Raw genomic sequence first — 72,089 nt, 5'->3', positions numbered from 1 at the left:
TGAAAAGTCAGTAAAATGAAGCCTTACACTATAAGATTTGTGCAATTCTGAAAAAATAATTCCAAGAAGAAAAATAATTTTCCAGGAGAAATAATATTTTTAAATTAGGAATGTTTCTCTACAGTACTAATTCTGCCTCAGGGAAATTAATAATGGGGACAGTCTATGTGTCACAATTAATGTGAATCATTAGTGTAATATGAATATTTGCAAAAATATAAACATGTCATTTATATTTTATATAGATATGGAATTCATACTGCCCCAGTTTGACCACCTGGAATATGGCTATCTTAAATGGTCAGGGCACTTCTCGGGTGAATTGCATTTTCTTCAATCACATCAGGCATATCTCTGCTGTAGTGAAATAACACAGCAGGATGCATACACAGAAAATTGCAATATCCACAATAATATACCAGGTATATTTTAATTCCACATATAGCTTACAGCAGAAGACCCAGAATTAATAAGCACCAGAACCGGCCCATCTCAAAACAGCCCTTAACTCTGCTAGGCAACCATAGTTCTGGGCTGATTCATACTCTTTCAAGTCTGTGTAATACCCTCTTTTTGAAAAATATTGTTTGAACATCTATCACTGTAGATTTTTTTTATATTAAAAAAAACCCTCTGAGGGATTTAACCTTCCTGATCTGCCTCTCAGCTTCATTTTAATTAATATCATTTTTTTCTCCTGAAATTAAAGCAATTTCCTCACAGATTTGCTCGGTGGCTTGGTTGGGCCAGAAGGCAAAACATGAACAATGCTGGCTGCTATATATATATTTTAAAAAAACCTCCATTCAGGAGTTCTGAGTTTAAGATTCATTTATTGAGCAATCCTATGTGGTCCCCCTTACTTTCTTCCATTATTTAGAGCTTGCCCACACACATGGGCAGCCAGGTGCAAAAGCAAACACTACTTCTAGGGAAGAGAGAAATTCAGTAGGTGCTGCTCTTACACACACCTATTAAAAGTGCAAGACTATTGCTATTTTGTTTGTTTGTTTATATCTACTGTGCATCCAGGTGGAGTGGAAAAAAACAGAAAGTCCATGGTTTTATTTAAGACATCTCTGTATGCTGGAATCCACACTGGGTCCCCTCGGGGAGATAGGGAGGAATACAAATGAAATATTATTACAATTATTTGAAACACAACAAGATTAGTACACAGCAAACAAGGTCACTCTGCTGGCTGTTGTATTGGATCACACACTGGACATTTCCCAAGTGTGTAGGACTGTGTGATATACGGCGAATAATGTGTGTAGATCCCAGTAGGGTGGCCTTTTGTAGCTGACAAATAGTAATTTTGTCATTGCCGATTGTGTTTAAGTGCAGGCCAAGGTCTTTAGGCACTGCACCCAGTGTGCCGATCACCACTGTGACCACCATTACTGGCTTGTGCCAGAGTCTTTGCAATTCAATCTTTAAATCCTCATATTGTGTCAGCTATTATTATTATTATTATTATTATTATTATTATTATTTTACTGACACAAAAACACAGTATGACACAGCAAGCAATATATATATCCTGGATTTCGTATCACAAATTCACAAGTCAAACACTTTCCAAGCATTTAGGACTGTGTGACGTATTTTCGAATGATGAGTGCTGATCCAAGTAAGGTGGTCTTTTGCAGTTGACAGATTGTGATTTTGTCAATGTTTATTGTTTCCAAATGCCGGCTGAGATCTTTTGGTACAGCACCCAGTGTGCCGATGACCACTGGGACCACCTGTACTGGTTTATGCCAGAGCCTTTGCAGTTCAATTTTGAGGTCTTGATAATGGCTGAGTTTTTCCTGCTGTTTTTCATCTATTCATCTGTCACCTGGTATGGCAAAATCAATAATCCTATTATTATTATTATTATTATTATTATTATTATTATTATCCAAAACAAAATGTGTCTCTCCATAACTATCTAACTTAGTTATCCCAGAACTACCTAAGATAGCTGATACCAAGAAACATAGTGACTGCTCCCAGGACAGCAGATTCAACAGAGATCAAGAAAGGAGAAGATAGCAATAAATCAAAATAATCCTAATGCTTAAATAATTTTGTTAGATCTCTTTGACCTTATGGGCTTGTCTACACCAGCAAGCTTCTCCAAATTCATCCTGAATGGAAGGATGGCTGTTCTAAACACTTAATGTGGAAGCTTAACTGATTATTCACATTTAGCATTTCAGATTATGCACTATGGTATACAAGCTGGCCTTTGCCTCAGGGTTTTGCTCCCCAACTCCCCTTCTTTTCTGTGAGACTAGCATCGTGGCTAGCATACAGACGCATTCCTCAGCAGAGTCTGACAGAAAGGGTGTTTTGTTTTTTCTTCCTTCGTTCTGCAAAAGTTTTTTTCATTATAATTTCTAGCCACCCCTTGTCTTTTTGCATTTCCTCAGCAGATGTGTCATTGCCGTAGCTTGTCATGTCCAGTTATGTCAGTCATGTCACAGTAGGTTACCAGTGGCATGTAACATGAGCTGGCTGACGCAGCAGCACTGCAGAATGGCATTGGCCTCAGCCCGGTCTTATTTGTTTTTTTTTAAGTGAAAGGAAAATAGAGCATTCTCTCTAAACTCACCAACACATTCCACCATTGCAACTGTTCATTTAAGATCCAGTTCTCAAATCCACACCAGAACTCTTCACTTCAATAGATTATTTATCCTGTTGAAATTATGAGTTCGGGGCTGAATTTATGTATTGGATCTTGAATGAATATTGGCATTGGTGGAGTGTATTGGACAGATGAAATTGGACAAATGAAATTGCTTTTAAATCCCAGCAAAATCTATTCCAACAATGTACTGGAATTGTATGGCATTCTACACATCATAGAAGATAATGAACTCCAAGCTGAGTACAAACAAATATGGCAATAGGACCGAACATACTGGTTTGTGTACCCATGTAAATACCCATGCATTTGTGTATTTTATGTGTGTTGCACTTCAGAGTGCTTTTGTAAGCCACCCTGAGTCCTTTTGGGGGGATGATAGCAGGATATAAAGTATTAATACAGTATTATTGTCAGACCTCACAACCTCTGAGGATGCCTGCCATAGATGCAGGTGAAACACCAGGAGAGAATGCTTCTGGAACATGGCCGTACAGCCCAGAAAACTCACAACAAACCCAAGTATTATTAGTATTAGTATTATTAAACTGAATGAGGAGAACCATTTCTCTCCAAAGTGTCAAAAAGTCTCTCCTGCCAGTTTCCCCTCCGTCCCTCCTTCTCTCTTCCCACCCAGGAGGGGCTGCCAGCAGACGAAAAGATGCTCTTGCCAGAGGTCTCTGAACCGATCATTTGCAGATGGTTTTCAAAATTAGACAGTTGGGGGGGGGGGGGGTTAGAGTTAGGATGAAGGTTGCTCTCCTTGATGTAAAACAAGTTTATCAGCCAAACGAGATGTGACAAGCAAATATGCATCTTTTAAATTCCAGCAGAGATTTCTTGATGGGAAGACAGCTTTTCGGAAGCGGAGACTTAGGAAAGAGTTAATGGTACTATACCTGAATTCCAGCAGAATTTCTTTATGGGATGGGATACAAATTTGGGATGAGGAACAGAAGATCAGAGATTTAATGCTTTAATGCTCTCATGCCATTTAATTCTCTTCACACACATACCTTGAATGTGAAACGCTCCATATAGGTATGCTCGAGATCCTGTTGCGAAAACTTTTGGAACCTGTTAGAAAGAGGGAGTTGGGGTTTTTTGTTGATGTTTGCTTTGTTTGTTTGTTTATCTGTTTGCCTGTTTGTTTATCCAATTGATTGATTGAGTTCTATCTCACTTTTCTTCTGAATGGGATTCAAAGTGACATTAGCTGCCAAACCATTTGGAGCACAAAAAGTCTGGAAACATTCTTCCCTTGTGTTTCACTATATTTCCTCTTTGTAAATGTGTCCTTCCATGAACAAAACAAGTCAAGAGGTGTTTGCACCATTGACCTGAACTAGCTTCTACATTCACAATCAAGATATTCTGAGTCAGAACAAGTGTAAATTAAGTCCCTAATGCTTGTACCTGATTCATATTGGAAAAAGAAATACTCTAGTATAAGCCTAGTTTTTCAGTCCTTTTTTTAGGCTGAAAAAGTCTCCCTCGGCTTATACTCGAGTCAAGGTTTTCTATTATTTTATTATTTTACTTTATTATTATTATTACATTGATCATTTTACTCTATTATTATTACATTTATTATTTTATTCTTTATTATTGTTATTATTACATTTATTATTTTACTCTATTATTATTGGAAAGATATGTAAACACATTTACACTGAAGATGGTTAGAATAATGTTTTAATCAGAGGACAGTCTTATCTTAACTTACAGTTTTATTCAAAAACATTTAACTTACTGATGCCTAAATTAATGCAATTTTATTGGTATCTATTTTTATTTTAGAATTTACCAGTAGCTGCTGCATTTCCCACCCTCGGCTTATACTCGAGTCAATCCATTTTCCCAATTTTTTGTGGTAAAATTAGGTGCCTCGGCTTATACTCGAGCATATATGTTAAGTAGAGCGTGACAAGTTATATATATAAAGCATACAAATTTGTTTAATTGCCATTTCCAGGAAACCTGGAAATCTAGTTTTGTAAACAGAGGAATGGGCCACTCAGCACAGTCTCAGAGGCATAATCGAACTCTAATTTACAGGATTCTTGAGGAAAAGTTCTGACAGCTAACCTGTTATAAAATGGAGGTTTGAGGTGTAGCTGCACCATCAGAAGCTGTACTTTTCTCCGATGCTTGTATTTGGGTCCCTGAGCTACTCTTTTCTACAGAAGACAAAATCATGCAGGCAGTCTGCATACTTCTTTGCCCAGTCCAAAACCCCTGGCGGGCCGAAGTTTGCCCCTGCCTGCCTTAGAGCTTGAGAGCCAAACAGAGCCAGCATTCGCACTATATGGAGTAAGGCGGTATCAAATGTTGGGAGACAGCAGCAAGATGTTAAGTGGAGGACTTGGATGCTGTCTCAACTAGTCTGTTGTTTTCTAGTTTTCAGAGCACTGTCGCATCACCACAGCAGAAGAAAAAAATCCGTGTCTAGTCCGGTCATCTTTTGGACTTGAATAAGATGCTCTTTGTCCCAGGTAGCAAGGATTTAAGCTGCCCTGATGTCAAGCTGATTTTTGATTTCCTATCTTTCCCCATCCCCAGGCCCCAGCCCTCATCACACGAGCATTTTTCCACTTCAATCTACTTTAAATGCTGCGACTGCCTTCTGCTGGGGAGGCTTGTAGTTTAGGGATTCTCGGGGCTTCTCTGGATGAGCAGTTTAAAGACCTCTCACTAAACTACAAACTCCAGAATTCTGCAGGAGGCTGTCACTACAGAATTCTGGTGTTTGTAGATTAGGAAGGAGCCTTTAAACTCTGCTCATCCATAGAAACCCCGGGTCTGCCTAAACTACAAGCCCTCCCCAGCAGGAGGCAGTCACAGTATTTAAAGTGGATTAAAGTGGGGAAAATGCTCAAGACAAAGTTGAGACATATCTCTGATTTTACATGAAATCTTGGCTGCTAAAGAATTCTGTGTAACCTAAACACTTTCCACAATTTGGATGGTTTGGGAAAGTTCCTTTTGGGTCTATAGCCATCATGCTGGATAGTAGATTCTGGGAGTTGTAGTCCACATACATACAAACACACATATAAATTGCCAAGCTCTACTATTTTGAGATGTTAGCACTGGTCCTAAAAAAAATGCCGTCCTGCAATGTTCATCATTTGTCTAATGAAACCAGTATGTTCTCATGTGTTTTCTACAAAAGAAAATACTGGGAAACAGAAAGAAAGAAAGAAAGAAAGAAAGAAAGAAAGAAAGAAAGAAAGAAAGAAAGAAAGAAAGAAAAGAAAAGAGGGAGGGAGGGAGGAAAGAGAAGGGAATGAGGGAGGGAGGGAGGGAAGGAAGGAAGGAAGGAAGGAAGGAAGGAAGGAAGGAAGGAAGGAAGAAAATTTAATCAATGAATTAATCCATTTGTTAGTTGGCCTTTTCCAGAGGTAAAAATCCTGCTGTGCCTGTTAAATAACTAAATACTGTCTACTCATTTTACCACAACACATTGTGCTTGGTTATAGGGCATAAAATTGTCTTTTGCATTGACATTTATAGGTCAAGCTTTCATGGGAATCTCAAACCAAGCCTCAATTGCAATGTTCCACTGGCATATTTATGGCTACGTGCTTTTTCACGATCTTAAAAACTACACTTGTCTTTTCAAATACGATTTGTATGTGAAATGCGATACACATTATTAGATCTACAGCATCCAACAAAATCCTAAAGACTAATAAATTTACTGCAACGTGAAACTGCATAGGTGATTTGGCAAGCTGATAGATGTTGATATGGCAGAATATGGGGAATCAACAATATCAAAGTGATAATGTTCAAGAACAGATCAAACCTGGGGGCTTTCTGCTAGATCCAGGATGGCCACACACACATGCCAGAATCTTCTTGGTGACATGTGAGTGTCTCAACAGTAGAAGTACTTTCTCAAGGTACACCATTTTAATTGCCAAGGCTCAGTGCTGTGGAATCCTGGGAGTTGTCGTTTGGTGAGGCATCAGAACTACTTGGCAGAGAAGATGAAAGTCCTTGTAAAACTTCAGCTCTCGTGATTCCATAGCATTGAGTCAGTGTATCAAATAGTATAGATGTACCCTCAGACTCTACACCGGGAGGTAACCAGTATAGGCAGTCCTCAGATTACAAACAAGATAGGTTCTGTAGATTTGTTCTTAAGTTGAATTTGTATGCAAGTTGAAATAGGTACACTTTTTTAAGTGCAACTCCAGCCAAATATATATTAGCTCTGGATAGCATATGGAAGGTTTAACACCCCTGTGGTGTTTGTTTTGCTGTCTGTGTCCCTGTTCAGAAGATTTAACCTCACTCTCTGTCCATGTGACAATTGGATTTTGAAAAAAATGGCTTGTTGTGGAAACAAGGATTAGTGATAAAGCTTGGAGACATCTTTTTTCCCCATGACAACTCTTTCAGGAGTGAATTTCCCTTCTGAGGGACAGATTTCTCTCATTTCCTGTTCTCTCTCTCTCTCTCTCTCTCTCACACACACACACACACACCATCCATCCATCCGTGTGCATCACTTTTGTGGCTTAATGAAAATCACATGAAGTTCATGTTTTACCAGTCCACACACTGTCTTGCTAGAGAAAGAAAATATGCCACACAGATGATCAGTAAACAACAAGTAGTTTACTCTTTGTAATGCAGAGCAACATATGTACAAGTGAACAGTTGCATTGACTCACACAATGTCCTTTGAGAGAGATTCAAAATGATTTTTAGGCATCCATGTGGAAAATCTCCTTCCAGCAGGTCATGAAGCAAGGTCTCTCTCTCTCTCTGCAAGCACCTGCATAGCTCAAGCCTAAATATGTAACTGTTGCCAAAACTCCCAGGCTCAGCTAGCTCCCTGGGTGTAATCCAACCAATCAGCTTTGAACTTTGCATTTTCAGTTAACACACTCACCAACTGATTTCTTACATACCCCAACAACTTTTTCCCTGGTTATGTGCAGGTGGTTGCACAGCACACAGGCACAGGCTGAAGTTTGTTGGGGGGTCTTTCTCCCACTGCCTCAGTTTCACATTTGTAGCATAGAAATAATGGTAAGCCATAAACTTGCGCAGTTAAAGTAATAACAATAAAACAATTGCTCATATAAACAATCAGCTCCTCTCACTATTCTGCAGTTTCAGAAACCACCCACACTACACAATTACTGTAGTTTGACACAACTTTAATTGCCATGGCTCCATCTGATGGAATCCTGGGATTGCTATATTGCTCTGAAACCAAAGCTTTCTCATAGTGGAGGGTAAATATCTCTCAAAGCGACAAATCTCAACATTCCATAACATTGAGCCAGGGAAGTTAATGTGATGTCATACTGGTATAATTCTGTGGTGTGGATACAGCCTCAGTTGTTTAAAGTCTGGAATAGACACATCAACACATCTTGACTTTCTTGTCCAAAAAACCCATATTTGGGCCTTGCCAGCTATACATTTCTAAAGCTTTGAAGCTTGGTCTTTGCCTTTTTTTTTTTTTTTTTTTTTTTTTTGTAGACCTGCTTCTGAACTCAAGAACAAGCCGTAAACATTAACGACTTTAGCCATATAATGCTCTGGGAAACATTTACAAGTGGCTGTACAAAAGAACACATAATGAATGAACAACATGTTCAAGTCCGCTCAGTGATGCTGTTCATCATAAAAGCATTCCTGGTGGCTCTGAATGTCGAGTGCTGGCAAATTCATAAAGGATAGTGCCTGTCAAGTGGCTATTAGTCATAATGGCTGCACAGAAGTTTTGTGTGCAGAGGCAGAGTGTCATGCGTGGAATTCTGCTAGTATATTGTGGTTTTCCTGCCTCCTCCTGCCTCTCAACTTCCCGAAAAGCTACTTCTGAGGCTCAGAGAATCCTCCAGAACAGCATGGGTTGCAGCAAGGAGAACTGCAGCTGAAAAGAGGAGCTAGCAGAAAAGGGAGAGCTTTGCCCACTCACAACCCATTTTGTCCTCATATGAAAGGAAGCCATTTGCATTAGAGTGGGGTGTGCCTTTGGTATGCAATCAGCCTTCCAGATTTGCAGGTTGAACTTTTGCAGATTTGATTATTCATATATTTGATTAATATGTTCTCTCTACAAATCTAGGTCCCCCAAGGGGACTCTATGTTTAGCTGCTGCAATAAAGTTAATTGTAGAGTCACATTGGAGAACCTACAGAATCCTAGAGAAAACACTTCAGTAGGATCTCTATGGTCAACCTCTGGCAAAAGTTGACCATGGCGTCACCTTGGAAAATCTACAGATTCCTAGAGGAATGTGCTCTCAGATCAAAAACAACTGGTTTTGTGTGTTTGTTTTTTTTTATGGGGTCCTTCATATAACTCTAGTGAAAATGGAGGACCTACTATATTATGCCATTATATCTTTGAATACAGAACAATGATGACACCGGACATGCTTTCAGCGTCTATTTCCTGCCTTAGCAAGATGTTGGACAAAATGATGTAGGTCGGATTTGTGAAGATTTGAAAAAGGACGCCATGATATGGTGGGTTAACTGGAGACAAATTTGTCAGCAGCCGATTGGCTGCATGTGCCAGGGGCCAGGGTTCTGGCTGGCTGATGCCTCTGGCTGGCTGCTGTGAACAACAGTTCTGTCATTGTGCCATTTTTCTCTCTTTGGATAGTGTGGCTGCCAACTATCTTAATAATAGACTTATTTTAAAGACTATTTAAAAGAACTGTTTTATTCTTCTGATCTCTGCCTGAATTAAAAGAGTCCTATGTATATATTGTTACCCTTTTGGAACTAAAGTAAAGATACTGTTACTTATTTCACAAGACTGAGTGACATTCTATTATATTGCAGGATATATCTTGGTTTAAATACTGTGGTAAAGCTTCTGCTTATTCTGCTCATTCACATTTACCAGCCCTCAGAGGGTTGACCTCCAACTCTGATTCCATGATCGAGAGTTGGATATTGCTTCATGCTTGGCTTTCTCTAACTCTTCATCTCACTGGCTTTCATTAGAAACCAATGTATGTACAAACAAAATATAATTATAATAATAACAGGTGACAGTCGCATTGAGGAAAAACAACAGAAAAAAACTCAGCATTATCAGGACCTCAAAATCGAAATGCAAAGGCTGTGGCATAAACCAGTACAGGTGCTCCCAGCGTTAATCGGCACACTGGGTGCCATGCCAAAAGATCTCAGCCGGCATTGGGAAACAATAAACATTGACAAAATCACGATCTGTCAACTGCAAAAGCCCACCTTACTTGGATCAGCGTGCATCATTCGAAAATACATCACACTGTCCTAGACGCTTGAGAAGTGTTTGACTTGGGATTTTGTGATACGAAATCCAGTATATATATATATATATATATATATATATACTGGCTGCCGATCTGCTACCGGGCTCAATTCAAGGTGCTGGCATTGGCCTATAAAGCCCTAAACGGTTCCGGCCCAAGATACCTAACTGACCGCCTCTCGGCCTATGAGCCCACGAGGACTTTGAGATCTTCCGGGGAGGCCCTGCTCTCGACCCCGCCTGCGTCACAGTCACGGCTGGCGGGGACGAGAGAGAGGGCCTTCTCGGTGGTGGCTCCTCGGCTGTGGAACACCCTTCCCGTAGACATCAGGCTAGCCCCCTCCATGTTGATATTCCGCAGGAAGCTGAAGACCTGGTTGTTTAAGAAGGCATTTGAATAGAAGTGCCATTGACTGGTAACTCGACCATAGGAATGGAACAACGGAAATGGTATCGGATTGTGAATTTGACGATGAGACGACTCGGAATGGCTGTAGTAATGTTGATGTTTTTGATGAGAGGTTTTTGATAATGATGTATTGTGGATTATTTTATTCTATGTTGTATTTTGCACCTGTTTTCTATGTTGTACACCGCAATGAGTCGCCATTAGGCTGAGAATTGTGGTATATAAGTGAAGTAAATAAATAAATAAATAAATAAATAAATAAATATATCTCGTTTGCTGTGACATACTGTGTTTTTGTGTCAGAATAATAATAATAATAATAATAATAATAATAATAATAATAATAATAGTGTGGTTTTCTGGCATTGTATATTTCTGCCGCTTCTGTGACTGTTCGTTTGTACTTTAATTCTATAGCCCACTTGTCGATGGATGTCCAGAATCAGCAACATCCACCACGGCCCTTTTTAACATGGGCATCGACCGGGCCAGCATACACTTCATTTTGGTTGTTTCTCCCTAGCGCTAATGGATTAGGCGCTCTTAGTTCCACTCCTCAACCGAGATCTCTCTGACTTGGTTGGTCCTTCTGGTGGTTGCACTACCGCCAGCACAGCTCTCAGCATCCTTGGAGCAGTTAAGCCCCCCACCACAACAAGGTGGCACCCATTGCGGGTTACCAAAACTTCAAAACTGCAAAGGCTCTGGCATAAACCAGTACAGGTGGTCCCAGTGGTAATAGGCACGCTGGGTACAGCGCCAAAAGATCTCAGCTGGCATTTGGAAACAATAAACATTGACAGAATCACGATCTGTCAACTGAAAAAGGCTACCTTACTTGGATCTGCATGCATCATTCGAAAATATATCACACAGCCCTAAATGCTTGAGAAGGTTTGATTTGTGATTTTGTGTTACGAAATCCAGGATATATATCTTGTTTGCTGTGTCATACTGTGTTTTTGTGTCAGTAAAATAATAATAATAAAAATAATAATAATCCCCTCTCCCAGAGGGGATTCGGGGCAATTTACACACAAAAAAGGCAAACATTCAATGCCCAAACTCAAATACAAACAATTTAAAATAAACAGAATAATACAAAAATAATAACCATAAACTTGTAACGAAAGAGAAATTAACACCAAAATGAGGACCAAATACAAATAATAATCCAGTGCAGGAATATATTTACAGGAGGGAGACTAAATGAAGGTATTGCTCCTCCTAATTAATTAAAAATCCAGCCACCCCAATGAAATTCTTCTCTTATTGTCCTTGCAGTTTCTCAAGTCACTCCTGACACACACACAAAACATCAAACATCCGGGCATTCCCCTGGGCAACACACGGCCAATTCTCTCACACCAGAAGCAACTTGCAGTTTCTCAAATCGTACCTGACATGAAGAAAAGCACACATCATGCAACACAATTTTTGTTCCTGGTTTATAAATATCATTTTCTAATTGGTTCTACCATAAAAACAAGGGTAAAGTTTATTAAACTGCAAAAACTTTGATTTTGTGAGACATCCTGCAGCAGGTGGAATTTATATAGCTGTAGATTTTATATATCTGTGGAATGTCCAGGGTGAATGTTGCAATTGATCACTTTGAATACCATTGAATGGCCTTGCCGCTTCCAAGCCTGGCTGCTTCCTGCCTGGTGGAATCCTTTGTTGGGAGGTATTCGCTGGGTCTGATTGTGTCCTGTCTGGAATTCCCCTGTTTTTGAGTGTTGTTCTTTATTTACTGTTCTAAATTTAGAGTTTTTTAATATTTGTAGCCAGATTTTGTCCATTTTCATGTTTTCCTCCTTTCTGTTGAAATTGTCCACATGTTTGTGGATTTCAATGACTTCTCTGTGTAGTCTGACATGGTGGTTGTTAGACTTTGAAGCTGCAAGGCAATTTAATGCTAATCAAGGTGGCCAATTGCAACATTCATACTTGCCTCCAACAGACAAGTCCCACCCTGGACATTCCACAAATATATAAACCCCACTTTCCTAGCTTCCAACAGACCTCACAACCTCTGAGGATGCCTGCCATGGAAGCAGGCAAAATATCAGGAGAGAATGCTTCTGGAACATGACCGTACAACCCAGTGATTCCAGCCATGAAAGCCATCAACAACACAATGTTATCTAATGTTTAAAATAGACATTACATACAATTGAAGATAACCTGAAATATAGGAAGAACAGCAACAATCTTTTCATGATATATTCATTTTCATTCAAAACTAAAATATATCCATTTTATTATGAATATGTTATAATGACTGATATTTATTCACTAACATTTAATTTGCTTTTATTATTCTCATCGATTTTCATTTTCTATTAATTTCAATGGGGAAACCCAAGTACTTAATTTTCAGGCAATCTCATCCTGGAAATCAGTCTTTCCAGTTCAGATGGATGAGGGAAAGGATCGCTTCTTTATATACATAACAGATACACACAACTTAACTGCTATCTAGAATGTCATTTATTTTTTGTCCAGGTGGAGGACAACTATAGTTGCTCACACAGAGCAAAGAAAACCTCCACCTCCTTCCTGTAACATCCATCTAATCTATTTTTGCTGCTAGGGGAAAATGAAAATAAATGAGTTCTAAACAAATATATGGCCATTGGGAGCTTGTTTGTTTTCCCCTGTTTGTTTGCTAATGAATAATAATGAAACAAATGGGCCACGATCATTCCAGCTTTTCATTTGTTATAAAATGGATGCATGCTCTACTGAAATATAGACTTGCTTGAAGATTCAGCTAATTGCTAACAGAGTAAGTCCATGGCTGAGTAACGATCCTTAGAGGAAGAGCAATGTATCACTGCGATTTAATATTATACATATAATATTCTATGTACAACCTCTTAAATTATAACTACTTAATGTGATATAATATTCTGCAATATTATACATACAGAGTTGAAAGAACATCAGTAAGAAGGAATAGATCCCATCGCAGTTATCAAAAATGGTTTGACTGAACCTTGCACTCAGTTTCCAGCCTTTCTGTGAACAACATGTTCCATAAATACTTAGCATCCTAGTCATCATCAACTTTAAAGAGTTCCACTTCAGTTCCAAACAAAGATAATGTGCCTTTTAGGAAATACTTGGGGGAAAAACAGGGGGTCATTTTAAAATTGCATAACCATGAGAATCTTATGCAATTTTAAAATGAGGTGGATCACATCCCCTGGTCACACATCAGATCTGCAGAGGAAGGGACATATTCATAGAATCATAGAGTTGAAAGAAACCTTGCGGGCCACCCAATCCATCCCCTTGCCAAAAAGCAAGAAAATTGCATTCAAAGCACCCCCGACAGATGGCCATCCAGCCTCTGTTTAAAAGCCTCCAAAGAAGGTGCCTCCACCACACTCCAGGGCAGAGAGTTCCTCTGCTGAACAGCTCTCACAGTCAAGAAGTTCTTCCTAATGTTCAGATGGAATCTCCTTTCTTGTAGTTTGAAGCCATTGCTCCGCGTCCTAGTCTCCAGGGCAGAGAGTTCCTCTGCTGAACAGCTCTCACAGTCAAGAAGTTCTTCCTAATGTTCAGATGGAATCTCCTTTCTTGTAGTTTGAAGCCATTGCTCCGCGTCCTAGTCTCCAGGGCAGCAGAAAACAAGCCTGCTCCCTCCTCCCTATGACTTCCTCTCACATATTTATACATGACTATCATCATGTCTCCTCTCAGCCTTCTCTTCAGGCTAAACATGTCCAGCTCTTTAAGCTGCTCCTCATAGGGCTTATTCTCCAGACCCTCAATCATTTTAGTCATACTTCCTCTGGACACACTCCAGCTTGTCATCATCTCCCTTCAATCGTGGTGGCCAGAATTGGACACAGTATTCCAGATGTGGTCTAACCAAGGCAGAATAGAGGAGAAGCATGAATTCCCTGGATCTAGACCTCTAGATCTAGAGTGCTGCAGTAACACATGGTATACAAAGCAGCAACAGGATGGACACAGTGCCATGAAATAACTCCTCCTTCTTCATCTTCTTCTCTGGACTCCTTTCATTCCGTTTTATTTCTATGAATTCTTTTTAAAATGCCATTTAACTTTGCCCTCTCCATCACATAGATGTATTTTTTTGGCCAAAGTCCTTGGTCCCCATAGTCTTAACTCCTCCACTTTCTTTACCTCTTTCCGGCAGATTCTGGTGTTTGTAGTTTAGGGAGGAGCCTTTCACAGTGTCACTAACCTACAAACCCCAGAATTCTGCAGGAAACAGAAACTGGATTTAAAGTGGATTCATTCTCTAGCGTGATGAAGTGGCTATACACCTCACTTTTACCTCCCCACTTTTTCCTTCTCCACCTGTACCTGATTCTCTTTGCCACCTTCCTTTCTCACCTTCCTATGGTTTTCCTTGGGTCTCTCCCTTGGGTTTTTTTTTTTTGTTTTGTTTTTTTTTGTCATTCCTTCACTTTTCTTAAACCCCTTTCACACACACAAACACACACACAGTCCAGCCAGCCAGCCAGCAACATATGTCCCAGTTTTCTGCTGTGAAATGTTGGAGGTTATGCCGTGACATGGAAAATGTCCTTTGCTAGTTATTTATGGACCAGAGGGCTACACTTGGAGCTTTTTCTGAAGGCACTCACTTGGCTGTGCCATTTACCAATAAATATCAATGTTTCCTCATTCTTCCTTCTGAGTCTCTTAAAAACCTTTAAACTTCCAGCAAATGTCAACACTTGGTCTTTGATCTCTTGCACATTGTTAATAGTAAACAGTTAAATGCACCAGGTGAAATACTCGAAATACAACAATACGTTAGCATTTGCTTTACAGCTCCTACATCAAATACTGTATAGAATTCTGTTTCATCAATATACAAAGGAGGAACCCCCAGTGACGCAATGGGTTAAACCCTTGTGCAATCGGCAGTTTGAGTCCTGGGAGCTGGGTGGGCTCCCATCTGTCAGCTCCAGCTTTCCATGCGGGGACATGAGAGAAGCCTCCCACAGGATGGTAAAGCATCTGGGTGTCCCCTGGGTAATGTCCTTGCAGACGGACAATTTTATCACACCAAAAGCAACTTACAGTTTCTCAAGTCACTCCTAACATGAAAAAATGCATATGCAAAGGAAACACCTAAAAGACAATTTATGTCTATATACAATACACTGATAAATACAGATGCAATTCACAACACATGATGTGAATTGCACAATATCTTCTGCAATTCACAATACATGATCTGCTACTCACCCTGGCATTTTATTTGCCATTAAATACCTGTTTCACATAATGTTTTGTTCCTATGTTTACAACCTCATCGCAGGCAGGCTGGCATAGTATTTACAGAGACTGTTTTCACGCCCCTTGGGAAAAATGAATTAGGCATAGTATGAGGCATTAATATGTTTCCAATTATTTTCTATTATCACAATTGTTTTATTACACAAAATGATACAGCCAATTACAAAAGAAGCAAAAGGTTTTATTTCATTTTCTGATTGCGGTGGTTTAAAGCAGAACATCTCTAAATAAAGGTATGGTTGTCAAACAATAAAGGTACATTTCAAGGTTAATACTAATAATAAAGACAATTATCTTTTGAGAAAATCAGGCTATGAAAGTGGTGCATTGGAGCTGTCGTTGTCCGTGGTGTACCTATTCATTTCCTTTGTTGCATTGTCATCTCTAATAAAATAGATTTTCATTGCACTTTAAAAGTCTGCTTTAAAAAAAACTATTTGACTACAGGTGGTAGCAAGAGTAAAGAGTAAATGCACACACTCCATAGGAGATGATAGATCTAACATACCATTTTCAGTTTTCTCTCTGGTGTCTCTCAAAATTATTGTCTTGACTCTAGCCTTGCACACAATCTCTGAACACGCAAACATTTGTAAAAGGTAGATTTAAACAGATTACTTTTTAAAACCAAAATAATCCAACCACTGTGTTACTAAAATTACTCTTGTTGTACTGAAGACAGACAGGTCGCACTTTCGAATCCGGGGAGAGCACGGGTGAGCTCCCTCTGTCAGCTCCAGCTCCCCATGTGGGGACATGAGAGAAGCCTCCCTCAAGGATGGTAAAACATAAAAAAAATCTGGGCATCCCCTGGGCAACATCCTTGCAGATGGCCAGTTCTCTCACACCAGAAGCGACTTGCAGTTTCTCAAGTCACTCCTGATACGAGTTAAAAAACCCAGTGGATGAACAGGAATTCAAACCCTGGTCTTCCATTGTCCTAATCCAGAACTCAAACCACCGTACCATGCTGACTTGTTTTGTTTGTTTGTTTGTTTATTATTGTGCTTTCTTTTGCTAGTGTGCTCTGTTTTATTCCTCATGAGGAAGTTTAGAAAATAATATGGGTTACTTATATATACCATATTCATTGCATTTTAACCATTTAACAAAAAGAGAGAATTTTTAAGATAAGTAATCGCTCTCGTCCCCAACTTGTATCTATCCCTTTCCCATTGTTTTCCCTCTCCTGCTCACCACTTCAGGAACAGTTGTGCATTTCCTTTATCATTCTTTCTATTTGTTGGCTTGTAAGGACAGCCTGGGGCAATTTCTTATATTTTGCCCTTTGCCTTGGCTATCAGTTTCCCCCATTTCCCTTCCCCCTGGGGTATCTATTGATATATTTATTTTTCCTATCCATGATGTAATCTTCAAGCATATAGTTTTATTGACAACATTTCTGCTTGTCCAAACATAGATAGTATCCCTGTGTTCAGACATCCATCCCATGCATTCTTTCTCCTCCAAGATATTGGGAAACTTCCATGTGTTTTCAGTACCTAGCCCTTAATATATTCATCTGAATAACCTTTTTCGTATGACCGGCTCCTGTCCTGTCACGAGTAATGTACATTTGCAGCCATTACAACCTAATCTCTCCAAACTTGAATTACCCAGAGTAATTACAGAAGCCTTGAAAGCTAATAAATCAGTCATGCTACCTGAATACAAATCATGGCAATTAATTAAATTATGAAAGCATATATTTCAAATGTACAGGTTGAAAGTAGAAAATAGTGGAAAACAAAAATAGTGGAAAACAAAAGAGAAGCGTTTGAAGGATGCAACCAGAAACTAAGTGATGATCTACAGAGGGGCTGAAGTAAATGGCAATGTATCTTTGAAACCAAATATTAAATATTGAAGGATTCCATTTGGAAGACTGTTGATGAAGCACATCTAGACAATCTGCTACCCTATTGGAAAGGAGATTCCACCTGAATATTAGTAAGAGCTTCCTAACTGTGGGAGCTGTTCTACAGTGGAACTCTCTGCCCAGAAGTGTGGTGGAGGCTCCATCTTCAGAGGCTTTTAAGCAGAGGCTGAATGGCCATCTGTCAGGGGTACTTTGAATGTGATTTTCCTGCTCCTTGGCAGGGGGTTGGACTGGATGGCCCATGAGGTCTCTTCCAACTCTATGATTCTATGATTCTATCTGCATCCTCACTCACTCACACAGTCAATTCCTTAATACTACAAACCTCAAGAGACTGGCAGGCAGGCAAGCCAATCTCAGTTACAGATTTGTTCCATAGATTGACAGGGAAGGGGACTAGCCTAGGGTTGCTAACAATTGAGGCCTCCTTCCATTTGTTCAACAAAAAAATTAGGTAGCACTATTATTCTCCACATAAGAAAAGTAGAATATTAGAAAATGTTGGATGGGACACCTGTTGATCTATTTACATTTTATAAAGCAAAAAGCAATACTGTTATTACTATTTTGGAGCCATGGTGGCACAATGGGTTAAACCCTTGTGCCTGCTGAACTGCTGACCTGAATACCGAAAGGTCGGTAGTTCGAATCCGCCAGATGGGGTAAACTCCTGTCTGTCAGCCCCAGCTTCCCACAGGATGGAAACACATCCGGGCATCCTCTGGGCAACGTCCTTGCAGACATCCATTTCTCTTACACCAGAAGCAACTTCCATTTGTTTCTGACATGAAAGAAATACTATTTTTAAATGTGCAAGTTGGGGTAGATCCAAAATTCACTCTTCATTTTCATCTGTCACTCGGTGTCAGTATGTGCTTCGCACCAAAAGAAGCAAACAAAATGTTGGTACATTTCAAAAAACATAAATTATTGCCAAAGCCAGTGGATGCAGTTTTCTGGAGAAGATTCTTAATACCAGCTTTGAGCCTACTGCTACTAATTACTTAAAATTATACTTCATAATAAACCTCATTGTTGCAAACAACTCAACCACCAAGGAGGAGTAATTAAATTAAATTCAGTCACTTAAGCATTTAACTGAACAGCAGAACCCAGGTTAGTTTGGCAGCAGATTAGTTCATGTTTAAATGGGTTGCGTTGGAGTTGATGGATTTTCTTTTCAAGCAGCACAACATGGGAGGCAGTACATTCATCTCTACCTGTCATGGTCACTCGGGAGAAAGCTGATGGTCTCCCTTGACTTTGAGATACAAAACATGAATATTGCAATGTTTTGGATTGTCTGTTTAGTTAGAGCAGGGGGGTTCAGTCAAATACAGGCCACCGTGTGTTGTTGAAATTCAACTCTCATCAGCCCTTACCGGCATTTCCAAAAGTGAGGAATACTGGAAGTTACTCTCCAACAAAATCTTGAGAAACACATAAGGCTAAAGAATTTGGCTGCAGATCTGGCTTTCCTGGGCACTTTTGCTCCTAGCAATGATTCAGAACTACAGATTGAGGTGCCTCTGTGTATTTGGGGAAATTGCCAACTTCTATTTTGGGAAGATTTCTGGAAAACAGAGGAAAAATGTCCCCACATTTGAGCCCTTAGATAAAATTGTGCCCAGAAAATGGGCTAGTGATTTGCAAGGGCACATACATAGGTACATATATACTGACTGCAGTTCATACAGCGGATATATGACATATGGAATTCACAAATACAAGATAAGTAAAGGTAAAAGTTTCCCCTGGCATTAAGTCTAGTTGTGTCCGACTCTGGGGGATGGGCTCATCTCCATTGTCTAAACCGAATAACCGCCGTTGTCCGTAGACACCTCCAAGGTCATGTGGCCAGCATGACTGCATGGAGCACCATTACCTTCCAGCATAAGCGGTACCTATTGATTTACTCACATTTGCATGTTTTCGAACTGCTAGGTTGGCAGAAGCTGGGTCTATGAGTGGAAGCTCACCCCACTTCCTGGAATCAAACCAACCTTTCATTCAACAAGTTCAGCAGCTCAGCAGTTTAACCTGCTGCACCACCAGGGGGGCCTCAAATACAAGACAGGATCTTGAATATAAAAGACTACAACCATTTTCTTATCGATGCTTTTCCAAGCTCAATGATGTCACATGATTTTCACTGAATTTACGAAACATGCTCGTGATTGCTGTTGGCTGCATCAGGCCTTACAACCAGACATCACTGCACTACAAGGCTGGACTCTGCACAAGAAGAGCAGTCTGTATTATGTGACTTTACTTTGCACTGCCTGATGGTTTGTAATGAGGCCATTTAGCCTTGATTTCCATGGTAGGAGAGCTTTGATCCTTCATCATTTCAGCCATGTAACAGAACAGTTTTAGGACATTATAACAGAATGCAGAGACTTGCCAATTTGTCAGAAAATCACACTGGGAAAGCGTTTTGAAAGGTCAGACCAGTTCAACGCTTTGCCCCTACGGATAGCTTTTATGTAAAATAAAGACTGATTGAAGTAATGTTCATTTTTTCCACTGAAAATGTAAAAATTTCACATTGCACAGTAATTAAGCTCTGCTTGTTATATTTTCCTTATAGATAAGATTGTTCAGCCGTTTCCTCAACAACATCACCTATAAAGAAAATATCATAACCTACCTTATCAAGCCCACATGTATAAAGAATTTGAATGGGTTGTGTGATTCAAAAGCCCCTTTAAAAATTCAGCTTTTTGAAGGGTCATCTCTCCTCTTCCGTGTACAAAAGGCTTGGGGGCACCATCCTTCCCATCTAAATCATACTTCTAATTTGCCAACAAATGGATCAAAATTATTGAGCTGTGCAGATCAAGATTTGAGCAGCAGCGGCAACAACAATGGGCTGCCGAGGATGCATTTCAGTTACTCACCCATGTTTTTGTTTCCTCTTCAGATCTTAGATTGTGATTACCAAGATATTATGAGTATACAAGTACCATGGTCAATATCTCACTGTCCCTACTATCTGGGGATGATGAGAGCTGTAGCCCAACACCTCCTGGAAGACAATGAATTGTAGCCTCTCCCTACTCCGAGGGCCCTTCTACACAGCCTTTTATCCCAGGCTATCAAGGCAGAATATCCCATATTATCTGAGTGTGAACTCAGATAACCCAGTTCAAAGCAGATACTGTGGGATTTTCTGCCTTGATATTCTGGGATAAAGGGCTGTGTGGAAGGGCCCTAAGTCTGCCAAGGCAGGAACTTGCCCTTTTCCTTTATTTTTACATAAAAGGAAGTGCACACTGATGGGTTAACAATGGTTATAACCACGACGAAAGTTAATCAAAATCATTATAATTTACTTTCAAGATATCACACTCAATGTTTGCAGAAGAGAAAGGCTGACAATTATATTTGTTTGAATAAGAACTGGGATTTTTTAAATAAAATTCTTGTATTGTTAATTTTTTGAGCAAACATTTCGGTCTTCCTTATTACAAACCTATGTGCAAACCTATGTGCTTGTGTCCCCCTGCCGGAATGAATAAGCTACTGCAATGAAACAACTTGGTAAGATGACAAGACTGTTTCTGGTGTCATTGTGTTATCAGACAAACGTATTTTATTTATTTATTTTCTATATTTATACCCCACCCTTCTCACCCCCGAGGGGGGACTCAGGGCGGCCTCACAGCAAGCACCAGACAGTGCCATCACCATCATAAAACATTTAAATAAATACATTAGAACATTAAAACAGTTAATTTAATAATAATAATAATAATAATAATAATAATAATAATAATAATAATAAAAACAACTTTATTTATAACCCGCTACCATCTCCCCAAAGGGGACTCGGGATGGCTAACATGAGGTCAGGCCCAAAATAATACAACATAATAAACACACAATAACAAAGTACATCTTAACAAAATATGAAATAACGAATAAAATCAACAATATAAAGCAGCATAATAAAATCAAACAGAGAGGGGGGACCAAATGTATGATGTAAAATGTCAAAAAAGTTAAAACCCTGGGTGAGATAGGGATGAAAGTGCATTTGTAAGAGAGGGGCCCAACACGCCTTGGTAAGATGACGCCTTGGTTAAAAACCAAATCCAAGTCTGGCTCAATTCATTGTCCTAGGTTGACTGAGTCTTCTTTCCACTCGCTGCCAGTCACTAGTCGAACGCCTGGTACCATAACCACGTCTTAAGTTTCCTTTTGACAGACAGGAGGGAGGTGGACAGTCTGATGTGCCTGGGGAGGGAGTTCCACAGGCGGGAGGCCACTGCTGAAAAGGACCTGTCTCTCGTCCCCACCAATCGCAATTGCAATGGTGGTGGGATTCAGAGCAGGGTCCCTCCAGATGATCTTAAACTTTGTGATGGTTCGTAACAGGAGATATGTTCGGACAGGTAATCTGGAATGGTAACCTTTTAGTAAGTACAGCCAAAAAGTATGCTGAATACAAGATGCACCCAAATGACAGGAGCAACTGTCCCAAGGTACATATTGTAAGGAAGTGTCCAACAGATGGTGGTGAGAATGAAAATAGCAATTATCTCCACTGTTAAGGAAAAAGAGAGGATATGAGTGTGAAATCAGACTACAATAGCATGTGGCCTTGAACAAGGCAGTAAAATAGGTCCAAGAAAGGAAAACCATGCTGTTTCCTTCTCTATATTATCCTTTTGTTGGTTATTAGTCATGCTGGCCACATGACCTTGGAGGTGTCTCTGGACAACATCGGCTCTTTAACTTAGAGATGAACATCAACCCCCAGTCAGGCTTGGCTGGACTTAAGGGGAAACCTTTACCTTTACGTGCATCTTTGGCTGTAGTTATTTCATGGTGCTGTGTCCATCCTGCTGCTGCTTTGCATGTCATCCATTAGTGCAACACTCTATTATGTCCCTTCTTCTGTAGTTCTGATATGTGAAATGGAGATGAACACCAACCCCCAGAGTCGTACAAGACTGGACTTAATGTCAGCGGAAAACCTTTACTTTTACCTAGATATACGCTCTGTCTTTCTACCAACAAATGCCATACAAAGTGATTAACTGTGATAAAATCAAGTATAGGTATGTAATTCAACATGAAAATCCAAGTCTTTAAATGTAATTAAAATCCATCAGTTAAAGGAAAGCCCTACCATCCAAAAACCTTTTATGAACTCAGAATTGGGGAAAGAGTTCTCTCCACCACCGAGACACCATTTGGCCTGGATTAGAGCCTTTCCATACATTTTATATCAGGTTAAGTGTACACACGACACCTCCCAACAAAGTATTCCACAGGGCAGCAACCAGCCAGGCTTTGAAGCTGCAAAGCCACTCAATGCTAATCAAGGTCAGTTGCAACATTCACACTTGCCTCAAGCAGACAAGAGTTCTTTCTCCCGCCCTGGACATTCCACATTCACTTGCCTGGTTTCCAACAGACCTCTCAACCTCTGAAGGTGCCTGCCAGAGACGTGGGCGAAATGTCAGGAGAGAATGCATCTGGAATGTGGCCATACAGCCAGGAAAACTCACAGCAACCCAAACAGATGTTGCTTAAGTATCCATGCAAGATACACAAATTTGGATAAACAGAATTTGGTATAGCACCCCCTAGAGGCCACATTTAGATGAAAACCCAAACTGTGGTCCACTACATGACACTATATAAACTAAAGAGAAAAACTCAAGTCACAACAGCATGTCACAACATACTACCTCAAAACTGAGGTGTGAAGTTGCAAGAATATAAGAACCACTATGCTGGATTAGACTAAAGTCTTGCCTCGTCTACATTCTGATCCAATAGTGGTCAACCATAACCTGGGCATGAATTGTGTCAAATGGTAATCCCTTTTCAAGATGTAAGCACCATTATCGCTCATCACCTCCAACCCATCATCCAAGGCAAGCCTCTTCAAAAATGGAAATTTCCTGCCCAAACTGTTTTATACCAATGCTGTTGCTGTTGCTGTCCAGCCGTTCCTCTACATTTGTGTTGCCAAACAGAAAGCTATCCTCCAAACCAGCTGATTAACATTCATGGCAACTTAAATTTCAAAAGTCTTACTGCAGGAGAGCTGTGTTTTGTTTTGTTTTTGTTTTAATGAAACCATTTTCACATTTAGGACGTTTTCAAATTTTATTTGCAACTATTGCAATTACAAAGAAATATATCAATGTAAGTTTGCATTTAAAGTGACAATCCTCAATTTCATAAACAAGGTCACAAATAAGTGAGTAGCTCATTTGGCCTTTAAGTGGCTTCCATTATATGGAAATGTCCCTGTATGACAAATTTATTTGTCAATTTTTACAGTATTTCAGTCTTATAGTTCCTCAACATATCTGTGATAAAAAATTACTATATGATTGACATTTTAATGTTATCTTTACAGTTTCTAACCACACTGATAAATTATTTTCTTTACATGTGGGAAGAAAGACTGGAATTTATTATATGGTTTTGCTCCTCCCTTGCCAAAGACCTCAGATATGCCTTAGAAATCAAAAGCAAATATTTAAGTTGAGAATGAAGTTTGGTTATCCATGCTAATATCCCTGTTCAGCCCTCAGAAGAGAGGAAAAATGCACTATTACAAAGCAGGGTTTTATCAAATTTAGTCCAGTTTATTTTGAATTGTTTTCAATAAATACAAAAAAACCCATCTTAGCATGTGAGTCCAATTTAAAAGACTACTAACAGGGAAGGTGGATTAAAAGCCAAGCTTTGATAGTTTTACCTTTAGTAAAAGGCATTCAGTGTTAAACCACCACTTTGTTTAACACATGGTCCCACAATCATTTTATGCACACAGTTTTATTCTAAGGAATAAATCCTGTATGATTTGCTGATTTTGGATGCCTAAATATGTTTTAAGCCATTAAGAAACTGAGAAATACGTGTAATCTGCTTAAAACCTGGAGCAAAATTCCCCTCCCTGTAGGTACATTAAGTCTCAAAAGATTAGCCATCATGACAATATGGAATGAAGCCAAGTGAAGGCAGGATGCCAATTTCTGAAGTCAAAAGGAACAAGACAGGTGTTTAAAAGCAATGAATAATCTCAGTTTCAGAAATGTTTGTAATGCCACTGCAAAAAAATCTCTGTAAAACAGAAACTTCAAAGTATGTTAATTTTGCCTTCAAAATGTTGTAAAACAATCTTCTAATATGAAAAGTTTATTTAAAGATTGCTTCTACTTAATAATAGCATCTCTTAATATATTGGACCAAAAGTCAATCAGACAACATAGCCCACACTTCTGGACACTTAGAATAAAAAAGCTTTTATTTTCAGTTCGAATAAATGCACCTTCCTGTATGTAAAGGCTGTAAAGAGCCATAAGCATCTCCCAGATTATACCAACTGACTGATTGACAGACTTCCACTGGGAAGTTACATAAAGCACTCATAATTGGTAAAGAGAAACTAAAAAGAAGAAGAAAATCCATCTTCCATACTTCTAACAGAGTTTTATTTTTTCCTTTCCCGGGTCAAAGGTTTGCAGAATTGTCCCACGTAAGACTGTTAGTTCATAGCCATGTTTAGTCATCCTCCTCTTCCTCCTCCTCCTCTTCCTCAAAACTGTCTTCAAAACCCTCGCTGTCTTCCTGGTCTTCATCGCCCTCGATTGCTGTATCCCACTGTGGATGGTTCTCTGGCACTGGCTTGGCTTCGTGAACTTCCAGCTGCAAGAAGAAGTTGGGTGATGGTTCAGAAAAAGAGGGGAGGGGGCACATATTATTTTCAGGATGATATCACTGTTTATCCCACAAAAGACTTGTGAAATATTAAAAAAACATGTTTATCTACAACAATTACTTCAAGGAAAAGTGTAGCTTCGACAATTTCCCAAAGAGCTAGGACCTGTAGCAGCCCAATCCTCAAACCTCCTTTTAGTGACCATATAAGGGGCTTCACCAAAGGAGACAAATTCAGCTCTTTTACAGAGTCTCTGGATTGTGCTACTAAATAACCATACTGAAAAATTACTACTCTAAAAAGTGGCAAAGAAGAGAAAACCGGTTAGCTTTTATGTCTCTGGATGTCCTGGTGAAGTGGATGTTACCGTGAGTGTGATGGTCCTTCACACAAGAGAAATTTCTGTCCCCATCTCCTTCATTTGGTCTCCTTCCAAGAATGCCCCACAACTGTATTGCCACTGTCACAAGCGCGGTTGCCGGGGACAAGGGAGAGGGCTTTCTCGGTGGTGGCCCCCCAGCTTTGGAACTCCCTCCCCAGGGAGATTAGACAGGCCCCCACACTGTCCTCCTTTCATAGGGACTTGAAGATGTAGCTCTTCAATTAAGCCTTTGAGAATATTTAGCCTTACATAGTAGTCACATATCCTGCACTTTATCCCATGCCCTCTCTCCATTACTGCAGCTGGCACTTAATTTATTCCAATGTTTACAGCAAGGCCATGGTGCCAGTAATTTACCGCCACAGTTAGAGAATCGCAACTTCATTGAGTCTGAATTGATGTTTTTATATGTGCATGTGTTTTTTTTTAATTGTATTTTATATTGTGCTCACTTTTATGTTTGTTTTTAGGCACTTTGTGTCATCTGTAAGCCGCCCCAAGTCCCTTTGGGGAGATGGTAATGGGATATAAGAATAAAGTTGTGGTTACTGTTTTTGCTATTGTTGTTGTTATTGTTGTTAGACAAGTCTCGAGATAACCTATTGAAATATTACTCCACAATTGAGTATCTCCGAATGACTGAAGGTATGATCTCAAGATTAAATATCTAAAGACAAGAGAAGTGTTCCCTACTAATATGATAAAGGGTACAAACTGTCATGGTCCTAGGCAAAACAGAAACAAAACAGCCACTCCAGCAAGTATCTACATGTCTATGAGCTTCTACAAGAAACTAAGCACTGTGCCAGGCAAGCAAATAAAGACCTGACCATCTCAATCTGGCAGAGCTTTCCCCATGGAACAAAACCTCAAGATAAAAGTTATCTTCTTCCATTCTAGAATGAAACAGGTTGCATTGGATCTATAGCTTTTTATGGGGTCCACTTCTAATTCCCCCTCCATCTGGAGTCCCCCTCCATGTCCGTTCTTAAATGTCATCACTGGCAAGCAAATGCAAAGTGAATGGCACAAAGGTGTTAGAAACAGTTCTCTAAATAAAACCCCTTTTCTTAAGGTAACTACAGCCAGACTCATTTTGATTTTGCACTGTAAATGGCATTTTTAATAGTGTGTTTAGGTAAGTCCCCGTTGCTGCAAGGTAAAAGAAATACATTTCTAGGGACATGAAAGTGTGGACTCTTGCCATCCCAAGAATGTAAATCATCATAGTATTTTAATTAACAAATGAACAAATACCATCCAGAAATGCTAGAAATCCTACCTTCAATGGTTTGATCTGGTCCAAGCCCATGTAGGAATCCGATCTTAAATAAACTGTATACTGGTAGTTTCCGGGTTTGCCCGGTGCAGGAAATTTTAGTTCTACCTAGAAATACAATTCGCCCACACAGCTCAAATTATTAATAGACATTTACAAGCATACCTATAGATCAGCAAATAATTCACGTGTAGAAACTGCTGGATTTTAGTTTCCTTATGCTTCTACAGTGCTTAAAGCCACCAAATTCAAGGAGTAAAGTATTACTATGAAAAAGTTGTACTAAATGCAGTACTGTTTACCAAACAGAGTTCCATGTATTCAGTTGTATTCTTAATACCAATCCTTTTACTAGGACTGATCTACTAAATGCCTGTTAGATTAAAAAAACAACCACCATACTACCAATTAAAATGATCATGGGAACGTGACAAGATACTTTACCTCTTCTCGGTCTTTTAGTGTGCACACATGATATGGCATAGATATTAGAGTTTGTTCCTTTCTATCTGCTATATATAGCCACCACCACTCTTGTTTTTCCTATTGGGGAAAAAAAGAGAACATTTGCAATTATGAGAAGTCCTCATCTAAGTCTTCAAGGAAATTTGAAATGAAGTTAAACAAATCCTGGATTCTGCCTTCTCCACAACTCTCCAGATCTGCAAATGCTCTAGTTGGATTGGTTCACTCCATACAAAAAAGGGAAACACTGATAACTTTCTTGGTCTTTATTAATCATTTTTCTTCATTGTTCCAAAATTAAAAGGGACTAAGAAGTCATTTAGCACCTCTATACCAGGGATGGGGATTCTGTAGCCCTCCTGATGCTCCAATTCCTACCAGCACCAGACAAAGATTTGGGGAATTGTTGTCCATTAACATCTGAGTGTCATAGGTTCACCATCCCAGCACTAAGCAAAAATACAGAGAAAGTAAAAGGGTGTGCTAAATAAAGACAGAGATATTCCCCACAAAAAAGAACACAACCTAAATGTCACTGGGCTGAAGTGCCCCTTATTCCTCAGCATTTATTATGACAATTAGGACTGATGGGAGTTGCAACCCAAGAACATCTGGAATATTCTGCTATAAAACCAAAAATAGCATTCATTACATTAAAAATCAAATAAAAGATTTTTAACTGAAAGATGAAATAATGTTTTGCACTAGGCATGAAATATTTGTTTTAAAGAGGTTTTTAAAAATTGGCTGCTGAATTTCAGCAATAAACTGTAAAGATAATTATTTCCTTTTTTTAAAAAAGGAGGTTATGGAGTTTATCAAGGATACTCCTATCAAAAAACAAGGACCCACTGTAACCTTTTATTGCAGGTCCTGCTTGCTTTTCTCTTTTCAGCTCAATTTCTTCACTGGTTTCAGCTTATCACAAAAAAATACTCACTAAAAGTGAAATGTCTTAACTGGCACTCAATGACACTACACACTATCTATACAGGGAATGAATAAAAATAAAAGTAGCTGTGCCACTGAAATGTCACAATGGCCAGTTACAATCTTCTGTATTCTATGAAGGCAGATAGAGGAAGAATATCATAGAAAGCCATTTTAATCAGACAAGTGGGCACAAATCTGAGTAGTAAAGTAAGTAGGTAAAACTTTATTTCTATCCCACCCTATCTCCCTAAGGGGACTCAGGGCAGCTCACAACATAAAAGGCAAATATTCAATGCCATAAAAATACAATAATAAATTAAGCAAATTCAAATAGACAATACAACACATTCAACTATCATACAAATCACATGGCAAACAATAACAATTTAACACAATATCAATAAAAACGAGGGTTAAAAGCCATGCCCATATTTCATTCTCTATTTCATAAGGCTAGGTCTTTAAACATTTGTATCCCCATTTGCCTGGGTACATAGGAAGGTTTTTATTTGCTTCCTAAAGGAGGATAGCGATGGGGCCATTCTGATCTCCTTTGGGAGGAAGTGCCACAGGCGGGAGGGCCCGCTCTCTCATCCTCACCAACCAAGTTTGAGCCAGGGGTGAGACCACAAAGAGGGCCTCCCCTGATGAGTGCAGTGTCTGGGCAGGTTCATATGAGGAGATGTGGTTGGCCAGGTAGCCCGGACCCAAACCATTTAGGGCTTTAAAGGTAATGACCAGTACTTTAAATTTCACCCAGTAGCAGACTGGAAGCCAGTGGAGCTGCCATAGCATGGGAGTTGGGTGTCATCTGCATTGATGGGGGACATGGAAAGAGCCTCCTCAAAGACTGAGTAAATATAGTTGCACATCCCCTGGGCAACGTTTCTTGTAAACAGCTAATCTTCCCAACCCAAAAGCATAGCTTTATAACATTTATGCAATGCTTTTGGCATGAAATAATAACAAAAATAATCTGCATAGATATGGCACCAAACTCCAAAACTCTGCCTGATCTCTCTCAGCGGTTTCATGTAAATGTTGAACAGCATGGGTGATAGAATAGATCTCTGAGGGACCCCTTAGGCCAGTGGCCAAGGGATTGAACAGGAGTCACTCAGCACCACCTTCTGGGTTCGGTCCTCTAGGAAAGAACGAAGCCACTGTAAAACAATGCCTCCTAAACCCATCCCATCAAGATGACCCAGAAGGATACCATGGTTGATGGTATTGAACACCGCTGAGAGGTTCGGGAGAACCAACAGGAACACACTTCCCTAATCTAGCTTTCTTCATAGATCATCTACCAAGGCAACCAATGCCATTTCAGTTCCATAACCAGGTCTGAAACCAGATTGAAATGGATCCAGATAATAGGTTTCTTCCAAAAAGAAAACATCCAAGCTCCAGAATTCAGACAAAGTGGAGCATATGGTTCCTATATTTGACACTTCTTCACAAGAAAAGTGTAAATTTCTCTGCTAAAAAATTGTTCTGCATTGCTGGAATCTAAAGAACTGGGTTAAGATGACACGTTACTGTCTAATGGGCAATAGTCATTTCAAAACAGATGGAGAGGAAATGTGGGCACACTGAAGAACCAGTATGTGCAATGAGCTGAATATAAGGGCAATCTGTACAATTCTTAATTTTACTTCAAGAAACTGTTTAATAGTTTAACAAAGATGCTCTAGGCTGCATCAGCACTTAAGATGAACCACAAAATGCACAGGCAGGGTGTTAATGAACACTACTTTTTCACTCCCACTCTGTTTCAACCTTCGATTTAGTGGCTCGGGATGTCAGAACATGGGATTATAGTTAAATGTAACCAAACAAGCCAAGATCAAAAGCTAACTTCAAATCATCATTTACTATTAGCTTATGTATTTCTAGCTTATTTGGATGTCATAAGCCCTATAACTTGAGTCCAGATGTCATACAAAGCTCTATTCTTCCTGCTTGATCTAACTGATCATATAAAGGGAGGTACAAAGTGGAAGTGAATAATATTCTATGATACCTGTTACTATGCATGAACAAAACCTGGATAAACATTCTATAAGGAAAGTATACAGTAGCAACACCTGCTACTGAGATAAATTGTAGGGGTGATAAGGGTTGAGTCTGAAAGGAATTCCTAACAAAAATAATTATTTTTCTGTACACTTTGTTTCCATCTTAGCAATACAAATGTTCGACATATACATATGAAAATATACAAATCAGGAACTACTGATCCAAAGATTATGTCATAATAAAAGGCCAAAAAGACTAATGTAAAGCTTTGAGCTTTACCTAACATTGTTTATAATTTTTAAGGGAATTGATATTTCAAAGAAGACAGAAAAAAAATGTTTGGGTATTTTTAAAAAATGCTTGTAACAGTTTTAAAAACAACACTGATTATTAAAACTGTATTTGGAGCTTACCAAAGCAAAATCTACTTAGTAGTTTGTTATTTCTTTGCTTACCTCAGGAAAATAGAGACTGTAAACAGGATGGGTTATTTTTGATTTGGTTTCCAAGAGAGCACGCTCTTTCCTCTGTATACTCTGCTGTAATTCCTGCCACTCCTTACGGAAAGACACAAAATAAATCAACAGAGTTAGCATTTATTTGTCATTTTAGGAATTGACTTCCCAAAATGATAGAAAGTAGAAAAGCAAAAGGCATTCAAGTGTTAATGTTGACTATGGACAGATTATTCCTCATTTTGAAAGGAATTATTCTGTTCATCAACAGATCCCCTAAAAAAACCCTGTATTTTAAAACTGCACAATGTAGTTTCATTGTATGTACCATAAAATCTCTTCCCCTCTAACACAAACATTTTAAATAAATAAACAAATTTCTCTGCAATAGTAAAAAAAAAAAAAACAGCTTTGCAGTATTGCCTTTTTACCAATATTATTTTACTCAATTCATCCAAACTGTGGTGTCATTTTTTCATAAGCAGCTTAGTTAGGACAAGGACATGTTTCATACATCTGTGTGAGACCCAGACTTGACTTCTACTTTTAAGAAGCAAATGTTGGGAAATTTATATGAACTTTAAGTAGAATTCCCTGTATAAAATCTCATCTTCTTTATTGGGAGTTACAGTAGTGTTCTAATCACTACTGTAACTTCCAATGTAGATTTTATGTAAGAAATTCTACAGAATTCAATTCCTTATCAACAAGAACTTGTAGAATTTTTCAGTTTTCTCTATCATTTCTCAAGCTCTGTTCACACAAAAACCATACTTTGGTCAATTTCTGTACGTTAAACAAAAGTTTTACAAGACAAATGCGTAGACAAACATATTATTTCTCCAGCCCCATGGCAGTAGCATCCCAGAAAGAAAGAGCAAGCCTTACAGCTTCATCATCCTTGCTTTGTTTCTCATCTTGTTCTCTGTCGGAGTCTCTATCGCTTCCATCATCCTTTTCACTTAAAGAGTCCCTATTCGTATCATCTTCATCGGATTCACTTCCTTTATCAGAAACTTCTTCTTCATCTTCTTTGATGACTTCCTATACAAATAATAATGGTAATAATAATAATAATAATAATAATAATAATAATAATAATAATGGTATTCTTCTTCTAGGTTTCAGACAATGACATTACTCAAAAATTCCAATTAAACTGGATGTGAAGTTAGGTACCTTGCAGTGGATGCTGCCAGGAGAGAGGGTGCTGCATGCCCCTTCCAGCAAGCATGACATAGGTTTGCCACCACTGCTCTATACAAACTGTCTCTCAAATGGTTTATGTTACAGTATCTCTTATTGCTTATTCTTGCTACTCAACAAAATAATAATGTGCTATTAAATGATAATGTATTCTAAAACAGAAAAAGTTCTGGAATCTGGAAAAAGTTCACTACAGAATGGACATCACTGAGGGACGCAATTCCCCCTCCCCCACAATCTGAAAGTCATCAGAGCCAATTAGTGAACTTAGAAGGGGTATGTAAGGATAAAAACAGCTTACACAACTGGTGAAGAGGATTTAAAATAGTACTGTAAGGCAAATCAGGAGAAAACTCACTTTCTCTACAGCACGAGGACATTTTTGAACCAATCACTGACAACTTCTTTTCTAAAAGTTCCAGCAGCCTAAACTTCAGTATTAAAGGCTGCCTAGAAGGTATGTGTGCATAATGTGGGAAATCTACCCACCCACAACAAGACTGGTTGTCAGGTGAGATTTAAATATTACAGCTAATAATTTGCAGGCCATTATGCTTATGTTTCATTTCTATCATACTTTCCAAGAATTTTAACTGGAGTTTTCTGCCAAAGTTTTGACTGAAACTTTTGGTTGCAACTCCTGCAAACGCCAATCCTGTTGATACCTACACTCCCAGCAACCCCGTTTGCTTGCTTTTGTTTCTGCTGCTTTGTTTGTGGCAGAGGAGGTACAGGTGCGGCTTTCTTTTTGACAACTTTTTTCTTCTTCGATTTAGAAGTCTTCTTTGCCCCTTTAGCCTTCTGTTGCCATCCTTTGTTCTTAATTTTATTAGTGTCACCTTGCTGCAAAATTTAGAAATAAAAATTGTAAGTTACTTTTTTTTACTCCTCAAATTACAAGGCAGCAAAGTCATATCAGCTGAGTCATTCTTAAAAATGTTCAGAAAACTAATTTTGCAAATTCCACTCTTTCCTACTCAAGTTATTACCCTGGCTGAGACTTTAAAAGGTCTTGTTGAGGCTATCCTGGGGCCTAGATAATTTAAAAATGACTTTTAAATTAGCCACTTTTTTAGTAAGTGGCAGGACACAATTAAGTCTTTATCATCCAACTAATCTGAGAACAGCTGCTTCTTTAGAAATTGGCTAATACCTGTAACTGACCAGCTAGCTAAGAGGAAAGCCAAGGCATTCAAAGAGAAAAGGGCATTGCTGAGACAAGCCTCCCTTCCAAAGTATAATTTATTTAGTAGCATTTATATATCATTTAATACATTATTGTGATTATAATTAAGAACTTATCATCAAAGAACAAGAAAGCCTGAATATCAAATACATTCACATCGTAGCTGAACTGAACTGATAAATGAAATAGTATTTGTAAAACAATTAATTAATAAATCAAAGATAAAAATATATCATTGGTATTCTTAATTTTTAATAATAATAGTAATAGTAAGGCCTTATTTATATTCCGCTCTATCTCTCCAAAGAGACTCAGAGTGGATTCCAACATATATACAAACACAGGCAAACATTCAAGGCCTCTGAAATACAATGAGACCTTTAAGAACCTTAAGAACCTTGAAATGCTAGGTAACTGGGTATATGGAGTTTAGCGCTGACGACGTTTCATTTTCTGAGACTCCCCACACAGCTCTGGTAGCAGCAGGGTTCAAAAAAGAATTGACTTTGAACAAATGGGAGAAAAGTATTGTCTTGTACAGCTAGCTCTCAATGACAGATTTAACATAAGCGTTTTACAGATTTACAACACAATTAATGAAATATTTTTTTAACTTACAGCATCTTCTGCAGGCTGCTCTTCAGCCGAACAGGTTGACTGTTCCTTTTCAAACACTTCCTGAATGGAAAAGCAAGATCAGTTGGTTAGCCTCCCCTATGTCATCTACATAAAAGAATGCTTATTGAGTAAAGTGGCAATTCACATTTTTGTTTACTTTAGCATCACAATAAAAAAAAATTCCAGCTTTGCTGGGCTTGAATATCTTTTGTACATGAAGTGATAAAATGCCAATTTGTTATCACCTCATTATAACATTATAACACAACAAATGTGAAAGAGTCAGAGGGGATTGTGCTGAATATTTAACGAGAAAGCACTGCATACATTTGGAATGATTACACTGGGCAACACATATTTTTCTGCCTCAAAATGTTAGCCCTGTTTCTTGGTATATTTGACTTGCTGATTCCAAAAATGGCACCAGTTTCCACCTACCCGCTCTAGTTTTTGAGATACAGAGCACACAGCATATGCCAGATGCATCTGCTCGCCCATAAAGAATATTTTGTGAATCAGCACCACAAATAACCCCAGGAACAGGCCTATAAACCAAAACACCAAGAAATTTGTTGGGCTGTGTTATTAGGAGTGGCTCACACCTCTATATTTGGAGATGCTAGTTATTAACAGATAATAATGTTCATCTGGCAACTGATCTTGTTATGCATGGGCAGAGTTTATGCTATCTGGATTATTTTACTAGAAAATCAAGCTCAGATGCAAAATTATGGATTGGAACAAACACATAACTAAAGGAAAGAATGATCTAAGCTCATTGCTTAGATCAAGAATGCGATTTTTTCTTATAAGAAAACTGGTCAAACAATATCAAATGTGTGCTATCCACAGGTACTACTTGAGTTCTGAATCACTGAGGACTGAGAAATGAAAGTATGAGGAGATGCACTGAGTGCAAAAAGTTATGAAAGGGATCGCCCTTGTGATGCATCTCCAACAGCCCTTCAAACATTCAGTCATTGCACTTCTTAGCTGAGAGTTCGTACATACTGTAAATACTGTTTTAGTATTTGTACTATTTGTACTATTACTTGAGAAAGAAAAACCCTTCTGGTTGGAACAAACAGCTTTGTGTCTGCATGTTGTTTTTGTTTCTGAGGAGAACACTTCACTGCAAGAAGGTATTAGACTCCTTAACAAGAGTGAAGAGTCCCTTCGGCTGTACATAAAGGAATTTAATGCTGCTTTGAATCCCTGACAACTACATCTATACTCTAAGCATAAGTTGCTTTGAAGGATTTTAAGGAAGAGGAGTTAGCATAGAAAGATTTTATATTTTAAAAGTACAATGAAATCTTTATTTGCTAACTACATTAAATACAGAGACATTCTAAAACAAACATCTGAGGATGCTTGCCACAGATGCAGGCAAAATGTCAGGAGAGAATGCTACTGGAACATGGCCATGCAGCCCGAAAGATTCACAGCAACCCATTCTAAAACACCCCCATCATGTTTGAAAATTATTCAGGCTGCAACCTCACACATCCCTGGGCTACAGAATGAATCAGAAATCCCATCCCAAAATCACTGTCAACACTCCAACCTCAGAGGAGAGATCCAAGCCCTACCAGCCATCAATTCCCTTCCAAGGTCAGCATTTCCAACTGCATATAGGGGCAATTAGCAGTAGATCAAAGAATAATATACACAAATAAGAATACTCACTGTCATTGTTTGTCTTGTCAAGGTGACCAATACTGTGACTAGTGATCCTACTGTGATGTTATTGCTATCTTCATCATCCAAAACTGAAGTTTAAGGACAGCAGAAGGAGAGACAAACACATACATCAATGTATACTGGCTCATTTGTTATACAGGGGGTTTTTTGTGAACATGTTTTTCTAAACTGTAAAGAGTCTACCTAACCTTGTTTAACATATTTAACAGGTCAGGTTATCTTTTGTTACGTTAAATCTTCACCTATATTTAAAAAGAACTTAAGAACACAGTGCAAGCAACCAAAGATAGAAAGTGGGAAGAAAGGGATACCTATGAAGGACTTCATTCCCTTAAATAATCCAAATACAGTCTTTTTTATTGGTTTGCTCTTTGTTCTTTCTCTATTTTGGGGGGGGGGGGTCTGACAGCTACTCTTAAGGCAGTGGTTCTCAACCTGGGGCTCTCCAGATGTTTTTGGCCTACAACTCCAAGAAATCCCAGCCACTTTACCAGCTGTTAGGATTTCTGGGAGTTGAAGGCCAAAAACATCTGGGGACCCCATGTTGAGAACCACTGTCTTAAAGTAATCTGTTATTCTTTAAAAGGCATAATGCAATCCAGATGTTACATACTATAGTTAAAAAGGAAGTCCTGGCAGCGCAATGGGTTAAACCCTTGTGCCAGCAGCACTGCTAACTGTAAGCAGGGTGAGCTCCCGTCTGTCATCTCCAGCTTCCCATGCAGGGACATGAGAGAAGCCTCCCACAGGATGGTAAAACATCCTGGCACTCCTGGGCAATGCCTTTGCAGACGGCCAATTCTCTCACACTAGAAGCAACTTGCAGTTTCCCAAGTCACTCCTGACACAAAATATTTATATATATACACACATACACACTAGTTGGCCCTCCATGTCCACAGATTCTTCCACAGATGCAACCACCCACAGTTTGAAAATACTTTTTAAAAAATCATAAATTTTGATTTTGCTACTGGGCTTTTGAACCATTCCCAGAGTTACTTAAAGCATGCCATAACTAAAACTACATATTCCAGAGAAATCAAACGGCCCGACTGACTGCTGCTAACTCTTCACTAATTAATCTAAATTATCAATATGAGAAAAAGGACTTTTAATCCATAAAAATGGATTTGTCATAGATAGATTATCTAAAACATGAGTGTTTATCAAATAAATGGAAGCTCACCATCACTTACCCTGGGGTTTGATATCCATTGTGATGTGTGGGAAGCTACCGAGGACAGCCATAACTTCTTCATATTTTTCATCTTCAAGGAAGTGGAGTAAATTATGACGATCTGATGCCTTTAAACTCACCAAATCTTGAATACTTTTGATCTTGTACTACGTTTAAAAAATAGATAATTTTTATTTTGGAAAGCAACGTTTTCTAATAACCAACATCACAGATTTTGTATCTTTAAAAAAAGAACTCATTTGTAAAACTGATGGATTTTACTCCAGTCCACGTTTTACAAAAAGGGTCATCAATTGTGTCAAGGTTCATCAAATTATTCACATTTGTTTTAAAATGTTAAATTTCACATTAATTTTTCTAAAAAATTAATGACCACTATTTAAACAAACAACAAGTTCCCACAGAGGACAAAGTAAACATGTGGGCAACAAGATTCCTAAACAATGGGAGAGGTCAAAATATGTTTATAAATACACCTGACTAGATTATTGCCCTGCTCATCTTCTTTAAAAGGTTTTCTCATCATTCTGTTCTACACGTCACCATAACAGTGAGTTACACCAAAGATTGTAATGGGAACATATGACTAGGTGCTCTTGGATGGAAAGTTATAAACAGCAGGTGCTTTCCTCTTAAAAGCTGGTTTCTAATATTTCAAAAAGAAAGAACACTGCCACGCAAAAGTGGACTTTATATAGAACAAGTGAAAGGTAGCAGCATAGTTATGGCTTCCATTCCTTATATGCCCACCCACAGCATGAAGGAGCTCTTTCACAGGCACAGGAGCAGCAAACTCTGCACAGGTTTCTCTCCTCACAATTCAATGTCAGTTATAAGGAAAGTAAAACCACAGGACCAACAGGGAATATAAATTCTGCTACAAATCCAACTCTGACAATACTGTTGCAGTCTGGCATTAATTTATCTACAGTCATTACATGTCCAAAGATAATGAATGCGCTAACTACTACTGCCAAGTTCTGGTAAAGAGAAAAGTAGCAACCACTGAACTATATGCTTACTCTCACGTTTTCTGAACTAGCATCTCAGAAAACTGTAAACTGTGACACGAGTAAGTTACACAATTCTCCTTGTGTTATACCTTTTTATGATTAGAGACCCTTCTGAGATTATCCTCTTCAATATGTGGGAGTTGCAAGAGTGGAGATTTAAATTGCTGAAGTCCTTGGACAATCATCTGTGAAAGTTTCATGCAGTTCTCCAAAGAACCCAAAGATGGAGCACGGAACTCCCTTTCTGAGGGAATGGGAGAAAAAATATGACCGATTTAATTCTTAGTATACATTTGCAACAGGAAATAGAACAATAAAAACCTACACGGAAGTTTAAAGGACTGTGTACTTTAGTGAAGCCAGAAAATAGTTATAAAAGTATTATTTATAAAATACTTCTCTGCATCTTCTATTTCGCTTCCTGTCAAACTGTATTAACTGCCATTTTTAACTTTTTGTTTCAAACTCATAATATTTAGAAAATACATCAATACATGGCTTTTTTTAACAAAGTATCTTAAATGGGAGGCTTATACTATAAAACCTGGAAATAAGTGCAAGATGTATCTTTTCTTATAGAATATTGGCTACTTGTTCTATGATACAAGTTGTTTTCTTTAGTAAAAACAATAACAACAAAAACTTTATTTATATACCACCCTTTCTCCCCAGGGGACTTAGGGCAGTTTCCAACATATAAGGCAAAACATTCAATTGCCAAAAATGAAAACCATACAAACAAATTAAAATGAACATAATAAAACATAAAATCCTACTAAAACATACTTTTTTAAAAAAAACAACGGGTTGTTGTAGGATTTTTGGGCTGTATGGCCATGTTCTAGAAGCATTCTTTTCTGACGTTTTGCCTGCATCTTTGGTTGTGAGGTCTGTTGGAAACTAGGAAAATTGGGTTTATATATATCTGTGGAATGTCCAGAGTGGGAGAAAGAACTCTTGCCCATTAAAGTTAGGTGTGAATGTTTCAATTGGCCACCTTGATTAGCATTTGATAGCCTGACAGTTTTTAGGTGTGACTTCTTACTGCCTGGGAGCATCATTTGTTGAAAGGTGATTAGCTGTCCCTGATTGTTTCTTGTCCGGAGCTCCCTGATCTTTATTTACTGTTATGATTTTAGAGTTTTTTAATACTAGTAGCTAGATTTTGTTCATTTTCATGGTTCCCTCTTTTCTGTTGAAATTGTCCACATGCTTGTAGATTTCAATGGCTTCTCTGTGTAGCATGACATGGTGGAAGTTAGAGCGGGCCACTATTTCTGTGTTCTCAAATAATATGCTGTGTCCAGGTTGGTTCATCAGGTGCTCTGGTATGGCTGACTTCTCTGGTTGAATTAGTCTGCAGTGCCTTTCATGTTCCTTGATTCATGTGTGGGCAATGCTATGTTTGGTGGTCCCTATGTAGACTTGTCCACAACTACATGGTATATGGTAGACTCCTGCAGAGGTGAGAGGATCCCTCTTGTCCTTTGCCGAACGTAGCATTTGTTGGATTTTCTTAGTGGGTCTGTAGATAGTTTGTAAGTTGTATTTCCTCATCAACTTCCTTATGCGGTCAGTAGTTCCCTTGATGTATGGCAAGAAACACTTTTCCTCTGGGTGGATTTTTGTCTTTACTCTCATGGCTTGTTCTCGATCTTGCAGCTCTTCCGATGTTTGTGGTGGAGTATCCATTGGCCTGTAAAGCCCAGTTTAGGTGGTTCAGTTCATCTTGGAGGAGGTGGGTTTCACAGATTCTTTTTGCATGGTCTGCCAGGGCTTTAATGGTGCTTCTTTTTTGACTTGGTTGATGTTGGAGTTTTTACGTAGATATCTATCTGTGTGTGTAGGTTTTCTGTAAACTATGTGACCCAATTGTTGATCTGGTTTGCGGATGACTAGGAAAAAACTGATTTCATCATAGCTCCATCAGATGGGTTCAAAATAACAATAAGTTGTTTTCTGTTGCTAATAACAAACTCTGAGGTCAGAACTCTACAAATATTGTAAAGAAATAATTTTATTAGTTTGACAAGCAAGAAATTTAGTTCTTACCTTCACGGCTACGTGCCATAATTATTAACTGGCAAATTACATTAACCATTTCTTGAAGCAAAGCAGGGCACTTTTTCAGTACAAACTGCTGATCTGAAAGACACAAAATACTAAACATTCAGTTTATGAAGGCCACATAAAAAATGATTATAACCACATTTTTTACTGCGCTACTGTTACTCAAAATTTGCCGTATGTTTCATAGGTGTTTTCATTCAATAGCCCACACACAGACTTCTGCTCACATAATGCAATTTCTCCCTATAACCCTCTTCAGATATGCTACAAGGAGTCCCCGGTGGTGCAATGCGTTCAACCCCTGTGCCGGCAGGATTGCTGATGGAAAGGTCAGCGGTTCAAATCCTGGGAGAAGGTGAGCTCCTGACAGCTCCAGCTTCTCATATGGGGACATGGAAGAAGCCTCCCACAGAATGGTAAAACATCCCCTGGTCAACGTCCTTTCAGACAGCCAATTCTCTCACACCAGAAGTGACTTGTAGTTTCTCAAGTCATTCCTGACATGAAAAAATATCTGCTACAGAAAGTCCTCCAACTTTCTGGATTTACAATGGAATGGACAAGTAATGTCTGGATCTATGACAATGGTTAACAAAGATTTGTGACTTAAGATTGACAAATTGGTTAGGCTGATGGAGAAATATCGAACTTCAAGAGATTGGGGAATTCTTGATTAATATGATTGGGGGTTTGATTAATTGTGGAATTTATGAGATAGTTAATATATCACTGAATGCAGAAGTATATTTTCATAATATTTCTTAAAGGGAGTAAACTAGTATGTACTTTTTGTTATTGGCTTGACTTAGTAGTTTTGCTAGTTGTTGCAAGTTAGTGTTTTATATTAAGAAAAATGTTTGTTTTGTGTTGCTGTGAGTTTTCCGGGTTGTATGGCCATGTTCCAGAAGCATTCTCTCCTGACATTTCCCCAGAGGTTGTGAGGTGTGTTGGAAATTAGGCAAGTTCTTTCTCTCCGGGTGGGAAAAAGAACTCTTGTCTGTTTGAGGCAAGAGTGGAAACCAGGAACTTCAAAGTCAGGAAGCAGCCAGGCTTTGAAGCCTGCAAAGCTATTCAATGCTAATCAAGGTGGCCAATTGCAATATTCACACTTGCCTCAAGCAGACAAGAGTTCTTCCACCCGGACATGCCACAGATATATAAACCTCACTTGTCTAGTTTCCAACAGACCTCACAACCTCTGAGGATGCCTGCCATAGATGTGGGTGACACTTCAGGAGATAATGCTTCTGGAACATGGCAATACAGACAGGAAAACTCAGAGCAACCCAGTGAAGACTTTGACACCAGGTTTGTTTTGTGTGTTTGATGAAATTTGTTTATTTGCATATGTCCTAGTTTGTATAATAGTGTTTGTCTCGTTGAATAAAAATTAATATGTGAAAAAGAAAGAAAATCCTCCAACTATCCAGGGCAAATTCTGGTAAATTTAAGGTAATCTGCAACAGGGAAATGGTACATCATTTGCATATGCATACGCCTCTTCCAATCAGAATGGTTCTCAAACCCTGATCTGAAACAAGTCCAAGCTATGCTAGCAGGAGCGCGAATAGGATTTTAAGATCAGGATAAATCTTAAAGTCCAAAATAATTGATATTTTGTGAGTTCTAATGTACATAGCTAGCATGCAAAAATGTAAAATGTTGCATTGCAGGAAAATATTTGGATGACAATAGGGAGGGAGGAGTCACTACCAGCAGTAATACCAGAGGCAGTGAAACATCCCCCGCTCCCTTTCTCCTCTTAAGGAAATGCCAAGAATTCAAAACAGGGGGCATATTTTCTGAACATTTATTTAACCCCCACCACAACCACCAACAATAAAGTAAATAAGAAACAGAGAGAAGTAATCATACCTCATGAGTTTACAATTAGTTATCCAGTGTATTCAAATCATCTAGTTGAAGATGAGCTTAATCTGAATCACTGTATATGGTTGTAAGCACCAGCCTGTGTGTGCACTGTCATTATGAACAAGTACAGTGTACAGAAACAAGTAGCTTTTTCCTTCTTCTTTAAAGAAATTATGAGCAAGTACAGGGTACAGAAACAAGTAGCTTTTTCCTTCTTCTTTAAAGAAATTAAACTTATAGCAATATGAGCTATTCCTAGCAAAATCTCAAAAAGCCAATAGACTGCTACCAACCCACAAAGAAAAAGAGAAGCAGCACTAACTGCAGAGTTTCCAGGGCTGGGTGGGGCTGTATGGCCATGTTCCAGAAGCATTCTCTCCTGATGTTTCACCTCAAAAACTATGAAGATGCTTGGCATAGATGTGGGCGAAACTTCAGGAGAGGATGCTTCTGGAACATGGCCATACAGCCCAGAAAATTCACAGCAACTGAAGTGTTTCTGGCTATGAAAAACTTCGACAACACATATTTAACTTGTATCCATTTCAAAACTATACTTGTCTTAGCAAAGGATTTTAAACCCATCGTGAATTTTCACAAATGTCGTATGCATATCATCAGTAGGACAAAGGAATACAGCTGAAATATAAAAAGGTCTAACTAGACAAATCCACTTCAAAACATAATTCCACCCCTAACCATTCAACTTTGTAAAGCAAGGTACCTTGTTCAAGTGTTTCAGGAATTTTCATTCTGGCAAGATTGGCCAATAAGAGCACTCTGGCTTTCAAGCTGTATGGACAAGTTAGTGGAGGTTCGTTTTTCTTTAAATTAATGCCACCTATTTCTCTGATGAGCTAAAGTGAGAAAAAAGAGGGAGGAAAGGGTAAGTAAGGACCATTTGGATGTCAGCACCTAGACTAAGACATCTTTCAGCAAAAGCAAACCTGTGGTATTTGAATGTTGTCTACAGGTCTGCTTGTTGCATCTTTATTATATTGTGGGTCAAATTCAGAAGCTCCTGCTAAAACCATTATAAGCCCTGCAAAGAAAAGACAAAGCAAAACATGAACACAGCATGAATATAACAAACACAACAAAATCAAGCATCAAACACTATTATTTATTTATGTGTTTGTTTGTTTACAGTATTTATATACCGTCTTTCTCATCCCTGGGGGGACTCAAAGCGGTTTACACATAAATAATGGCAAGATTCAATGCCTTAGATTGGGCACCAATACAATGCCAATACAAACAATTACAATAGTTAAACCACAATTAAACGTAAATCACAATTAAAACAATACATCAACAAGAATTAAAACAATAAAACAGTCAGTCCAAACTATAGTTCCCAACTATGAACCAAAACGTTTAAATATGACTGTCCCTTTCAAGTAATTATCATAGAATAAATCACCTTTCCTGAGTGTTTCCTGAACAGTCAGACACTTTGAAAGATCTGGACATTGCAAGTGCTCTCAACCAGAATGTGGTGGGCCGTATCATTCCCATTTTAATTTTAAACACTCCTAGGATAGCATTTTTGCTATGCTGGATGGGCAGGGGAAGGAGGGTAGATCATTGGTATGTTTTCCAAGTTGAAAATTCACTAGAAATTTCTACCAGTTTTGAAAAAAAGGTCCTATAGGCCCAAAACACACCAGGGGGCTGAAAGTACAACAAAATTGCTTCCATCCTCGCATCATGGATAATCCAAGTACAACCCTTGGGCTACTGTGGCCCATAGATTCCACATCTGTGATATTTCCTCCACAAGTGTCCAGAATACTTCCAAAATTCCACCACAATTTTTAAAAAATCCATGGGGGGGGGGGAGCTCAAAAACCAGACCAGTCTCCAAAACATATAATCACTCCTGGCCCTATACAGAAAGCTCTCCCAGAACCCTCAAATGTTGAGAATGACCACAGTTGTCATCTGGGGAAAATATCATCTACGGATTCCAAGTTGGGAAAAGATGCTCTAATGGAGACAGGCAGCGCAGCAAAGAAAGTCCGGTATATAAAAAGCTTAGAAGCCTACTAAAAATCGTAATTGACACGGTACTGACACACATGACAGAATGTCACACTTCTAGCACTATCAAAACAAAGAAATGAGCACAGAAATTAAGAACCCATCTTTTATGTGTGACTTACTTTTCATATCCATATTTCTAGTTTTATAAACAAAATAGGTATAAATTTGGGTTGTGCGGATTAGAATCTGGTCTCCACTGTAACGTATTGATCGATACCACCAGGAACCCTAAAATATTTAAAGAGACACAAAACTGACAGTTATTTTCACACCAACATAGGCAAAATAAACCTTAAAGATATGATTTGTGGTTATACTGCACTAAATAAAATGTAAAAAGAACAAGCATGGTTAGAGTTTTGAGCGTAAAATTAAGAGATTTGCTTTCCAGTTCTCACCTAGCTATCAAAACCCATTGGGCTAGCCATAGACTCTTAGCTTCAGATGAAGAGAATGGCAAGCCACGTCAGAATAAATTTTTCCAAGTAGTGAGGTATTTAGGACAAATGAGGCCCCTGAAAGAGGTAGGCCCAGTAGACCTACACTGCCTGCTTTGTGGCACACTTCCATAGACTATCAACTCTATGATTATGTCTGGAATCACTCTGAAACATCACTCTAAATTTGTTTAGAATTGCACTACATCAGCAAAATCCCCCGGTGCCCCCGGTGGCGCAGTGGGTTAAACCCCTCTGCCGGCAGGACTGAAGACCGACAGGTCGCAGGTTTGAATCCGGGGAGAGGCGGATGAGCTCCCTCTATCAGCTCCAGCTCCTCATGCAGGGACATGAGAGAAGCCTCCCACAAGGATGATAAAAACATCCATTCATCCAGACGTCCCCTGGGCAATGTCCTTGCAGATGGCCAATTCTCTCACACCAGAAGCGACTTGCAGTTTCTCAAGTCACTCCTGACACGACAAAAAAAAAAAGCAAAATCCAAGACTCTGCACTTCAGCACACCTAAGCACAATGGTAAATCTAGTACTGTTGCCAAGAAAACCTCACAAATGTGCCACCTCAGTTACCATTTATTTATATATTTATTTACCATATTTATATACCACCCCTCTCAACTCGTAGGCGACTCGAAAGCAATCTGAATGTGCCTTGCATCAGTGGTTCTCAATCTGTGGCCCCCAGGTGTTTTGGCCTAAAACTCTCAGAAATCCATCCAGTTTACCAGCTGTTACGATTTCTGTAAGTTCAAGGTCAAAACATCTTGGGACCCACACTTAATGTATTGCAGAACCACTGCAATACATTGAGTGTGTTTGCAGCATACAGTAGCCATAAATGTGTTATGTTCTTGTCAGCACCACTGTTAGCTTCAAGGGATCAAAAGATGAACAATTCCTAAGAAACCTATGGAAGTGTCAGAAAAATGTTCAGCGCTCTCAACCAATTCTAAAAACTGAAGAGCCAGAGATGTATGATGTACAGTGACACCTGATATCCAATCTGGTTGGATTCCAAGATCCCCTGTGGATACCAAAATCCATGGATACTCAGTGTCCCATTATATAGAAAGAAGTAATGAAATGTGCCATTTAATATAAAATGGCAACATCAAGGTTTGTTTTTTTGAAACTTTTTAATATTTCCAAGCCATGGAGGGTTTAATCCATGGATACAAAATCTGTGGATATGGAGGGCTGACTGTACCTATAATATTAATACCTGGTGAAGTGGGCAAAACAAAAAGCAGAAGGATTTATTTAATAAGTTTTAACAGTATATGTAAGAAAGCCTGAGATCTTTTTATTATGAGAAACACAGATATCTCAGAATGCCAGATTTCTTCCTTGAAAGACACAATGTTCCTCTCTGGATTACCAAGCAAGCAGGAAGAAACTTGTCAATTTCACCCAGCAACCAACTATTTATAAATGAAAGTTTCTAATGCATGTCCTTTTAATTCAGGGTACAAGGTGCATAGGAACACTGGTGCATGGTTTTGAACATTCAGATACACTCTACTTAGCATCCAACCATTCAATTACAGACAACAGAATGTAAAACTATCAGAACTGAAGAGATATTTAATGCATGAGTTATAGGATGAGTCTTTACTCATGTATTGTTTAAGGTATGGGACCAATAAATGATTAAAGCAAAAGGTGGGATGCACATTTACTATTCCATATTTTGCCAAGATGTAGCCTATCATTTTTTTCAAAGCAATACTTACTACAACAACTGGAAGAATAACCATAAATGCTAATCCATAAACCAGCAAAACCTAGAAGGATAAGATAGGAGGAAAAAAATCAGACATTTTGTGACACATTCACAAATATTTAAAATAGGTAAAGCTATCAGAGTTGTGAATTTAACAGCTCTTTTAAAATGAAAATCACAATCTTTAACTATGGAAAAATTTCAAAGCCTACAAGCAATAATGGTGTCCTTTGTGAAGCATTATCCTGACAGATAGCTTTTTGGGGCAAATTGCTTACAATTATTTGAGAGATAAGTGGTAAACAAAAACAGAATATGTGTGGGTCGAAATTCAATAGGGTTATTCTATTGGTGAAATGTTTTAGTCAGCAGAATTGGAACAGGAACAGGAAAAAACCATATTCTCCCTTGCAGAGCTGCATAAATAATCAAAGTGTACCCCAGAAATCTGGAAAACACACAGGTTGGGGGGAAATGGGTAAATTGAGGAAGTGTCTTCTTCCACAGGTAAAAGTGAGTACTGTCCTTCAACACTAATCAAAAAAGGAACCATCCCTTTCTCCGAATAGAATGGCAAAGGTAAGAGCTTAGTCATCCCAGAGAACATAAAAGAAGCACCAACCCTCCCTACTGTATCTGCTGTAGTGATACATCTGGCCTTTTTTAATGCCTTGGTGGGGAAAAAGCAGGGGTGATTGGCCCCTTGAGAAGGCAGTGTTCTTTTTGTGGAAATGGTCCTCAACTTAACCACAGGTCGTATCAAAATCCATAATTTTGGCTACTAAACTCATCCTCAACTTATACATGAGTATATATGGTAAGCTTCTCTACAGGTGACTACAGAAATGCCATAGAAAATATTCACTAGGTATGCAAGACCTTTTTACCCCTCCACTTCTGACTGTGGAAACCCTGCTTGCCTTCAGTTTGAAATACCCAATTTGGCAGTGAAGTGTTACCTTACCAAAATAGAATTCTTCTGATCTACAATCCAAGCCGGCAATGCAATCCCAAAGCTCGTAGCTGCAAAGAATAAGGGGGAAAGGTTATGAAATACAGTGAAGCAGTTATATAAGCTGTATATAGTGTACACTTTGAATATTGTACTTTCCTCATGTTGGAAAAAAGGGAACAAATGTACTTCAAATAACCATCTGTGAAATCAGACATAGGATTCTATACTTATATATCTCTTATGAAGAAAGGTATTCACAGAGAAGGTTCCCTGTCTTAATACCATGCAAATCAGAAACAAACAGAAAGATGTTTCCCTCATTGAATATATATATATACACATGGGAAAGTGGAATCACAACTAGATTGCTTCAAAGTTGGCTCTGGAGAATTTCCTATGTAAACACTGAAGTTAGGAAGGAAAAACTACATGAATGTGTTTACTTTCAGTTAATGCTCATATAATTCATTCTTATGTAATATATGCTAGAATACTATTTGGACCCAAACATCTAGAGGGCCTTCAACTCCTGCCTGGTGGAAGTGATACAAAAACAAATGAGTTAACTGTAAACCTGCAAGAAACAGACTGAGCTACAAAACAATAAAAAACCTAACACAGGGCAAAAGTTGAGACACTCATTGATTTCAGATAGAATAATCTGCAAGACTACCTTGTGGCCCATCAGGATTGCCAAATTCTTCCCAGTTTTTTCGAGATTCGTCATCAGTTAAACTAACAAAAAAATAGGAAAGCATGTTAGAAAGCACCTATTTCCTATATTGGTGATAAATCTTTTATTTCTTTGTGCGGATAGTTTGCTCTTAAGGACTGCTATTAATACTGTTGAGGCCCTGCAACACTACTAAAAGGATGTATACATTCAGAATGAAGCTGCAGAAGGAATACTGTAATTACTGTACTTCAGAAAAATCGTCTCTAGTAGCCTATAACTGCAGTCTAAATCAGTTAGAAGGGTGTTATGCAATAATTCGCTGGATTTAGTAATTTTTTAGCGTGGACAAAGGGTCTCCCCTTGTCAGAGGGAGGCTATCAAGTGGAATATTTCTACCTGCAGAATGGAGCACACAGTTTTAGCCTGTTTCCCCTTCCACCTGCAGTCCACATTGCCCTCTCCTACTCTGCGCTGAAGAGTTAGAGAACCTCATAAACAGAAAAGATGGTGGTTCAGGGAACTGCAGGAAAAGGAGAAGTCAATATGGATGTAGTGGCTTGAACATTTGAATTTAACTCTGAAGACCAGTATAAAAATCCCCACTCAGCCATGACTATCCACTGGGTGGCCTAGAGCAAGTCAAGTCTCTCTCAGCCTCAGAAAAAGGCATAGCCCCTCAGAACAAATCTTGACAAGAAAACTCTCTGCAAAGGTACTAAGTCAGAAACAACTTGAAGACACAACAACCAAAACAGTTTCCCAGAAAGGGAAAAGCTCTGCTTCCCCTACTGGAATGAAATTCTGGATACAGGTCAAAGTTTAGAATACCAATACAATTTTAACTTCTAATTTCTTTCTTTTCCCAAGCTAAAATGGCTCCTCAATATATGTCCTAACTAAACCAAAGTAGAATTTGTTATAAAAGGACTGCACTGACTCAAGCTGGCTTGTTTCACTGAATTATACTGAAGGATAGCCATAGCTATCCTAAAGATAAAATACAGTGAAAATGGTCAGTGAAAGCTTCCAACAACCTCTTCAAAACCATACTAGAGTGGGAAGAGCACCAATTTTCAAAGTTCGAGCATGTACATAAACATGGTTTACTTTGAAGAGGCAGGTCACTGCCTCTTCAAAACAAAAGAAAGATATGGTATCAAAACAAAAAAAATCACATTTCATTTGAATTGCCTTATTGTGCTACAACTGCAGTGGGCTGTCTTAATTTTTTGGGATGCAGTTCCCTCAGTCCTAGCTAGTATAATAATAATGCTCTTCCTTTTGTGAGAATATGCATGTTTAAATCTATCCCAACAGACACTAATGCATGACTGGCAATAAGCCTCTGACACTCAGGGGTCTACTTTGCAAAGAACATTTAGTGTTCAGCCCATTTGTTCCTTCCTATAAGCATGACAGTTAAGTATACCTGCTACGGTTTTGTTTAGTATTGTCCAAACCAGAAGTCCTTGCTAGCTGTTCCCTCAAAAAGCCAGAATTAAAAACTAGATTTTATTGTTGGTTTATAAATCCTGGTTTATCAAGGAAGCAACCGAACAGTTCAACCAACACACTTAAACTAAGGTAATATAAAATTAGCACAGGTAACATTAGGCAGGAATCACAGCTAACTGGTTCAAAGATTGCGATGAGGGTGTTAATTTCTTTGTGTGCTAGATTGCATCAACTGCCATTCTGTGGGGGGGGGGGGAGTATTAAGAAACTTACGCTGCATGAGCCTTTGCAATCCTCATAAACATAACTTCATCTCCTCCTTTATCAGGATGGTATTTCAGTGACAGCAAACGGTATTGTCTTTTAATTTCTGCCACACTTGCTCCCTTTAAAGAAAAAGTTTCATATTAATTATACCAAGTACCTTAAGGTTCTAATCCAAGATGCTACATACCTGGAGTTATTCCTACTGATTTCAGTATTCTGAGAACATATGCAAGAAACTGGATTGTGACTCCTATCATACTCAAAAGAATTTAGCACCAGCACCATAACTGAAGGCATACCGTAACAAACCTCATAATCACTCAGATGTTGAAAGATTTTAGTGTAATGATGAACAAGTATATGAATGTTTGTACCATTCAAAGTATGTTGCAGCTTATGTCTTTATTTGAAAAATGCAACATGCTGTCAAATCTTCCAGAACAAAGAAACCTTTACATGATTGATATCTCACAATAGATATCATAGCTATTTTTTCACTATATTTCTCTATGCTGCCACATCAAACTGTTGTTGTTGTTTTATAGGTTATAGGCAGTCATGATTTGTCTACATAATCCAATCAAAATTGGAAATGGAGAAGAGGTCCAGAAAAATAAATCCAGAATTTGCTATATTTGTAGTTAACTGAAATGTCCAAATGTTGTATCAACTACGTTCCAAGCTCTACAGATATACCCTACATCCGATCTGACCTTGGAAACTAATCAGAGTGAGCGCTAGTTTTCCATAAGCATCTACCTGTACACAGTTTTTAGAAATAATGTAGAAAGCCAATGAGTCATTTTTTAAAAAAATATTCCATAAACCGCTTATTTTTATTGTTTTCCAAAAAAATTGCTTTGGGAAAAATTGCGCATCAGATCTCTATCACTAGGTAAAAATTAGCCAGAAGATAGAAATGCTTAATGTACATCAAAAATATATAATTTCACATTAAGAAGTTCATGCCAGATTTCAAATGAGAAATACTGCATACTGATAATACTTTAACATATCAATGTATGGCATTTAGAAGTCATTTATCATTAAGTGAAATGAATGTAAGGACCTCATCACATTTGCCACAGGAATTGCCACAGATTCTGGCGGTGCCTGGTGGGAGGCGGGGGAATGTGTCACCACTTGCGCCGCATTGCCCAACTTATCCCTAACCTCATGCCATCCACATACCCCCCCCCCCCCAATTTGTTGCTAATTCAACATGGGAAGCCTTCTGTGTTGCCACCAATTTTGGTAAATGTGATGAGGAAGTAGCTCTATGCTGGATGGGAGCCGGCAGGCTCTGTGGGGCAAACGGTGAGCAAATGGAGAGTAACTGGTGTATGCCACCAATTTTGGTAAATGTGATGAGGTTGTCAGTCTTCTCTTCCCCTGCAGCCCCCCACGCAAAAAAAAAAACCCAACAGATAAACAGGAGGGAGCAGGAAAGGTAGTTCCATTCCTGTGACATGGAATAGCACAAAATTATTTCATTTACTCTGAGAGTATCTGTGAATTTATTTCAAACTTAAATAAATAATAATGAAGAATATTACTTACTGGGTCTAAATTTAATACTTCATATGGGTTGTATTCTTGATATTCTCTGTCTGTTTTGGAAACTTTGTAGGCAAGAAATAATAAGAGTGCCCATCCAGCAAGCAGAATTGCCTTCCTGAGAAAATGAGAAGTTTTTTTTAAAGGAAGCATTTTTAAAACATTAAAATTATGAATGAAAGAGGTTTTCTATCAAATTATATGCTGTATTTTATTACAACAATGTTAAAGGAATCCTTAAAACAATTACACAAGATCAGCACTGTCTACTGAACAAGCTGATGAATGGTCTCCAAAATGTTGAGAATATTTGTTTCAAATTCTACTTATTAATACTAAAAAAGATTGCTAATGACGTCACTAAAAACAAATTTCATGATACAACTATTATCACAATAATATTAATACCGAAACTGTTCAAAAGGACACAGTGAAGAGATTTGCACAACCTTCCTAAAATCAATGAAAGGAAGAAGAGATGGAAATTCTATAAGTATTTCCCATGTGACAAAAAGTACTCTTTTGCCTGTCCATCAAGCAGACTTCCACCACTGATTGTTCTTTTAAGACAGTTTCTCCTAATGATCTTAACTACTTATACTCTTTGGAGAACCTTGAAAACAATGTGAAGTTCTCAATACTCAACTTCATAGTAAAGATTATTATTAAATTAAAACTATTGTTTCCAGGCATCCTCCTGTAAGGAAGCTCTCTCCATCCTGATGTATGTTAGAGCACTTCTGTTCTAAGTATTCCTGTTCATTTTCATTATTAGGTCTAGTGGGCATCAACAAAGAACATATCCACCAATTACTTCTGCTTTTAACTGCAGAATCTTCATAGAATTTCTTTAACTATTGGGTTTAAAGTGATCATGAATGTAATTGTTTAAAGAAGATTTATGGATCCTAAAACTTTTCACCTTTCACCTAGTAGAATTCTTTCATTATCCAGTGCTTGATCATCTTCTTCAGTTTCTTTACATATATGGCCCCCAAAGACCATTCAAGGCTCCTAAAACTACTCCTGCAATATTAATAACTGCATAATATTGAAAATTTGATTTGTATTTTAGTTTAAAAATATTTATCACAAAAATATGGATCTACATCTTAAACACGAAATATACTTACTTTATAGTAGGAATTATATTCTGCTGGGGTTTTAACAACCGTAATCGATACCATAGGCATCTTCCATATACTTTTCTTAAATTTTTCAAGCGAATTTGCTCTGGACAGGGAATAAGAGAAAAGAAAAAAAATGTTGAGTAGCAGCAAAACAACCTGTGAACTTTGTACTCTTCTAGAAATTGCTGAAGCCTTAAAGAAAAAAAAATGTAATTCTTATTATGAAAATAAAGATATTTGCTCTTCCACTGTATTATTCAAATATCTGTCAGAATTAATAGCAGGTTTTTGAAAAAGGCAATACTATATCATACCATATAGTGCACTGGTATACGGTAAAATACTTCTACTAGCAGGAGTCTAAAGACATCATTTTACTTCTCAAAGAAACACCTATACTCACAACTAAACCTTTTGACTTATGTTAAATATATAAATTAAGCCAAATATGCAATTTTAGATAACATGTCAGTATTACAATAAAGTTGTAGCTGAAACAATCAAGTGTAAATATTATGCTAAACTACACCCTCCATGTTGCATCCCAACTTCATTTATTTCATATCCTGCTTTTCTCTAGAATGGGACTCGAAGCAGCTTACATCATACATTCAGAGTAGTTACAACTGCAGTACAAAACACTGAACACTCTTGAAAATTACAATAATTAAAACCCCTCAAACACACAATTCATATTAAAACAGCATACCCAGTTACACATCATTCTACCACGTCAGCCAAGGAAGAAAGCATATTGAAACAGGGAGGTCTTTGCCTGCTCACAAAAGAAAACTGAGAAGGGATAGTTCAAACTTCCTTTAGGAGACAATTCTAGAGTTTAGGAGCAGCCACTGAGAAGGCTTTCTCCCATGTCCCCACCAACCTAACTATGGAGGGTGGTAGAATGGAGAGAAAGCCCTACACTTTCCACTCTAGTTTGGCAGTATGGATGAAAGGACATAATGCTGTAACCTGTTCTCTTTATATCTAATTAAATGTTGTTTTATAATTGTGTTGGCAACTGACTTTAGTACAACAGGGAACTTGTGGTCTTTCAGGCAATATCCCATTCTCTCTGAACACCGAGAATGCCGAGACTGACAACAGTTAAAATACAAAAACACCTGGAAAGCCGCAGATTTCCCATTCATTTTTAATCCAACTAGTAACTATAGGTTGAAGCCATCAGTGCCCTTTCTTTCACATGAAGGATTTTGATCTAGAAGATGCCTCTATTAACAGAAGTGGAAAGCATGAGATTTTCACCAGTTCCCTCGTCTGAGCCTTAGAGAACAGCATGAAAATGGTACAAGTGGTCCTGCTACGGACTAGGAACCGCAGGCTTCCAGAGGTTGTTGGCCTGCAACTTACAACATTCCTCAGCTTTTGTTGTACAGGCAGTCTCCAAGTTACAAACATGACAGATTCTGTAGGTTTGTTCTTAAGTCGAATGTGTATGAGTGTAACGCCAGCCGAAAATATAGTTTTCAAGCTTTGCATAGCACAGGGAAGGGTTAACACGCCTGTGGTGTTTGTTTTGCTGTCTGTAGCCCGGCTCAGAAGATTTTACCCAAATTTCTGTACGTTTGATAATTGGATTTTGAAACATTTGGCTTGTTGTGGAAACAAAAATTGGTGAGAAAATTTCAGCTGAGCCACCTCCCCCCCCCCCCCCCCAATAACTCTTACTGGAGTGAATTTCCCTTCCTAGGGATAGATTTCTCTAACTTCCCATTGTCTCGCTCCTGTCCTGAACTATGAGTTATTTGTAAGTCAGATGTTTGCAACCCAAGGATTGCCTGTGTGCAGTTGACTCCAAGATTGGAGGTTACTAACAGAAACACTCTGCCTTGCTTGAGTTCATTAGGCTGTTCCCCAATTTTTAGATTTTGCATTTGGCTCACATCTAGCTATTTTTAAGGAAATTTAGTGATTTACCCTGCCAGTGACCCACCAGTGGGTTCTCATGTCTGTTCTTAAAAGTCCAATAAATCAAGAGGGCTGCATGATTCTAGTCCTTGTTCTTGGTCAAGGATTCGTCCAGAAATCCAAACAATCTTCCCAAGCAATGTGCCATTGTGACATAGCGCTAATATCTGTAGTTGTCTAAACTGAATTTTTTAACAGATCTTATTCAGTGTATCCATTTAACACATACATTTATCATAAATGTTGCTTGTAGATAATATTGCTCTCCCAATTTCTCTCTTTGTGGTCATATGCTCAAGAGGTTTTTCTTCCACATACACATGGAAATGTTAAGATTTGTTATTAGGTCAGATTAGGGAAACCTCCATTCTAGCAACATGCTTCATTTTACATGCCTGCGTCTACTAAATTTCAGAACTGAACATTTTCACAATCAATACTTAATAGTAGACATTCTCTAAAGACCTGTAACACAACATTTTTAAGAACAACTTTGTGGCCTTCTCCATTCTGGGAACTGTTTCTACTGAATGGCCACACCACTTAATGGAATCGGTTCTTTTTTATATAAAGTAGTGCAAATATCAAAATTATAGAATAGAATTTGCGATATAAAACATTCACAGGTGAGAACAAAATTGCCACTCATCCATCCCCAACACAGATTTGCTAGGTAATTTAATCAAGATAGTTGAAACCAATTCAAATTCCATAATGCAACAAAAATGGCTTCGAGATCACCAAAATCCCAGACCTTTGGTATCTTCTACATATTGTGAGAGTTGCTTGGGAATCCAGACAAGAAACAGAATACAGAAATAAAAAGAAACCCAAGTCCAGTATCACTATTTTAAATGCTTGGGACCAAAAGTATTTTGATTTCATATTTTAGAATATTTGTATAAACATAATAAGATGTTGTGAAGACAAGACAAGACCCAAGACTAAACATGAAACTTATTTGTGTTTCACATACATATTATACACATAATCTGAAGATAATTTCATAGACAACATTTTAATTTGGGGCATGAAACAAAGTCTAGGTACACTGAACAATCAAACAGCAAAGGCATCACTACCTAAGTCACTCATGTGGACAATTTTGGAACTTGGAGCTTTTTGGATTTTTAGATAAGAGATACTTAACCTGCCTGTGAAGTAGTTGTTCAGTCCAATCCGTGAGAAATAATTTTGAGTGGACTAGCCTCAATAGAATACAGTAAGTTAAAACAAAACTACAACCAGAGCTAATTAATGGGTTCAATATGCAGTACTAGAAAAACAAAGCTGCTATACTGAGATCATCCCATGTTTTGCAATGCAAATGTGAATATTCTCAACATTTTTTACTGTACCAGCTGCTTTTTGCAACTATCAGCTACATGTTCTTGAAGAAAGTATCATCAACATACCTAACAAAGAGCAAGCAAATCTATTGCGTAACATCTATGACATGCTTGGTGGGTTTGTCAACAGGTATGTTTTCATAAGTCAAGGTTCCTCTCACACACACACAATTGTGGATGACAGCATTTATACTACTTGCAAACAAAAAGAAAACAGATCTGCACAGACCTTTAGAGAAATGTCTATAATATACACTTTCATTAATTAGTCCTGCCAGTTTACTATAACGATCATACTCCACTGCAGATTAGTAAAACCAAGGTTTTATTTTTACGTACAAGAATGTTTTGATGATAACTCATGCTCCATCATATAATTAAATCCGTTAAGGCTGTAATTTTTCAAGAAATTTACATAGTGCCACGTTAAAAATTATCAGAGCTCTTATGACTACAATTGTGGGTGGCTTCTGTGAAGCGACCCACTGAAGCCACCAGGCAGGCCTTATGAATAACAAAAATAGTTTTGTTATGAAGTGGTAAAAAATAATTCAGCTCCACATTTTATTCCAAATGTGTAGGTGTACTAAAACTGAAGGTGCTACAAAAAAGCAAATATATCTTTTGGTGAAATTTAATAAGTTACTGTGGCACAATTCTTCAATACTGCATTTGGGAAAATTCATGTTTTTAACAGTTAAATAAGTCATTCATAAACCAACAAAACCTGGCTTAGTCATAAACAAAACAGTGTTCAATGGGCCTTACGTAATTATGTGTATGCCACAAAAATACACCTTAACAAATCTTCTCGAACAATGCAATTTATGTTTCTACCCAATTATGCAGCCAATCTGTTTTAAAGCCAAGATCATAATAAAATGTATGATTTAGGTAGATTCTGTTTCAGCTTCAAAATGTTTCACTTTTCTTGTTTCATAGTTATAGATAATCTGATTCCATTGAAATCTTTTAATGCTAAAGCTGTTTGTAAGGCAATGTTAATTCTTTTCACAATTATTAATTCCAACCATGATAGATGGTTGGAAAGAATACATAAATTACACCTAAATTCATATAAACTCATATAAAAATATTGTGGTGCGGCTTATCTCTGAAGGGATCATTCTGCCAATCAAGATGAGGTGGATCGGCTATTCTTGTGGTTCAGGGATAATAATATGGTTCTTAATATCAATATACCCAAGGAGTTCATAGGAAGAATAGACCAGAAATTCAGCCCTTGGTCATAAATAGAGACCAAAAGGAGAAGTTGGTCAATATAAAGTTCTTGGATGTAACTGTTAAGAGGATCTGATCTGGGGCACCCATATGGCAGTATTGGTGAAGAGGGCACAGCAGAGACTGTACTACCTGAGACTTCTAAGGAACCAACAACAGAATGAAAAACTGCTAACTTTCTACTGCTGTGCTATCGAGTGTCCTAACATACTGCATCTGTGCATGGTATGGTAACTGTACAGTAGCAGAAAGGAAGGCGCTCCAAAGAGTCACCACTTCTGCACAGGGAATCACTGGTTGAACTCTCCCCTCTTTGGAAGAACTTTATAAGTTGTGCAGCTTTAAGAAAGCTCAGAGCATTCTTGGGGATCCATCTCACCCAGTATATTCTTTTTTTGGATTGTTACCATATCACATTGTTATTGGCAGCTATACGTCTCATTTTAAAATTTAATTCAATAGAACAGTTCAGGAGCCAAACTGACAACATGGATAAAGTAAAATAGGACCACTATCTCATATTTCTTCGCATGTTGATGCGCTCATGAAAATACAACTGGGTGCCCCAAAAGTCACCATACATAGGGAAAATGAGAAATTGTAGCTAAATGTAGCTTTATTCATTATATAAATATATATACACACACACACACATACACACACATTGTATCACATTTATACATAAATTCATATAAAACTCATATAAAAATATGAGTTTGTTATTTTTTCCCCATGTATGGAGACTTTTTGGGACACCTTGTATGTGTACTAACAAATATTAACACCACCCCATCTTTCATTATGTACAATTCCATAAAAATGTTGGCATCTTCCTTAATCTCCATATGACAAATCTGTGGTTATTTGCAACTCTTCTTTGCTGGGGTGTAATTTTCACATATTGCAAGCTAGAAGATATCCAGTAAGACTATGTATCCAACCAAGCTATGTTTTTTATCATCTGAGACTACAAACCAAGGAAAAATAAATGTCAATAGGCACATGGAAATAAAGAAATCACATATAGAGAAAAGGATAAAAGGACATTTTAACAAAGCCGCTCTTTATTTTCATTTAGGAACATAATACATAAATTTAATGAACAATTCATTGCCCCCTACTGGATAAACAACCATGGATCTCATAGCTTTCTTTTAAGTGGGTTTAATTCTATGGATAATTTAATTGCATTCTTTTTGTATTTTTGCTTATGGTTTGCATTTAATTACGGTTTTAAATGTTTTAGCTGTCTTGAGTCCCACTTTTGAGGAAGGCTTGATACAAATGAATAAATTATAATAACTGCTTTCTGGGAAATATTGGAGCATGAGATACATGCACAACGCAAACTGCACAAATGAAACACATCAGAACACCCTTACAAAGGTAGATGCTTGAAAGATTTTGTTCCTGCATTCCATATGGAAACAATATATAGTAGCAAAAACATACTACCTCAATCCATGATGCAATACCAAAAACACAACATAATTAGTTTAACTAAAGGCTTGGGCATACTAGTTATAACTATACTCAATTCGTACACATCAATATACACTACTTTGCATAATCAATGCAAGACATCAAGCAAACAGAGCTGTCAGCAATATACAAAGTTTTTAATAGCTACATGGTAACTGGGAAAATATTGAAAACCTTATAGCCAACACAGAAAATGCAGAACAAACCACTGAGATGCTGTCACCAGCACTGTTATCTGTTACACTAAAAAAAAAAAAAAAACCTCCTATGTATTCTTATATGAACAAGATCCAGTTATGCTGCCTCCTGAAAGAGTGGGGCATACTAACAGCTGTGGTATAGTGTTAACAAATGAAGTGGCAGAAACACCAACTATTGATTCCCATGGCAAAGTGCATGAGACTGCAAAATTAAGTGAAAGTACAGTTTGACCTTCATGCTTGCAGAACCTGAGGTTTCACCTACCCACATCCAACAAAGTATTTCCTCATTAGGCATTTTCTAGATGTTTCTAGCTGCGACCATACCTCGTGAAGGCAGATCTGGCCGGGGTGGTCCACGCCTTGGTCACCTCTAGAATGGATTACTGCAATGCGCTCTACGTGGGGCTGCCCTTGAAAACGGCTCGGAAACTTCAATTGGTCCAGCGGGCAGCAGCCAGGATGCTAACCGGGGCTCATTATCAAGAGAGGTCTACCCCTCTGTTTAAGGAGCTCCACTGGCTGCCATTTATTTTCCGAACCCAATTCAAGGTGCAGGTGCTCACCTACAAAGCCCTGAACGGTTTGGGACCACCCTACCTGCGTGACCGCATCTCCATCTATGAACCCACACGCTCACTCCGATCATCTGGGGAGGCCCTGCTCGTGATCCCACCCACGTCGCAAGCGCGCTTGGTGGGGACACGGGGCAGGGCCTTCTCTGTGGCGGCCCCCCGACTTTGGAATGCCCTTCCAAAAGATCTCCGACAGGCCCCCACTTTAGCAGTTTTCAGAAGGAACCTAAAAACCTGGCTGTTCCGATGTGCCTTCTCAGATTAGGAATTCCCCCATCCCAAGTCCTAGAAGCACTTTAGCACAACCGATGTTACTGCACACCGCACCTTTTAATCCATGTTCTTCCTGCCATTTCAGCATTTTAACCCTGTACCCCATTGCGCCGGCCGAACCAGTTTTAATTGTGTCTTGATGTAGTTATTGTTGTTATTTTGCTTAATTGCTTTGATTTGCTTGTTTATTATTGTGTTATGTTTTATTGTATTGTGTTTTGAGGCTCCGGCCTGTGTAAGCCGCATCGAGTCCTGCGGGAGATGCTAGCGGGGTACAAATAAAGATAATAATAATAATAATAATAATAATGTTTCAGCATGGCTTTGTAGTAACTTCTGGTGGAAGTAATTCATTTGAATAGGGTCTTCTGTTTTCATGGTGAGTTCAGGAACTTATACCCTAGGGATATGTGAATCATACTGTAGATCAGCATTAAAAGTCATAGAATCATAGAGTTGGAAGAGACCTCATGGGCCATCCAGTCCAACCCCCTGCCAAGAAGCAGGAATATTGCATTCAAAGCACCCCTGACAGATGGCCATCCAGACTCTATTTAAAAGCATCCAAAGAAGGAGCCTCCTCCACACTCCAGGGCAGAGAGTTCCACTGCTGAACAGTTTTCACAGTCAATAAGTTCTTCCTAATGTTAAGATGGAATCTCCTTTCTTAAAGTTAGAAGCCATTGTTCCGCATCTTAGTCTCCAGGGAAGCAGAAAACAAGCTTAATCCCGCCTCCCTGTGACTTCCTCTCATATATTATACATGGCTATCATGTCTCCTCTCAACCTTCTCTTCTTCAGGCTAAACATGCCCAGCTCTTTAAGCCGCTCCTTATAGGGCTTGTTCTCCAGACCCTTGATCATTTTAGTTGCCCTCCTCTGAACACATTCCAGATTCAAGCAGATTCTCATTTTAAGAGCCTCACAAAAGCAGAATATTCTTTAGTCTACCATGGCAGTATCTCATCCTTTAGAGAAGAACAACATTCAGATAAGAAACTAGCAAATCTGATTTAGAGATACGATGATCAGCCATATATCAGCAGCTGGGAGTGCTTTGGTCCAAGTATATGAGTCTGTTTTTCCAATTCACTGTTTATTTCAGATGGTATAAACAGAGGGAGAAAAATGGACAACAACAACATTCAGGAAGACTTCAAAATTTAGGAGGCATCTGTGTAAACTTCTGAGTACAGACAATCAGCTTATTGCAAAATATCACCTGAGATATTAACAGGAAAGGTAGATAATTTGATTTTCTTTATTTTGGGAACTCCATAATAAGTAACTTAAGAAGGATAATTAAAACGCTGTTCAAGCCTGCTCTCATTTCTCTAGTAACAAGCTAAAATAATAAAAAAATTGTTGTAACAAACTCTTCTAGATGATCAAAGTAAATCAATATCAAAATAAAGACAAAATGGTTTAAAGATTAATGGTTGTTTACCTATGTAAACAGATACACTATGCTGCATAATATTTCTGGCAATTATGGTTTTGACAACATTCTTATAAAGTGATAGTAAGAAATGTTACTCTTGAAAAGTTCTATTTTTGCCTAGTTATAACCAGGCAGCAATTTCCCTCTTGATGACTAGCTGTTTGTTTCTAAGCTCTGGCTGACTTCAAGGATGCAAAAAACTAGGTGCTCGGGAACCAGCAGAGCTAAAAAGCTGAGGATGCTGAGATGCCTTATTTGTTGCAGAGCTCAGGAAGCAGACTTCCTCCATCTTCAAAAGTATCATAGGCGCCAAAGTGTGCAACAATGTTTGCATCCTGGTCTGCATTTTTTTAAATACCAAGAAGTTATATACAACATATTCAGAATACTTCCACATATTCAGAAAAATGCTTCTTTCCCATTATCCCATTTTATATCATCTTGTGCTGCTTGGGCTCTCTCTCATGCTGGGATAACTATCTCAGACTACCAATTTCACAGAGTGTGGTAGTAAGTCAGCCTATCAACAAAAAGCTACAAAGCAGAGTATATGAGGCTAATAATGGCTGTGAATAAGTGCATTACAATAAAAAGCAATATAAAGAGCAGCCATCTGGCTTGTACTTACTCCCACTATGACAGCAAGCAGAGAAAGAGTACTATTGGATACAGCCTACTGAAAAATGTATCCTTTCAAAATGACAGCGCAGAGCAGTTGAAAAGTGAGTGGCTAACTGACAGTGGTATACTGTGGTAAAGATGAGAAAAATAATAATGTACACTAGTTTTGTGGAAGTGTAATAAATACAGACATAAGGTGAAGTAGGAAAGAAGTCCAGAAGCATGATTAGAGTCAGTGACTACTTACTATGTGGCTTATCTATTCCAGAGCATTTTTGAGGGTTCCCAATACCTTCTTAGCAGACTGGAATTGAAACCACTAATAGTGCAAAGACTATGTTTTAGTGTCATGTTGCACATTTGTTTATTGCTAAAATAAAGGCTACAATAAAGGAATCTCATACCAATATCACATTTAGTCTGGAGGACAATATAAAAAACATAGATAACTGCTTGACATCTGTATGTTTAATGCTCATGTTCCCTAGGAAGGGTCAGGGTACTCAGACAAGGCCAATGCATGTATCTGCACAGTCAGAAAGTAAAAACAAAGGCATACTTTTTCCTCATGAAATGTGCTAATCTAATTTACAAGCCACATGTGACATAAACAATATTTTTCCAAGTTAATGAAGCACAACACAGATTACTATAGTCCAAAAAGTAAAGCATAATACATGGCTGTGCTATGTTTGTCTGATACTTCAATGCACATACCAAAGAGTTACATACACATGTTTTTCTATGTCCTCTAATATCAGTGCTAGTCAGAGTAGTGACATGTAAACTAGTGTTGATCCATGAGGCACAGGCTGAGAGTCCACAGCAAGTTTATAGGAAACAGTTGCAGTGAGCATATATAATACATATGAAAATGGAAAGGACCTTTGAGAGCCCTTTCAGATACTATAATTCCATAAATCACAGAAACAATGAAAAATTCAAAAGTAAGGCAAAATAAATACATAGGGTTTAACTATAGTGCAGAATTTTAGCAGTATGATACAACTTTAACTTCCATGGCTCACTGCTATAGATGTCTCAGATTTATAGGTTTTTTGTGGCTCTTTTGCAGCTGTACCTAAAAATCTCACAACACTACAAAACCCAGAAAACTATAACACTGACCTTGTGCTTTAAGAGACCAACTAAAAAAGAGTGCTATACAAAGAATTTTGGACATAGAAGCACAAGATATAGCCACCCTCAGAAAGACTGCCAACCTAAAATGACTGAGTCAATATAAATGTACCTTTCAAATTGCCAACTATCTAAAATGCAAATGCCAAAACATTTTAGGGAGGTATTGACTCAAACTAGATTTGATCAGGTTGGTACAATGGTCAGATATGGGAGATTTAACAGCATCCCTTATAATGAACAGATGTGTCGGAGGAGCATCTGAAATTGAGGATATAGCACACGTCATTTGAAGGTAAGAGACTTCTACCTTGGCCTATATATCAAATGGATAATGTATTAGGAATCTCACATCAGAACAACATATTTTATGTGTGGCCAAAACCCAAAATAACATAAAACAGTACAAAACAATAAATTTGAGAACCACATATGTGCGGCTGATCGGAATAAACTGTAGGGGTGATAAGGAAATATGATGTATATATTCAGTTTTATATTTATTAACTGTATTGTTATAAGTGTCTTATTTTAACTTACGCCATAGAGTACAATCTAGTCTTATCAAGCCTTGTTGTTTGGTTTGATATTGTGAAATGGCCTAAGGGCTAATCAATAAAATTATTGTTATTATATCACTGATCTATGGCAGTTAACGTAGTTTCAAACTGCCATAATTCTGCAGTATGCATACATCCATTCACTCTTGAAATACAAATGATTTACTCCTCTAGGTTGCCCAAAACGTCAACAGACAGCTGGAAGGAGAAAGGGAAAAAAACAAAGAGAGGGACTTCACAAAGTATTGCTGCTGAGTATCCCTTATACAGGATGAGACGGGTACCATATTTTGGATTCTGAAATACTTACAGACACATGAGATATCTTGGGAGACAGGACCAGAGTCTAAAAATGAAATTTACTGATATTTCATATCCCACTTGAGAACCAAGAAAGATTTGAGTACCTTTATCCAAAATGCTTGGGACCAGAAGTGTTTCGGATTTTGGAATATTTGCATATAATGATGAGATACCTTAGATGAGTGTGGTAAATCTAAAAACTTATATTTCTTATACACTACAGAGAGAGTGTGTGTGCAATAGTAAATACAAACTATTCTAAACAATTGTTTCCATGAAACAAACTTTGGGTAAGTTACTTTGAGTTTTCCGGGCTGTATGGCCATGTTCCAGAACCATTCTCTCCTGATGTTTCACCCACATCTACGGCAAGCATCCTCAGAGGTTGAGGAGTCTGTTAGAAACGAGGCAAGTCAGGTTGATATATCCGTGGAATGTCTGGGGTGGGAGAAAGAACTCTTGTCGGCTTGAGGCAAGTGTGGAAACCAGAAACCTCAAAGCCAGGAAGCAGCCAGGTTTTGAAATTGCAAAGCCATTCAATGCTAATCAAGGTGGCCAACTGCAACATGCCTCAAGCAGACAAGAATTACAACTGGCCACCTTGATTAGCATTTAATGGCCTTACAGCTTCAAAGCCTGGCTGATTGCTGCCTGTGGGGATCCTTGGTTGGGAGGTGTTAGTTGGCTGTGCAAGGCCATTAAATGCTAATCAAAGTGGCCTATTGCAACATACACATTTGCCTCAAGCAGACAAGAGTTGCAACTGGCCACCTTGATTAGCATTTAATGGCCTTACAGCTTCAAAGCCTGGCTGATTACTGCCTGGGGGAATCCTTGGTTGGGAGGTATTAGCTGGCCATGCAAGACCATTAAATGATAATCAAGGTGGCCATTTGTAACATTCACACCTGCCTCAAGCAGTTCCACAGATGTCAACCTCACTTGCCTAGTTTCCAAAAGACCCCTCAACCTCTGAGAATGTGGATGAAACGTCGGGAGAGAATGCTACTGCAACATGGCCATACAGCCTGGTAAACTCACAGCAACCCCGTGATTCTGGCCATGAAAGCCTTTGACAACACAAACTTCAGGAAGGAAGCAAAGGCCAACCATATGGAGGGTTTGGGAGTATCCTGGATTTCGGGACTTCCTGGTAAGGCATGCTCATTCGACCTGTATGCTTCCCATGAAGAAGGCACCTTGAAAGACCACAACCCAACTAGTTGGGGCCATTCTCCACAACGACACTGCGTTCAAGCGAATTGTGGACTTATGGTGAAACCATGGATTTTACAGGTAAGTGCAACGTTACATCCCGGCCCTAAGGTACTACCATAGTAAGAACAGAACATTATACAGTTAAAAAAAAACCCCAAAAACACTAAGATAAGTAGGTGAAGAGACCTGTAAGTAGAAATAGAGCCAGTTCAGCAGGGGAGTGACGAACAGTGATGACGACACCACTGGAGCGCAAACGCACGAATGCATTTTAATTACCCTGGGTCTCAATGCTATGGAACAATGGGAGCTGTAGTCTGACGAGGCACTCTTAGTCAGAGGTGGCTTTAAGCCCTTGTGAAACCACAGCTCCCAGGATTCCTTCGCACTGAGCCAGGGCTGCTCAAGGGGCGCCAAGCCGCCTTCATTCTCCAGTATCGAGGCACTCAAGGGAGGCTTTCTTGAGGGAGGCGAAGAGAGGGAGGCTTCCCGGTGGGCCTTCCTGAGGGGAAGGGGAAAGCGGCGCCCATAAAGTGAGGCAGGGAAGGAGGCCCGCCCGCCGGGAGTTGGGAGAGGAGGCCCACTCACCGGCGTGCTGGTCCCGCGGCCACAGGTAGTAAGTGGCGGGGATGACGATGAGGGCCACGAAGCTGGTGAGGAAGTAGAAGAAGGTGTTGCCGCTGTGGTCGTACTGGAACTGCTGCCCCGCCATGGCCGCCGCCGCCCGCGCGCCTCAGCTCCGCGCGCCTCGCCCCGCCCCCTTCCCTATGAGCGCGCGCGCATACACACGCGTCGCCTCAAGACTACTCTCCTCCTACTCCCAGCTCTCCTTTTTCTTCCTGCGCGCTCTCGAGCTGGCCCTCTGCGCCGTTCCCGCGAGAGCGGCGCGCGCGCGAGAGAGAGAAAGTTCACGTTCTCCCAACCTTCCTCTCTCTCTCTCTCTCTCGCTCCCTGGAATCCAACCCCAGCTGCGAGAAGGGAGACGTGTCACTGCGCAGGCGCCATCGCCACATTTATTGTGACGTATTGGGAATGCTTCCGGTATGATCGGGTCCGATTGGCTCTGCGCCGGGAGGTCTAAGCCAATCATTGTCGGGTCGCTCGGAAAAGGAGGCGATAGAGGAGGAGGAGGAGGAGGGCTGAGACCGCGAACAGCAATGCCAGGACCACTCCATACTCTTCAGGTTTCAACTGCGAGTAGGCCGCGGGAGTCCGGAATGTAGAGGGCCTCAATCCTACGGACTTAATGCTGTTTGCGACCACTGGATCCATGCTGTGAGATCATGGGAGCTGTAGTTTGGCGAGGCACCAGCCCTCTTTGGCAGAGGAGGCTACGCAGTGGTTCTCAAACAGTGGGTCCCCAGATGTTTGGCCTTCAACTCCCAGAAATCTTAACAGCTGGTAAACTGGCTAGCATTTCTGGGAGTTGTAGGCCAAAACATCTGGGGATCCACAGGTTGAGAACCACTGTTCTACATTGTTGAGCAGGCATGGGCCCACTTTGGCCCATCAGGTGTTTTGGACTTCAACAACCTGCTGTTAGGAACTGTGGGAGTTGAAGTCCAAAACACCGGGTGGGCTGAAGTTGGCCCATGCCTGGTGTAGATACACCTTTCTTCTCTCCCCACTGACAGTAACCATCTATAGCAGTGGTTCTCAACCTAAAGGCTCTGTAAAAGCACAATTCCCAGGGTCCCATATCATTGACCCAGAGCAGTTTTAAGTGGTGCTCAACTGCATTAATTCTGTAGTGTAGATGCGCACGTAGACTAGGAACTTCTGTACTTGTGGACGCTCTCATTCTCTAAAGCGATTTCATTCCGACATCCGCCGGGAAATTGAAGCCAATAGTGAAAGGACCAAGGCAGAGACATCTCAAGCTCATCCCTTGTTTGGGTATCAGCCAGCACGTCAACGGCTTAAATCAAGAAATAGTATTCTTAGATCTACAGAGACACTCGCTGGAACACCTCAGCAAGCGAGAGTTCAAAAGTGGCAGGCTCAAACCCAGCACCTCAATCCGTGGGTGATACCAGATGAGAGACTCCCCCCCCCCCCCCGGGCACACAGAAGACTGAGCGACTTGGAAGGCACTGAACAGACTGTGCTCTGGCACCACGAGATGCAGAGCCAATCTTAAGAAATGGGACTAAAAAGTTGAATCCACGACATGCTGCAATGCAACCTGAGCCCTGCCACATGCACGATGGAGGACCTTCTTGCGGCAACAACAGAGGCGTTCCAAGTGGCCAGATACTGGTCAAAGGACATTTAATCAGCTGCCAAGTTTGCAAAATTTGGGGGGTTTTTAAAATCTGTTTGTTTGCTTTGTTCTGTTAGAAATATAATACAATGTTCTGGTTGCGGATGACACGATAAATAAATAAATAAATTCCGATTCCTGCCACTGTCACCTTCATCCAAAAGGGTTCTCATCATGGAAGCAAGTTTTATCTAGTGCTCAAGCCTTTCTCTTGAAATATTGTAAGGATCCGATTCTGACCAGAAGGTGCTACTGTTACTCCAGGGGGCCCTTGGTGTCCACTGGAGTTTGGTAAAGGGGACCGCCATAGATGCCTAAGTCCCATTATATTATACAGTGGCGTAGTATAGTATCGTCATCATAGGCTATCACTTGCAGCCAGGTATGATTGTCTTCCACAGGTAGACTCTTGACAGTGAATCTATAAGGGATTGGAGACCTATTCTGGATCCGCATGGTCTTTCAAAGTGAGAAAATCAGTTTCCAGATGAAAATCAATGCTGGCATTCACTCTCCATTTGTGCCTCTTCAAAATCCACAGCACTGCTGGTCACAGCTGAGCTCCAGTTAGAGTGCTTGAGGGCAAAACTTCCCAGTGCTCTGTATTTTGTTTTTGTTTTGTTTTTTTGTTGTGTCAGGAGCGACTTGAGAAACTGCAAGTCGCTTCTGGTGTGAGAGAATTGACTGTCTGCAAGGACATTGCCCAGGGGACACCCAGATGATTTGATGTTTTTATCATCCTTGTGGGAGGCTTCTCTCATGTCCCTGCATGAGGAGCTGGAGCTGATAGAGGGAGCTCATCCGCCTCTCCCCGGATTCAGACCTGTTGGTCTTCAGTCCTGCCGGCACAGGGGTTTAACCCACTGCGCCACCAGGGGCTTCGCTCTGTGTTTATTCCACACTTTTTTTAGATTTTAAACCCATCTTTATTTATTTATATTTACAGCATTTATATTCAACCCTTCCCACCCCAAAGGGGAGTCAGGGCAGATCACAGAACATATACTCGGCAAATATTCAGTGCCGTTAGACAGACAGGACAGGCTTCCTGGAGTTTGTGCTTAGGGCTGGGCGGTTTCGTTTCGTTAATTCGTAATTCGTTAATAATTCGTTAATTTTTTCAATTACAAAACGATAACGAACCATTCTGGAGCAATTATTTAAAAAAACGAATTTTCAAAAACGTTTTGTAAATGCTTTGTATTTCGATATTGTATTCGTTTCGTTATTGTTTTGAGGTCGTTTCGTTATTATTTCCGCATGTCTGGGCCAGTTTTATGGTTTAATTAGTGAAAAAAAATTATAATATCACACCAACAGTCAACAACAGAGGGAGAGGGAAGCTTCAGAAGGTTTTGGAGGTTTTTTAGCATATTTCGCAGTCACGTCCGCCATTAACGAATCGATTCGTTATTGTTTCGGAAATCGATTCGTTAATTTTTTACCATTTATGAAATTTCGTAAATATCGAACTTTTTAAAAGGAAAATTTTGTAATTATTTTAAATATCGAAACAAAAAAACCCACCAAATACAAATCGATTTTAGAAACAAATTTTTCCGTTGTTACCCAGGCCTATTTGTGCTTGATTCTGACCGGGGGGGGGGGGGGGTCCTGTCACTCCATCCTCTATGATGAAAAGTCTTTGATCACAGACTTCCTCCATTCTATGATCGCCAGCATTTTCTGTTATTTCCTTTTTTTATGGTGCTTTAAAATACCTCCCTTCTTAAGCGGTGCCTAATTTCTCTACTCACAGCTCACAGATATTTTCGAACTGTTTAGGTGGACAGTGAGCTGGGCTGGAGGTTGGTTGCCCACCCAACACGGGCTTCAAACTGCCAGACTTTCGATTGGTGTGATCTTATTGCTGCTGGTAATTAACCAGCTGTCCCAAATCCCGGCCCTATAAATCTTTCTTGTTGTCCATCAACATTCCATTTTCCATTGAGTTGAGAATAAAGTAACTGCTTTTGGAGATGGCATCAGACAGCAAAGTTGATGGAGAAACATGACTTCAATACTGATAGCTTTAGCTTCTTCGAGCATGCTGACATTGTCCGCCTGTCTTCCCAAGAGTTTTGCAGAATATATATAGTTGAAGAGATGTGAGTATGAAGAGAGAAATCAATTTTTAAGACTATAAATACAGACTGCTTTAAACTGTGGATACCCCACTAAATACCTTGGTGTAAAAGATAAACAGCATATGTCTGTGTAACGCTAAGCATGTTTGCTCAATTACAACTCTCATTATGTCCAATGGGACTTACTCCACAGTGGGACTTAGGGTGCATCTACACTGTAGAATTAATGTTGTTTGACAGCATCTTAACTGTCATGGCCCAATGTTATGGAATCTTGGAAGTTGCAATTTTATGAGCTAGCATCCTTGAATATTTCTCTTATGAAAATCTTTGTATGAATCCAAAATGGAAGCAAATATTAGATCAGGTGTCTCACCATAACTAGCATTCCTGAGTATTTCTATGATCAATATGGCCAGCACTCTTGAGACACCTAACAGGTGAAATTTGTAGATGGACAATGGAAAGCAAATTTGTCATCAAAACAATGTAATGTGCACAAGCAAAGTGTTATAATAAAAAAATGAGATACAGCACCAGATGTAGCATAAAGGACTGAAATAATCACAACCCCATTTACAAAAGATCACATAAAATGACATTGTTCACTTTCCAAAGTGAAAAAGTCAAAGAAGAAGATGGAAAATGTGAGACAGATTGTCAAAACTGCAAAATCTAGGTCACTCCTATATAGCTAAAGCAGAATTTGGAACTAAAAGAACAAATAGCGCCAGGAAGCAAGGACTAAAAAAGGAGGTCCCAAGGCCATGTTAAGTAACAGCTGCATTGCAGTTTCAAACCTTTTAGAAGCCAGCATAATCATGAAGACTGGTTTGGTTGTAAGTGTGGGACTGGGAAGCAATATTATCAACAAAGGAGTATAAATGTGCCAATTAAAACAAAACAAAAACCAAAAAACTAAATCCTCTAAGTGTTGTATGTGTCTGGCAGCCTCTAGTGGTACCAGTGTATATAAATGTCAAACACAAGGCATAAATACATACCACAGTATTATCCTAAAGGAACCAGATCCGTTCTGGTCTTGGAAGCTCAAAAGAGGCAACCCTGCTTTGTTAGTAATGGGATGGGAAACCAATGGATCCCAGGAGCTGTGATCTATATTTTAGGGAAAGAATCTGTCAGACTACCTCTGAATATTCTTTGCCTTAAAAAAAAACTCTATGAAATTAATGGTTACCATAAGTCAACAAGCAACTTGAAGGGACACATGCACATTACAAATGTACTTTGACCAATAAAATGTTTCACCAGAAATGTTCATCAGTTTTTCTCTCAGAATCATTATTAATAAAATTCTGTGTGGCTGGTACTAAACATTTTTGAAATCTAATTGATTATGCAAGTACTATATACTAGTTGTATAGTACTCAAATACAATATAGAAAGTTACTGAGCAAACAAAGGTCACTAGTGCAAGGTTAAACCCAAATGTCCTGGTGGACTTGATAATTCTCATAAATTTTACTGCTTGGTCCTAAATTAAAATACTCAGGCCTATCCTTCATTCATTACAGGTGAAATGGATACAAATGCGACAATGAAGGAGGTATCCTTGAGAAGGTTCTTATAGGATTATTCCCCTTTTCCTCTCCCCCTCTCCAAATGTTCAGTAAATATTTTAGAAGAATTATGAGAAAGTAAGGAAGACAGTGTGGATGATAATGGTGTGCATTAACTTATTTATTTACTTTGCTTATATACCGCTGTATCTCAAGCCCGAAGGCGACTCACAACGGTTCACAAACAGTAAAAACAGTAGAAACAGCAGTGGTTCCATACAACATATAACAATTGACTTAACACATTATCCATAAATTACCAATAAGCAATTACAATGCACAATTATTACAAAAAACAACCATACCCAATCTTCTCATCATCCAAGCGTAGTCCAGGTTCGTCGTCCATTGTTCCATTCCTATGTTCCAGTACCAGATTGCACTAAATTACTCAAACGCCTGCACAAACATCCAGGTCTTCACCTTTTTGCGGAATACCATTAGAGATGGTGCTAGTCTAATGTCCGTAGGAAGGGCGTTCCTTGAGGTGAGAAAAATATTTCTGAGTGGCCATTCCAAGTATCTGAAAAATGCATAGTATGCTTTCAACCAGAGCTTGCTCCTGATTCAGTGTGTTTGCCCCTGATAAAGTGAGCTAAAGTCTATTATGCCCCAAATAAATGTTACTAGTAGTTGTCAGCGGCTGTATGAAGTTTTCAAAAACTGCATCTGATCAGCAGATGGCAGTCTAGCTTTGTTAAACCTTAGGCTTCCTATATATTGGTCGAAGTTTTTAAAAACTCTTTCAACAATGAACATTTAAAATTTCCAAAAAATGACATAACAATGCAGTTTTAACATGTTTGCTAATGCTAATGCATTTCAATTATCAGTTTCCCAGCCAAACAGACATCTATGACATACTTCCCATTGAAATGGAGAAGAGGCACTCTAGTTCTTTGTGAGCCCTTCAGAAACACCTGTGGCCTAGATGAAACATGATCCCTGAAAGATAGCATTTTAAAAGTAACAGAAAACATAAAGTTCAAATTGAAATGGTAGAATGCATGCTGCAGGCAAAACAAGTACCACCCTCAGCCTTTTAACAGAAACCATTTTGAATATTGATATTTCTCTTTGTAGTAAGTAGAAAACAATTATTCACTAAAGGGGCTTCCTCAGTCAAGCATTTTCCAAACTGATTACAAGCCAACAGCTGAGATTATCTTTATAACATTTTTAAAACTACTTATCTTTGTTATTTCGGTCATCTGGAATGACCAATAAATACTGCAATGGCATACCATCATGGCTACTGTCTCCATATATGAGTTTTATCGATAATTCGATGAACAGTATATGTAAGACTAAAAATATATTTTCTGCAGTGAATGTTTCTAATGTAATATGACAATTTGTTCAAGCATTGAATCAAGAGAACCAAAATAAACCAGTTTTAATTTGTGTAAGAAAGCATTAGAATATGTATTTACATGACACACATATCTACATGTGTGATTTTCAGAATGCGCATCTTCTGCCTTGCTGCCACTTTCTTCTAGGTTTAAACCAATACTGCTTTCATGGGCGGGGGGGAGAGAGAGAGAATTTGGGGTTGAGCACATCATGCGAAACAGAGGTGCGAAGTTTTGAAAGGGGTTGTGATTTGTATCTTGCAACCTTGTATTTCTCTTCTTTATGCAGTGTGATTAATAACTCAATAATAATAATATAGCAACTGGTAATTTTTGAAAAGGATGGGACTGAAAATTACAATAGCTGTAAATGTCTATTCTAAAAGAGTGAATTTGCATGTGAAAGAAAAAATGGTTTTAGAAAGCAGAAAACCATATAAATTCCTCTTGTTTTATAGCAAAAAACAATTGACTGTTCAAGTTGGTTGAGTTATCGAAAGCTATTTATTCTACATCTAATTTCTGTGAACCTAATGGTGTAGTTGTTTGAGCAGTGGGCTACAACTCTGGTGACCCAGGTTCAGTTCCCTACTTGACCATGGAAACCCACTGAGTGACCCTT

The 72,089-nt window shown here is 38.9% G+C and overlaps 1 protein-coding gene across 1 annotated transcript; it reads right to left on the bottom strand.

Annotated features, from left to right (window-relative positions):
• Window positions 1–24,083: 24,083 nt before the first annotated feature.
• Window positions 24,084–64,937, bottom strand: SEC63 (SEC63 homolog, protein translocation regulator). Its single transcript, XM_060753128.2, has 21 exons — window positions 64,771–64,937; window positions 51,853–51,952; window positions 50,723–50,837; window positions 49,169–49,281; window positions 47,438–47,499; window positions 46,774–46,832; window positions 45,820–45,870; window positions 43,749–43,857; window positions 42,531–42,625; window positions 42,308–42,440; window positions 39,694–39,786; window positions 37,731–37,885; window positions 36,627–36,774; window positions 35,413–35,495; window positions 33,724–33,783; window positions 32,589–32,762; window positions 31,602–31,757; window positions 30,714–30,815; window positions 27,286–27,384; window positions 26,845–26,949; window positions 24,084–25,167 (listed from the first exon to the last, which is right to left on the bottom strand). The coding sequence occupies exons 1-21, from the start codon at window positions 64,892–64,894 to the stop codon at window positions 25,024–25,026; spliced, it is 2,280 nt and encodes a 759-aa protein (XP_060609111.1). The 5' UTR covers window positions 64,895–64,937; the 3' UTR covers window positions 24,084–25,023.
• Window positions 64,938–72,089: the final 7,152 nt, after the last annotated feature.

Source organism: Anolis sagrei, chromosome 1 (assembly GCF_037176765.1).
Source record: "Anolis sagrei isolate rAnoSag1 chromosome 1, rAnoSag1.mat, whole genome shotgun sequence".
Classification (NCBI taxonomy): Eukaryota; Metazoa; Chordata; class Lepidosauria; order Squamata; family Dactyloidae; genus Anolis; species Anolis sagrei.
Note: the sequence above shows the minus strand (reverse complement) of the source record. Positions and strands in the feature narration are given on the sequence as shown.

What these genes read in the sequence shown, in the direction of transcription:
- SEC63 (XM_060753128.2), bottom strand. Translation starts at nt 64,894, where the DNA reads ATGGCGGGGCAGCAGTTCCAGTACGACCACAGCGGCAACACCTTCTTC. An exon ending in TATGGCACGTAGCCGTGAAG is followed by an intron (nt 37,886 to 39,693) that starts GTAAGAACTAAA and finishes CCATTCCCTCAG; the next exon opens with AAAGGGAGTTCCGTGCTCCA. An exon ending in CACTAAAAGACCGAGAAGAG is followed by an intron (nt 26,950 to 27,285) that starts GTAAAGTATCTT and finishes TTGTATTTCTAG; the next exon opens with GTAGAACTAAAATTTCCTGC.